General features: G+C 56.6%; 2 protein-coding genes across 9 annotated transcripts; one reads left to right on the top strand and one right to left on the bottom strand.

The window, feature by feature from the left end:
• The first annotated feature begins 13,792 nt into the window (after positions 1-13,792).
• On the top strand, positions 13,793-36,701 carry ADGRD2 (adhesion G protein-coupled receptor D2). Of its 5 annotated transcripts, none has more exons than XR_008290948.1 (26): positions 13,793-13,922; positions 15,246-15,339; positions 15,709-15,772; positions 16,100-16,312; positions 16,624-17,265; positions 17,671-17,769; positions 18,133-18,218; positions 18,479-18,760; positions 19,931-20,042; positions 20,776-20,910; positions 21,429-21,552; positions 22,005-22,110; positions 24,817-24,872; positions 25,527-25,653; positions 26,914-27,017; positions 27,277-27,379; positions 27,642-27,795; positions 28,330-28,463; positions 28,550-28,665; positions 29,527-29,647; positions 33,659-33,700; positions 33,819-33,872; positions 33,957-34,071; positions 34,644-34,702; positions 34,998-36,171; positions 36,587-36,701. XR_008290948.1 is itself a non-coding variant. In XM_027035088.2 (26 exons), the coding sequence occupies exons 2-26, from the start codon at positions 15,304-15,306 to the stop codon at positions 36,592-36,594; spliced, it is 3,123 nt and encodes a 1,040-aa protein (XP_026890889.2). In that variant the 5' UTR covers positions 13,793-13,922; positions 15,246-15,303; the 3' UTR covers positions 36,595-36,701. The 5 variants fall into 5 exon arrangements, 2 of the variants coding, with proteins under 2 accessions (XP_026890889.2, XP_026890887.2); XR_008290946.1 differs by having other exon boundaries at positions 33,957-34,227; XM_027035088.2 differs by having other exon boundaries at positions 34,998-35,028.
• A 2,929-nt stretch (positions 36,702-39,630) lies between these two features.
• On the bottom strand, positions 39,631-65,563 carry NR5A1 (nuclear receptor subfamily 5 group A member 1). 4 transcript variants are annotated; one of them, XM_027035089.2, is made up of 7 exons: positions 65,255-65,555; positions 61,328-61,444; positions 61,014-61,155; positions 58,343-58,968; positions 51,057-51,176; positions 48,954-49,101; positions 39,631-41,364 (listed from the first exon to the last, which is right to left on the bottom strand). In XM_027035089.2, exons 2-7 carry the CDS (start codon positions 61,427-61,429, stop codon positions 41,117-41,119), a joined length of 1,386 nt encoding a protein of 461 aa, XP_026890890.1. In that variant the 5' UTR covers positions 61,430-61,444; positions 65,255-65,555; the 3' UTR covers positions 39,631-41,116. The 4 variants fall into 4 exon arrangements, with proteins under 4 accessions (XP_026890890.1, XP_053060608.1, XP_053060609.1 ...); XM_053204633.1 differs by lacking the exon at positions 65,255-65,555 and adding an exon at positions 63,018-63,123; XM_053204634.1 differs by lacking the exon at positions 61,014-61,155 and having other exon boundaries at positions 65,255-65,563.
• Between the last annotated feature and the right edge of the window lie 3,127 nt (positions 65,564-68,690).

Below are 68,690 nucleotides of genomic sequence, written 5' to 3'. Positions count from 1 at the left end.
GATTCACATGTAAAGCAGTGGCGCCTGAAAAAAAGAAGATTCTCCTCTGTAGTGTGGGTGGGCCTCATCCAATCAGTTGAAGGCCTTAATAGAACTAAAGACTGACCGCCTCAGAGCAAGAAGGAATTCTGCCAGCCAACTACATTTGAATTTGAACTACGACTCTTTCCTGGGTCTCCAGCCCACCAGCCTGCCCTGCAGATTTTGGATTGACCAAGCCTCAATAATCCTCTACAAGCCCATTCCTTAAAGTAAATCTGTCCTTCTGTCTCTGTCTCCCTCTCCATATTTTATATGTTTTATATATATATTTTTTCCTATATATTTACATATATATTTTTATATACATATGTCACGATTCTCCAGGACAAAGCCCAGCCTCTGAATGACAGCCAGCAAGGAAGAAGGACCTCAGTCCCACAACCATAGGAACAGAATCTGGCTGACACCCTGAATGGGCTTGCAAGTGATTTACCCACAGAACCTCCAGAAACACACGCAGCCCAGCCAATACCTTGATTTTGGCCTTGTGAGACCCAGAGCAGAGGAGCCATTTGAGCCGACCTAGACATCTGACCCACCAAACTGTGAGGTCATCGATCTGTGTTATATGGAGCAGCTAAATTTGTGTAATTCACTATGGCAGTAATTAGAAAACAAATATACCACCCATGGAGCACAGAGCAGGATCAGCCCTTCCCAACAGCACAGAGGCTTACCTTTAAGGGGGGCTCCCCCCGAATCAGGTGCTGTTCCCAGAAGGAGCAGGAAAGGGTCCTGGACAGGGTCCGCCACAGTGTCCAAGCTCAGAATGGACTCCCCGATGCCTGGCACCCTGGCACCGGCGTCAGGCTCTGACAATGTCCCTACAACAAGGTGGCAGTGGCTTTCTCTGCCCCCGGGAACTTCTCCAGCCCCACCCCTCCCTTCTCTCCGTTTTTCTGGCTTCTTCAGTTTTCACCCCACACTACGCAGGCGTCCAGAAAACTCACCCGAGCCTGGCCAGCTCCCTGGGTCAGACATGTAATCCCTCGTGATGCAGGATCGCTGGAGTTGGACAGGAGGAAGTAACAGGAGAAACGGCAGGTGCTCCAGGTCACGGGATGCCCGGGCAGGGCTCCCTGTGCTGTGTGCTTGGTAGGCACTGCCACCATTAGTCGTTGTCACAGCTCCGCCTCGTGGGCAATAGGATCCCCGTTTCGCAGAACAAAAAAAAATCACGGCTCACGAAAGGTAAATCCTTGCCCGCTCTTCCAGTTACAAGTGACAGAGACTCAGTACAACCTCACTTGAGAAAAAGGAGCATGTGTTGGAGCAGGAGACCAGGAAGACCGAGGAGGGGGCTGCCTTCAGGGACTCAGTGAGTCCCTCAGCCTCGCGTGCTCTCTCTCGCTCTCTCTCTGTCTCTCTACCCTTCTCTCCCTTCACCCTCCCTCCCTCTCTGTGTGGTTGTTCCTTTCTGTCTCCCATCTCATGAGCGCCCTCCTCTTGGCTTGCTTTATGCCCTCCCCCTGCATACGGATATGACAAGAAATGTAGCCCCTGGCAGAGATGAAAGCCTGGTTTTATTTGGACAGTAAAATGTCCAGGTGATAAATAACATTTCTCCCTTATGACCAGCGATATGTAAATAAAGGTATTCTATGGTATTTATGGGAAGGTTGCCTAAGGGAAGACAAGCTGACTCCGCTGGAGGGAGCACCTCTTTTGCCCTTCTCCACTTTCTCCTTCTTGTTGCCTAAAACATGGGTGTAATGGCTGGAGCTCTGGCAACCATTTGGGGCCATGACATGAGGCTGGATGTCCATGCCAGTAATATGAGCCCTGGACTGGACACCACAAGGCTTCTTTTACATGACAAACAAACAAACCCTTGCATGTTTAAACTACTTTTATTTGCAATTTTTGTTAGAGGCAGCCAAACTTAACCCCGTGATACCTGGCCACAAGCAGTTCTGATTTCACATTGTTCCTACTCAGAAACTCCGAGTCAGGGCCCCTGCTCTCTTCACTCCACAGCTCCACACACGACCAGAGAAATGGACAAACCGTGGCCCAAGCCTACAGTTGGTGTGTTTTGTGTTCCTCGTTTGTTTGCTTTTGAGGACAGGCAGCCAGAGCGGGGTCACATGAGTGGTGGGGGAGGGGGATTTCCCCGAAGAAGGGGGTGTGCTGGCACCCGGGAAGCGATGGGTGCCTACTACAGCTAGCACGTGGGGACTCCCAGTTGGCCTGACCCCCAGGCTGGGCACTCTCCACCCTACTCTGTGGCGGTCTTCACGGGATAGCTTCCCTATCCAACCTTTCAGGTGTGGACACCATTGAAGGAACCCACTGGGGTCAGCCTGACCTCTTGCAAGGAGGTCCATCTGGAGGCCACAGTGTGTGGAGGCAAGAGGACAAAGGTGTGGAGGACTCCAAGGTCAACCCCAGGGATCATGTCTCAAGCTGGTCCCGCCCACTACTCACGGGAGGTGAGTGTGGGTGTTGGAGTCAGACAGAGCTGAGGTCAAAGCCCACCTCAGCCACTGCAGCTGTGTGGCCTTGGGTGACTTGCTTTACCTCTCTGAGCCACCACACCAGTTCCCTCTTTTCTATCTCCCGGTCTGTCATCGCTCCCTCCCTGCCAGTCCCACACACACCTAGGATCCCACCTTCTGCCTCTCACCCCATCTACCTACCCTCCGAAAGGCCTGCCTCAGCAGCACCACCCTCCCCATCCCCTTATCTCCCACCCCACACCCCCCAAGACTGAGCCTGGGTTGTGCTAACACTCTCTCCCGGATGCCAGGCCATTCCGATGCGGCCTGAGAAACAATTCAACTTCCAGAAATTCCAAATTACCAGACCTGCAGAACGGACGACGTCTGTCCAGCCCCGAGTCCTGTCCCTGCGCGACTGACCCCTCCCCCCAGGCTCAGCAGTGGGGGTCACAGATCAACAAGCCCCGGATTCCTACCCCAGAGCAGGGAGGCGGCAGAAGGTAAGTTCTTCATCCCATTGGAGCCCAGGACACTGCGTTTTCCTAACCTAACCATGCATGCAGACTAAATGCCCCCCTGGGGAGGCAGGGCAAGCAAGACTAAGCCAGGCAAAAAAGTAAACCTTAATTTTAAAATTACTTTCAGGAGCACCTGGATGGCTCAGTTAGTTAAGCGTCCGACTTGGGCTCAGGTCGTAATTTCATGGTCCGTGAGTTCAAGCCCCACATTGGGCTCTCTGCTGTCAGTGCAAAGCCCACTCTGGATCCTCCCTCCCCCTCTCTCTCTCTCTCTCTCTCTCTCTCTCTCTTTCTCTCTCCCCCCTCCACCCCCACCCCCACTCACGCTCTCCCTCTTTCTCTCAAAAATGAATAAACATTAAAAAAAAATTGGGGGGCACCTGGGTGGCTCAGTTGGTTAAGTGTCCAACTTCGGCTCGGGTCATGATCTCTCGGGTTGTGGGTTCAAGTCCCGTGTCGGGCTCTGTGCTGACAACTCGGAGCCTGTAGACTGCTTCAGATTCTGGGTCTCCGTTGTCTCTCTCTGCCCCTCTCCCACTTGTGCTCTGTCTCTCTCTCTCTCTCCTTCACAAATAAACATTAAAAAAAATTTTTTTTTAATTTGAGGGGCGCCTGGGTGGCTCTGTCAGTTAAGCATCCAACTTCGGCTCAGGTCACGATCTCGCAGTTCTCGGGTTCGAGCCCCGTGTCAGGCTCTGTGCTGACCGCTCAGAGCCTGGAGCCTGCTTCAGATTCTGTGTCTCTCACTCTCTCACTCTCTCTGCATCTCCCCTACTCTCTCTCTCTCTCTCAAAATAAATAAACATAAAAAAATTTTAATTTTAAATTACAGTTCTTTTATTATTATCTCAATTTTTTTATTTTTTATTTAATGTACTGGGTTTTCTGATACATAGTATTTAAACTTTGTTATTTAAATATTTGTTATTTTGTTATTATTTTCATTAGTAAGGTACTGCATGCTCATAAAAACAAGAGAGTAATGAATAAACTAAAATGTGAGTCCCTGGTAATCAGAGCAGAAGTCCGAAATGTTGCTTGTGCCGTCCCTTGATTAAAAATAATACTAATAAAGGAGGAAAACGAGAAACGCAAACACTATCCTTCACTTTGTCATTTGGAGGCGGCTGTGTGGCTGCCCCCACAGATCACCTCTCCTCATGCTGACAACTGTCCCCAGAGACCCCACCTGAGGGCAGGGACTGGCTGGGATCCACATCTGTCCCAAGCAGCTAACAGAGGGCCTGGTGGAGAGGAGAGGCTGCGTATGTTTGCCGGAAATGAGGAGAGGAGAGATGGATAAAAAGGAAAAAAAGGAAGGAGAGGAGACACCCCACTTCCTTGCTAAAACAGAATCCTGGGGGGACCCACAGAGAACAGCTCAATCTGCCTGGAGGGGCGTGGAAGCAGCCAGTGACACCAAGCAAGCAGAGTCTTAAGGAATGACTGGGAACTCTCTAGAACTTGTGGACAGAGAAATAGGAAAGGCAGTTCAGGTGGAAGGCACGGCGGCCGTGCAAAGGCACGGAGGCCTGAGAGAATACGGCACATCTGGGCCTTCCGCTACAGCCCCAGAGAGGGCACCGGAGAAGAGAGAGGACAGGACAGGAGGTTGAGGACATCAGAGACGAACTTCTGAGCTGGGCCGTGTGGTTAACTTACCCCCTTGATTTCAGGGAACACCCATGACACGCACACTGAGCCTCGGCTGGATTAACCACATGGGCAATTGTTGAACCAGGTCAGGAGGAGGGGACCCCAAGTCTACCCACTGGAGGGGCAGAAGCACTGGGCCCCGTTCCCGGCCTAGGCCCCCAAGCGGCTTCTCCTCCCTCCCACTTACTCCAGTCTGGATGTTTTTCTCTGCGCTTGATGAAGTTAAAATAAGCCGTCTCTGGGGTGAATCGCAGGCGTTCAAATTGGATTGGCACGCAGACTTCGAGCAGTTGGTGGCAGGAGCCAGGGGACCCGGAGAGCAGGTTTTCGCTGGAGGGGACATGAGCTTTATTTCCCTCTTGGTTGCTGACAAGGAAGCAGCTGTCCTTCCCTGATTATTTTTACCTCGAGTCACAGCCGTGATGCTCAGCCTCCCCAGTGCCCGCCCGCCTGCCAGGACCAGGTGAAGAGCCCAGCGCCCCGGCCCAGCTCTGCCGTGAGCCTCGAGCTCCACCTACCGCTACCTTCACACAGGACCGAAAGCCAGCCCTCTGTCTCAGGTCCAGACACTCCACTCAAAGGTGGGGTCACTGCCTGGAAGCCAGAGAGCAAGAGCAGCCTTAAAGATTACTTGGGACAAGAAGGAAGGAAGGCAGGAAGGCAGGAAGGCAGGAAGGCAGGAAGGCAGGAAGGCAGGAAGGAAGGAAGGAAGGAAACAAGAGAGGAAGGAAGGAAGGAAGGAAGGAAGGAAGGAAACAAGAGAGGAAGGAAGGAAGGAAGGAAGGAAGGAAGGAAGGAAGGAAGGAAACAAGAGAGGAAGGAAGGAAGGAAGGAAAGAAAGAAGGAAGGAGGGAAGGAAGGAAGGAAGGAAGGAAGGAAGGAAACAAGAGAGGAAGGAAGGAAGGAAGGAAAGAAAGAAGGAAGGAGGGAAGGAAGGAAGGAAGGAAGGAAGGAAGGAAGGAAGGAAACAAGGAGGAGGAAGGAAGGAAGGAAGGAAGGAAGGAGGAAGGAAGGAAGGAAGGAAGGAAGGAAACAAGAGAGGAAGGAAGGAAGGAAGGAAGGAAGGAAGGAGGAAGGAAGGAAGGAAGGAAGGAAGAGGAAGGAAGGAAGGAAGGAAGGAAGGAAGGAAGGAAGGAAGGACAAGGAAGGCAGGAAGGAGGGAAGGAGGAAGGAAGGACGAGGAGGAGGGAGAAAATTCATGACAAATTCCCCTTCCTACCACAATGAGCTCATTTGTTGTTTTTGTATCAGTTCAGACTTTTAGTTTGATAAGACTAAACATGGATATCACTAAGCACTTCTAAATCTGCCTTGTCATTCTAGCCTTGAAAAGCCCAACAGGTGGGTGTCCTTAGCTCCATTTCATTGCTGAGGACATTGAGGCTCAGAGGCAAAGTGGCTTGCCTGAACTCACAGATACAAAAACAGAATGGAAGAAATGGGATCTGAATCCGTTTATCTACCTGCAAATCTCATACACCATCTAGTGTATTTTCACGTCTTTGTCCACATATCAGTTAAGAATGCTCTCAGTTGCAACTAACAACAACGGTGCTTCCTGGGTGACTTCCTGGGTGGCTCAGCTGGTTGGGCATCCAACTTCAACTCGGGTTATGATCTCGCAGTTCATGGGTTCGAGCCCCGTGTCGGGCTCTGTGCTGACAGCTTGGAGCCTGGAGCCTGCTTTGAATTCTGTGTCTCCCTCTCTCTCTGCACTTCTCCTGCTCATGCTCTGTCTCTTTCTCTCTCTCTCTCTCTCTCTCTCAAAAATAAATAAACATTAAAATTAAAAAAATAAAATAAAGAAATGGTGGCCTATTTTCCTTGTATAGCAAAAGACTGACAGTAGGTGGTTTCTAGGTTGGGAGGCAGCACAATGATGCCATCGACCCAGGATTTTTAAATCTTGCTGTTCCTACCATCCTTGATAGGTTGCTTTTCAACCGCTTGGGGCCTCATCGTCACAAAATGGCTGCTGCAGCTCCAGGCACCTCACCTGCATTCCAGACAGAAGAGAATAGGAGGAGAGGATGGTGAAAACAGTGATAATCCCTTTTATGAAAAAAGCAAAAAGATTTTTCTGAATTCCTCCAGGAGACTTTGGTTTATATCTTAATGGGAACATGACTATCTGTAGCTGCAAGGGAGGCGGAGAAAGAACATGTTGAAAACAAAGGAGGACACAAATGCTACATTGGTCTCCAATAATATCTATGAGTTTACTTAGAGTTGTACTTGGTTACAATTATACAACACATAATTTTTGCTTCCTACTTTTTCCTTTCCTTTTTTTAAAAATTGAGGTAAAATTGACATACATTATATTAGTCTCAGCGGTACAACACAGTGGTTTAAAATATTTGTCTATATTGCAGAATGATCACCACAATAAATCTAGTTAACATTTATTACTGTACATACAGATTTTTTTTTCTTATAAGGACTTCTAAGATCTATCCTCTTAGCAACTTTCAAATATGCACTACAATATTATTAGAGTCACCGTACTGTACATTACCTCCCCATGAACTATTTATTTTTGAACTGGAAGTTTGTACCTTTTGACTCCCTTCACCCATTTTGCCCACCCCCACCCACCAGCTCTGGCAACCACCAATCCGTTGTCTCTGTCTGTGAGCTCAGTGGTTTGGCTTAGTTTGGTTTTTAGGTTCCACACATAAGGGAAATTATATAGTATTTGTCTTTCTCTATCTGACTTATTTCATTTAGCATGATGTTCTCAAGTTCCCAAATGGCAAGACTTCATTCTTTTTTATGGCTGAATCATATTTCATATATATACATACACCACATCTTCATTATCCACTCATCCAACCCTTAGGTTATTTCCATGATTTGTAATATTGCAAATAACACTGCAATGAACACGGGGATGCAGGTACCTTTTGAAGTTCGTGTTTTCATTTTCTTCAGTGAAATACCCAGAACTCAAACGCTGGATCATATGGTAGTTCTATTTTTGATGTTTGGGGGGAACTCCCATACTGTTTTCCCCAGTGGCTGCACCAGTTTACATTCCCACCAACAGTGCACAAGGGTCCCCTTTTCTCCATACCCTCGCCAGCCCTTCTTATTTCTGGTCTTTTTGGTAATAGCCATTTTGACAGGTGCGAGGCGATATCTCATTGTGGTTTTGATTTGCGTTTCCCTGATGATGCGTGAATTTGAGCATCTGTCTTTTCATGTGTCTGTTGCACCCGTTGGTATGCCTTTGGAAAGACGTCTATTCAGATCTTCGGCCTATTTTTTAATTGGGTTGCTTTTTGCTTGTTTGTTTTGCAACGGAGTTGTAAGAGTTCTTGATGTATTTTGGATTAACTATCAGACATACAGTTTGCAAATATTTTCTGCCATTCAGCAGATTGCCTTTTCGTGTTGTTGATGTCTTCCCTCGCTGGGTAGACACTTTTCAGTTTGATATGGTTCCACTTGTTCGTTTTTGCCTTTGTTGCTTTTGGTTTTGGTGTAAAATCCAAAAAATCGTCATGAAGACCGATGTCAAGCAGCTTACTGCCTATGTTTTCTTCCGTGAGTTTTATGGTTTCAGGCCTTATGCTCAAGTCTTTAATTCATTTTGAGTTAATTTTTGTATATGGTATAAGATAGTGGTCCACTTTCATTCTTTGGCATGTGGTTTTCCAGTTTTCCCAGCACCACTTACTGAAGAGACTCTCCTTTCCCTTTTGAATGTTCTTGGCTCCTTTATCATAAGTTAACTCCTACTTTCCCCCCTTTAATTTATGTCACTTATAATTTCCTTATCTGTACACTGTCTTTTTAATTCTCCTTTTTAATGGTTTGACAATAAGTATTTCTTCAAGTGGATAAGCCATAATGTATTTGTTGGACACGAGCTGCCGACATTTCCAATATTGTACGTACTACTATGATGAACATATTCATGCATGAAGCATTTTTATTTAGTTGGATGTCTCTCCCAAACATAAATTGAATTGCTTGGGTCAAAGATTTTAACACAGAGTTTCACCATTTTTATTTTTTTAGCTTTGCTGTTTGTTTGTTCAGAGAGAGTGCACAAGCAGGGGAGGGGGCAGAGGCAGAGAGAGAGAATTATTTTTTAAAAGTTTATTTACTTTTGACAGAGAGGGAGAGAGAGAGCGTGAGCTAGGGTGGGGCAGAGAGAGAGGAAAACACAGAATCCAAAGCAGGCTCCAGGCTCTGAGCTGTCAACACAGAGCCCGACACAGGGCTCGAACTCACTAACCGCGAGATTGTGACCTGGGCCGAAGTCGGACGCTTAACCGACTAACCCATCCAGGCGCCCCGAGAGAGAGAGAATCTTAAGCAGGCTCCACACTCTGTGCAGAGCTCAACGTGGGGATTGATCCCACGACACTGGGGTCATGACAGGAGCCAAAATCAAGAGTCGGACGTTCAACCGACTGAGCCACCCAGGTGCCCCCAATTTTACCATTTTAAAACGATATCTTAAAGTTGCTTTTGTTTTCACTCCTTTGTTTAAAACTGAGGAGGAAAATTTTTCCCCATGTATTTTTCACTTTCTTTTTTCCTCTTTGGTAAAGTATTTGTTCATTTCTTTAGCCAGTCATCTTGGAGAGTAAGAGATTCATTTTTATAGAAATGGCCACACCGTAGATGCTCGTTTCAACTCTGCTCATATTACGACTCAACTTTCCAATTTACCCTACAAATTGCTGGCAAGAAGCCAGACTGGGGCACAGGATCCAAGTCACTGGGGAAGGGAACGGGGCCAAGAAGTCCATGCAGCTACTAGGAGCCACGTCTTCTGACTCCTGGTCTCCCACTTTTTCTTGCACATTATATTTTTTAAAATAATATTTTATCGCGATATAATTCACATGCCGCACAATTCGCTCACTTAAAGTACACAATTTAATTGTTTTTAGAACATTGACACAATTGTGCCACCGTCACCAGAGTCAATTTTAGAATCCTTCATCACCCCCAAAAGAAACTCTGCACCTGCTGGAGCACTGTCATTTCAGACAGAGGTAAAAATATTTTTGCACTTGGAGAAAACAGGTGGGTGGGGTGGGGTGGGCTGTGTGAGGAAACGGGAGGGCTAGGCTGTGCCATGGATTTGCTACGTGACCACAGCTCACTTTCTGTCTCTGGTTCTTGGTTTCCCCTAATACGTACAGGTATTTATGGAGCACCTGCTGCATACCAGTCTCCAGACCAAGTATGTCACAGATATGCATGCGCATTCTCTCTAAGCTGGGGCAAGAAGCCCAACTTTACAAGAGAGGGAAACCAAGAGCAAGTCCAGAGACATGGTCACTTGGGTCCCTGTGCTTGTCAGTGCCAGAGGGGGGCCTGGAACGGAGGTTGGGGCAAGGAGGACTCTTGACTCCCGGCTCGAGGCCACTTCATCAGCTGCTTCTGGCTTATGGAGCTACCCCAGTGACAGGTGGGGACAAGTGGGGACAGGTGGGGACAGGATTAGGAAGAGCTTATCTTTTCACGCTGGCTGAGAAGGGCCGGAAACAGCTTGGCCAAGAAATAGCTGTTTCACCCTCTAGCGGCCATAATGAGTGGTGTGGGTGTCTGGCATGGGGGTCCGCTAAAGCAGTATTCTCTTCCCACTGCCCCCCACACCAACCCAAGCACACACCCACCAATCTTAGAGTCACAAGGCATCCGTCTGGGTGTGTCTAGATCTGTTAGATCATTCCTTCAGTCCTTCAACAAACACAAAGCACTCACTCTGGCAGGCTCTGGCCCAGGTGCTGGGGGGCGGGGGAGGGGGAGGTGGTGAGGAGGAGCAGACAGGCAGTCAGTTCCCCGGCATTTATGGGGACCTGGGGGTTTCTGAAACAGTTTAACGTTGGGGGCAGGGAAAGCATCCTAGAAAGTCTGAGACCTGAGGATGAGTAGAAATGAGCTACAAAAGGCCTTGGAGGAGGGGCCCTCCTGCCCATTCCTGGGCAAAGGGAATAGGATGTGTGAAGGTCTGGCGGTGTGAACAGAAAGATGCTCACTCTGGCTACAGGCTGGATGAATGTACAGGCTGGAGTGTAACAGGGCAGCGGCCCAGTGAGGGAGGACGGAGGGCAGAGGTGGACAGTGTTAGCCACATGCGGTGGTTGGACTTTCTCCTGGAGCATCAGGGACCCACAGAAAGGTTTTGAGCAGGGGAGGGACAGGAGCAGATGGACACTTTGCAGAGCTCACTCTGACTGCTGAGTGGAGAAGAGGCTGGAGTGGGCAAGAGGGGAGGCAAGGCTGGTCCTGGGCACATCCGGTTTCTCAGGACCCAGGCTAGCAGGGGGATAGGGGCAGGGGAAGGGACTCACTTTTATCTACAGAGCAGGAGCCAGTCGCCACTGGAGAAAAGTGACAATTGGGCAGGTTGTGGGGCTCCCCCAGTTCTGATACTCACACTTCTCTTCTCATAGCCACCCTTTATGTCCCTGAGAAGAAGGGGTGATTCTCTACATTCTGTGTGAGAAAATACAGGGTACAGAGACTTGCCCAGGTCACAGAAAAGCTGGTTGATGGCTAAGCTCCAATTCTGTTGGGTTTGTGGCAACCCCGAAGTGAAAATGTCCCGGTTGCTGGCTCCTCCCTGCAAAATTCCTAGGCTTGGACTATGGACAGTTTGGCTGAGGGGCCAAAGCAGGGCCAGGCCCCAGGATGAGCACCTCTGGCAGCTCCCACTGCCCCTCACCCCATCTACACAGACAATGAGCCCAGGGACCCCAGTGGCTATCACTCACTCACAGCCTCCAGGCCCTGTCTACGGAGACAAGAGGCCTGTCAGAGCCACCCGCCAGTAAAGGCGATGAATGGCCCTAGGCTGCCAGTCGGACAATACCCAGGCTCTGGGGAGGAGAGATTAGGTTAGAATGTGGCCCAAACTGGTCTCAACAGCTCAGGCTCCATGAAGGCCCACTCTCGCCCCCTAGTACTTGGCCATCTCCAGGAGTGACTCCTAGGAAATGTGACCCCACTGAAGGGAGGGAGTTGGCTCAGAGTCCCTGGGCAGGGGCGTTACCAATGCTGGGAAGGTGGTAACTTAGGCAATGGGGAGAGATTTGGGATGTGACAGGAAGGTTAGGAGACACAGGAGGCATGCAAAGGAGGCTGGGAGAATTGGGTCGATACAAAGCGCATTGCACCCACCGAGAGAATGAGGGTGGACTTAAGAGGCAGACCTTGGGTTCACCTCTTCCTTGCTATGTGAAGCCCAGTGTTCTCTCTGGGCTCAGTTTGCACATACGCGAAATGGGGCCCCAAGAGTCTTTGCCTTGAATGACAGAGGGCAAATGTGGGAGGGCCCACCATCTCCGCTTCCCCTGGGTGTGTGTGGGGGGGGGGGGGGTGGTGAGTGGGCCACAAAGACACAAGAGAGTCAAGTTCTGCAGACAGTCTGCAGGCCCAGGAACCTGGGAAGTGCTCAGAACTCTGCCCCAATGGGGACCTCTTATCTTCCAACTTTTATTTTGAAAATTCTCAAGCCTAGGGAAAGCTGGAGGAAGAGCACACTGGACACCAATATATCACCATTTTGATTCCCTTCCCTATTCTTTTAAAAAGAAACCATTGGGGTGCCTGGCTGGCTCAGTCAGTAGAGCATGCAACGCTTGATCTCAGGGCTGTAAGTTCAAGCCCCACATTGGGTGTAGAGATTACTTAAGAAAATAAAAGTAAAAAAAAAAAAAAAAAAAAAAAGAAAAACAAATAAAAAGAAATCATCATAAGATGGTAAATTTTTTAATATGTATTTTACCACAATAAAAACAATTAGAAAAATATAAACCATCATGTTGCTAGCAAGCTATTTTTTTAAGTTTATTTATTTATTTATATAAATATATATATATATATATATATATTTATATTTAATATAAAATCACAAACCCTGAGATCATGACCTGAGCCAAAATCAAGAGTCCCATGCTTGGGGCGCCTGGGTGGCTCAGTCAGTTGAGTCCGATTTCGGCTCAGGTCATGATCTCACGGTTCGTGAGTTCAAGCCCCGCATTGGGCTCTGCGCTGACAGCTAAGAGCCTGGAGCCTGCTTCAGATTCTGTGTCTCCCTCTTTCTGCCTCTCCCCTGCTCGTGCTGTGTCTCTCTGTCTCTCTCAAAAATAAACATTTTTTTTAAAGTTTAAAAAAAAGAGCCCGATGCTCAACCAACTGAGCCACCCAGGGACCCCAGCCAGCAGGCTACTTTAACAACTGTAATGTAAGTTTTGACAAGGATATTAAACGGACTGTATGCCTCGCACCAGGTAGAAGCCACAGGCTTTGTCAGTCACTTAAATCACACAGCAGCCCCATGACTTGTGTACTATTATCCACGTGTTACATATGGGGAAACTGAGGCTCAGAGAAATTAGGCAACGTGCTTCAGGTCAGTCGAGGTGATCTTGCATCTGTCTGATCTCCCTCCCAAGCAGGAATCCCTGCTAACTGAGGCAGGAGAGTGCCACGGGTCCCAGATGCACATCATTCCTACTGGGAGCTCCACCTCTGTGTCCCTCCTCCGTCCCCTTAGCTTCTCTCCCTGCTCCTGGCCCCACCACTTGTCCCAGGCTCTGCCCTCAGAGGCCAAAACTTTTCAATTCCCCCCACCTCACACACACACACACACACACACACACACACACACACACACAGGGCCTCTCCTGTCTCCTCGCCCTTACGTTTTGAATGGCCTGGATGAAGACGGAAAGACCCAGGTTCAAGGCTGGGCTCTGCGACTCATTAGCTGTCTAACCTGGGGGAGAGCCCTCAGTCCTCATGGTGGCCCCTCCTCACGGTGGGTTGAAGGTAAAGGAAATGAGGCCTGCAGGGGGCCAGCGCAGGCTACTGAACGCTCCCTCCTTTCCCACGGTCCAGCCTGAGATGGGATTGGTTCAAAGGATCCGCAAATTTACTTGGGATCCAAGCCTCCCAAGGTGGCCCCTTCTACTCAAGGGGGGAGAGGCACGGCGGGTCCAGTCCAGAAACTGGGGAACTCCCCGCAGTCCGCCCCACGTGCCCTCCCACTGCTCGCGCGGCTGGGGCGCCTGCCCTGCCCTCCGCGCGCCCAGAAGGCGGGCGTCCCTGACCGCGGGGCTGGGGTCGAGGGGCGGGGTCTGCTAGTACCGCCCCCGCCCCGCCTCGGCCCCGCCCCGCACCCGAGGTTTCCACCATACGGCAGAGAGCTAGCAGATTTCCGCTGCTGGATTTCCGTCCCACAAAGAGTTCGCAGCGAGTGAGCCGACCGTAGGCGCCGGGCCAGACGAAGCAGGTGAGGACCCGGGCTTTGAAGAGGAGAGGGATCAGCGCGGGTGAAGGGGAGGCCCTGGTCCTGGCCCATCAGCCCAAGAGGGATTCCCCACTGGCCCCTTGCGGAGGAGGGACACGCAGTGGCGGCCAGACCTCGCATCTCCCTTTTGGGTGCCAACGAGTATTTGGTGAGCAAGGAAGGGGGGGCCAGGAGTATGTGGGGGCAAATACAGGCAGAGTGAACAGGGGAGTGAGACAATCAGCATTTATTGAGCCCACACTGTGTGCCCAGCACAGACTAGGCACCAAGCCTCAGTCTTGGACCAGACTCATACCATTTCCCACCCATTATAAAGTGGGGGTTGGGGGGGTGGAGGAGGGCGGACATAGGTGCTGTTTAAAAAGGGGAAAAGCGACAATCAATTGGTGCTTTTCAGAGTCCAAAGTGTGAACCCCCATGTTTTCCCATGCTGGGATGTGTTTGATTTTCATATTTAGGCACTTTATCTGGAAAGGGGGAAAGGGTATGAATTATCACTGGTGACGGCTTCAGACTTCCAGATGGCATGAGGCCAGCTGGCAGGACACAGTGGAGCATTATTTCATCTCCAGTGTTTTCTGAGACCCATTTGTGCTTGGCCACTGCTGGAGCAGAGACCCAGGAGGCCTGAAGCCCCCCCGACTTTTAAGAGTAGTGCCCAAACCACCCACAATTAGGCTATCCTCAGCTCACTACAGCGCCTGGCCAGGGTGCTGAGCAGATGAAGGGATCACAAGCTGATCTTGTAGGAGGTGCCACTGAGGGAGCAAGGCCAGTCCGGGCAAGAGCTACAGGATGGTCAAAGCTCTGGAGAAGAGCTGCTGCCTGGAGAAATGGGGGAATGGCAGCAGCCTGGGGGGTAGGGGGAAAGGTGGTTGCAGGGGCGGATAGTGAGACTGGTGAGGCCAGAAAGCTTGGCAGAGGCCTCATGAAGCAGAACCTTGAATGCCAAGCTATGAGCCCAAAAGAACACAAGGAGACCTACAAGGGTCCTACACTCTGTTCCCACAATTCTCTGGCCTTCCCTCCCCCTGACCCCCTGCCGTTCCCAGCTCACCAGGGCTACAGTGTCCTAGAAGGGGCTCCTGGAGAGGCTACAGCTCACCAGGGCTACAGGTCCTAGAAGGGGCTCCTGGAGACCATCCTTTTGTACAAGTAAATGTCACATAGATGTGCCCAGCCCATCCTGGGCTCCCAGCCCAGTGAGGTCTGGGAGCCAAACATGGGGAATATGACCCCGTAGGGGACAGAGCGGGTAGTAAGGCAGGATGCTGAGCTACTTTCCTTTGTGTTTTTCCTTTTCAGTCCACATTGGCCACACCTGTGACCCTGCTGTCCCTCACTGGCCCCTGCTGGATCCAGAATGGCTTCCTGGTGCTACTGCCTCCTCTACTTCCTGGTACCTAAATCTGGTGGGGGGATGTGGGGGAGGAAGCCAAGGGAGACTCAAAGCTGCTGGGTTCCAAGTGGCCACCTCTGAGGCCACTGCAAAGGTCACACAGGATAAGCCCCTGGCATAACAACAGACTAAAAGCATCCACTGGTGCTACACCTTTTGCATTCACTCATCAGCTTGTTTATTCCTCACGTGGGAGAAACAGGTTCAAGGCAGTGAAGCGCCTGCCCAAGATCACACTCTGGGTGGGACTTGAACCCAGGTCCGACTGCAGAGCTTGCAGCTTCCGGTGCACCCTGCCAGAGCACCCATTAACTGCACACACTGGGGTGGGGACCCAACCCAGCCCCAACCTGCCTTCTTCTCTCTCAGATAAGGAGTCTCTCTGGGACACCCTCCAACTCCCCAGGTGAAGCAAGGAGCTCTTGGCTCCCAGGTTGGTATGAGGGCCCCAGAGAGGCTCCCCTTTCCCCAGCTCCGCCAGCCTGTGGTCCACCTGGTGCACTGACCTCTAAGGCAGAGGAAGGGAGGAGATGCCATTTAGTTCAGCCCCACCATCCCCGGCCATGGGGTGAAGGTTTCACTTGTGTCTATTTTATTCTTGCTAGTATACAGATGACAAAACAAAAGGACTAGACCCACCAGGTCATAGAGCATTCGGACCCAAATGACTCCTAGCTCAGTATCCACCACGCCCAGCCCACCCCAAGGGTCACAGGCCCACACACTGCTCTCCCACACTGTGTCTCCTCTGACCCTGCAGCTCCAGTGGACCCCGGTGAGGTGGTGGAGACCCCAGACGGGGTGTGCAAGTTCCCAGGGCAGCAGCTGAGCTGGTGGCAGGCTCAAGAGTCATGTGAGCAGCGTTTTGGCCACCTGGCACTGGCGCCCCCAGCTGAAGTCCTTGCTCCACGGCTGCCCAACCCCATCTGGGCGGGCCAAAGGGAGGCCCCTCTGCGGAGACCCCCCCAGAGGCGTGAGTGTGGGCCCAGGGCCTGGGAAGTGGGGAGGAGGAGGTGGCGGGGGGAGGCTCCAGAGACCAGAGCTCACAGTGACAGTCCTACCGAATGGAGCCCAGAAGTCCCCGTCGCACCTTCAGGTTCCCTTGTCCAGAACTGAAATGCAGGGTTGACCGCCTGGGTATGGGCACTGGAGCCCCCATTTCTTCCTTCCCGAGTTTGGGAGACACCCGAAAGCCCAGGAGGGGCCCCGGAGCTCCGCCAGTGGGTGGTCACAGGCAGTGCGCAGATTGAGGACACTGAGGTCCCAGCCCGCGTGTCCCCACAGGCGCGCTCCCCACGGCCGCGCTGGTGTTCGGCGAGCGGACCGCGGACAGGGCGGCGCGGCTGCGGACGCCCCTGCCCGCGCTGGGGGCGCTGACCGCGTGCGCGCACGTGCAGTGGGACGCCGCCTCGCAGGACGCCGCCGCGCTCTTCTCCCTCGCCGCGCCCTCCCTCGCCAACGCGCTGCAGCTGCGCGCCTTCGCCGAGCCGGGCGGCGCCGTGCACGCGGCGCTGGTGGTGCGCGGCCACCACGCGCCCTTCCGCGCCGCCTTCCGCGCCGACGGCCGCTGGCACCACGTGTGCACCACGTGGGAGCAGCGCGGCGGGCGCTGGGCGCTGTTTGCCGACGGGCAGCGGCGCGCCGGGGCGCGGGGACTGGGCGCGGGCCACCCGGTGCCAGCGGGCGGCATCCTCGTGCTGGGCCAGGATCAGGACTCTCTGGGCGGTGGCTTCTCGGCGCGTGATGCCTTCAGCGGCAACCTCACCGACTTCCACCTGTGGGCTCGGGCCCTGAGCCCCGCGCAGCTGCTTCGGGCACGGGCCTGCGCGCCGCCACCCGGCGGCCTGCTCTTCCGCTGGGACCTGGGCGCCCTGGACGTCACGCCCTCGCTGTTGCCGCCCCTGCGGGTGCGCCTGCTCTGTCCAGGTATGGCCCGCCCCGCCCTCTGGCTCGTAGGCCCCGTCCCGCCTTTCGGCTCAACGCCCCGCCCCCTGGCGTCTGCGCGCTTCCTTGTGAGCTCAAGATCCAGCCCACCACTTGTGAACCTGGCCACGCCCAGCTCTGGTCACGCTCCCCCAAGCCGCCCAGACGTCGTCGGGCAAAAAGCCCAGTCCCAGTAGCCTGAGTAGGCTCGACCCTTGGCCGCCTTGCCCAGCCTTGTGTTGGCTGCAGCGTCCTTCACCCGGGTTACCACGTCGCCCCCTAACTCCGGGGCTACGCGTCCTGGCCCCCTAAGGTGTGCAGGTGCCTTCAAGGCCCGAACAGGTGACTGACTCCAGGGACTGCTGGAGAACCAGGATAAAGCGCTGACGCTTCTCCCATCCCTGCCAGTGCCCTCAGAAGAGTGCCCTACTTGGAACCCAGGATCCGGCACCGAGGGCTCTTTGCTCTGCCTTCAACCACATTTCTTCCTTTGCTGTTACCGGACAGGTGCGCCCTGGCAGTCCCCAGGGCTCTGCTGAAGGGGAAACTGGGCATGGACCAGTGTAGGCTGAGAGGGAGTGAGCACTTGGCACAAACTGGGAATTTAGAATCTTCTCAAAGTCTCAGGGTCTCCACGGAGTTCAAACCACAGGACAGCGGGGCCAGACAGACCTGGGGACGAACCCCAGCTGTGTGTCCTTGAGCAAATGATTTTGCCATTGTATGCCTCAGTTTCCCCATCTAGAACACTGTGTAAGGCTCCGGACGCACAGCTATCGACATGCTCTTCCTCCCTCGGCAGCAAATGGTGGGTGGCGCACCTCTGGGCGGTGTTGCTCAGGACCCAGCCTGGCATCCCCTCCTTTGCAGACACTTATCAGCGGCTGCAGGATGCCCAGTCGTGGCCTGGCCAGGATGTTATCAGCCGAGTCAATGCCTTGGCCAAGACCGTAGTGGTGAGCCCCCTTCCTGGGGGCTGAAGAGTCTGGGGACACTATGGGTCACCTCCCTGCCGCCCAGTTTCCTCACCTATAAAGGGGACACCCACCAAATGTGTCTTCAGGGATTAAGGTTATTCGTATTCCCTATTTTGGAGCTCTGGAGAGCTGGGTTAGACACGTGCCCGCTAAGAAGACCCTAGTGGGGCCCAAGTGTGATCCCTGGGAGATCTCTTCCTAACAGCCAGGCCGGCAGTAAGTGGTTCCTCTGCCCACAGCTGCTTCCTGACCCCCTCTCTGAAGCCCCTGGACACCTGTCACTGGCTGAGGCCTCCAGCTTCCTGGGTATCCTGGAGAGGGTCCTGGCAAAGGAGTCCGCTCCACTGGGGCCGGCTGCACTGCTGGCTGTCGTGCACTTCCTAAAGAGAGTGACAGCCCTCGGGGCTGGGGAGCCAGAGCCCTTAACAGGGCCCTGGGAGCAGCTAGGCCAGGGCATCGTGTCTGTGGCCAGCTTGGTCCTGGAGGAGCAGCTGGCTGGCGCGTGGCTCTCAATCAACGAGGTGAGGCTGGCACGGCTGGGTGGGGCAGGGGGGCTTGCCGTCCTTGCCACCAGCTTGTTGTGTAGCCGTGGGTGAGTCAGCACCCATCGCTGGGTCTGTCTCTGCGTTCGAGAGAAGCTCCTCTTTTACCTGTGATGTAACTTGAACTTCCACATACAACTGTTCTTGAATAATAGCTTCTGTGGTTGAAAATAAGAGCCAGGAATCCATAAGGATCCCCCCCATATCCAAGATTCTGCTGACCACCTTCAGAGGCAGGTCCTCTATGCTGAGTATTCAGCCATCTTGTCTTCCAAAACAGCCCAGATGCTCAGGAGAGCATAGAGAGATGCTATCCAGATGGCATGGGTGCTAGAAACGTCGTCTTGGCAGAAGTGGCTGTAGGCTTGGGAGTGATTGGCCTAGAGAAAGGAGAGAACAAGGGATCATAGACATCACCTGAAAGCCTTTGGGGCAGAAGGAGCAGAGATGGTGCCTCTGTGGCCTTGGAGGACAGAACGGGGACCTAGGCTTGGGGACGGGGTGGAGATGACACAGCATGGGAGGCTGGCTCCACAGAATGGTTCCCCTGTTTGGGCAGCGAGCGCCCAACCTGGGAAGGGTATAAACCCATTTTTGGCTGAGGGACTGAGGCACTGTGGTAGGCTAGGAAAAGCTGGACTCTGAACCCTGGTGTTCCTCCCTGGAGAACAGAGGTGATCATACCTGCCCTGCCTAGAGTAGCTGTTCCATTACTGCAAGCCCTCCCCCCCCGCCCCCACCTGGCCTCACCCCCCCCCCCCCCCCGCCCACGGCTTCCCTTTTGGAACCGAAAGGTTGAGTCCCTTCTATAGGTCTAGCACAGAGTAAGATCAAAGGAGGGGGAGGCACAGCCCCGCCTGCAGAGTGTGCCCAGCTAGCAAACAACCGGCCAGCAGGCACGGAGGACTACCAGGCCTTCGCCTGGGCTGGAGGATGACGTGGCTTGGAGGCGTCAGAGGAGGCCAATCGGGCAGGGCCTCAAACACCAGTCTGAGGACCCAGGACTTGATCCTGGAGGCCCTACGGGGCCACCGAGGGTCTGGAGCAGGCAGGCCACTTCACAGATCTCTGAGAATGTGTTAACTACACCGGTCGCGGCTGGCAGCCGCAGGTGCAAAGCAGGAGGGGCTGAGATGTGGCTCCTCCCAGGTGGTTGGCGGACCCATGGCCCTGGTGGCAAGTCTACAGCGCTTGGCGCCCCTGCTGAGCACCACGCTGACCCCTGGGCGGCCCCAAATGCACATCCAGCGTCGCTGTGTCGGTGAGCCTGCTGTGCACCTGTCCCATAAATCTGGGCCCTGGGGGGGCCCGGGCTCAGACATTTCTTCTCAGCTTTGGTCACTGGGAGCTGTCAGCACCACCGCAGACACTCCATTCTGTCCCCTGCCTTTGTCTGTACTGTGCCCTCCATCCGCAATGCCCTTTCTTCCTCGACCTCTTAGCAAACTCCCGTATAGCCTTCAGGACCTTGTTTGGGCATCAGCTCCTCTAGGATGCCTTGCCTGGTTTTAGCTCTCTCCTGACAGTTCCTCCTCTTGCTGTTACCCCTATGTCTTGGAAATATCTCCTGTTGCATTTTGTGGTAATTACTTCGTTTTTGCCAAAGCTCCCTGAAAGCCAGGGGTATTTCTGAGTCATTTCTGGATCTCAGGCCAGACCCAAGTACACACTCAGTGAGTGTTTGTAGATTGACTGGGGGAGATCACTTATGGGGAACTTTGGCAAAACTTGTGTCCTCCAGGCGCCCAGTGGTTTCTGACGGCTCACTGATAGTCAGGTCCTGCCCCCCCCCCCCAGGGACCTGCTTCTAGTGATCCCCTCCCCTAGACCTGAAGAAGTCAGATCTCCCTTGGGCAAGTCGCTGAACCTCTCTGAGCTGGAATAGTGGCCCAGGCCTGTGGTGGGGAGAGGGAAGGCAGCCCCTGCTGGCTAGGCCAGCTCTGCAGAAAGACCTCCCTTGGAAGGTCCAGCCGCCCAACCCCATTTGATCCCAGGCCTGGAGGTGCGGAGTCTACGCTTGACGGAGGCTGGCACGGAGGGCTATGTGTTCACGGTGCCCGGTGGGCATCCGGAGGGGCCCGGCCACATCCGCATCCCCGCAGGTGAAGTGGAGCGCCTCCTCGGGAAAGGTGGGTGAGGGTGAGGGGGTGGTGGGGCCCTGCTGGGGTCTGGGTTAGCGCCAGTTAGCCTTGGGTTAACTCTGCTGTTTTGAATAAGTCACCTTACTGTTCACAGCCTGTTTCCTTATCTGGAAGACTGTCATGCTAGTACTTGCCTTTTAAGCTGCTGTGGGGTTAAAAGTGCTTATCACATAGTAGGTGTTCACTTGGTCTCCTCCGCTGAACCCCACACATTTCCTCTTAGAAGTGGGTGGTGGAGGGAGCCGCCACCCTTGCTATCACCTGGGGCTGGGGAATCAGGACATGAGGCAAAGGGCTTTAGAGCTGCCAGGTTAAGTGCATGCCCTGTTGCTGGTTGGAATTCTCGTTTCTCCACTTATTAACTGGGTGATCTTTGGGAAGTCAATTAATCTCTCTGAGCCTCAGTTTCTCTGATCGTAAGGTGGGCAGAGCATCTCCCTCGGGGCCAACCCGTGGTGCTTGCTCAGCCACAGGGTGGGGTCTTAGGCCTCCTCCCACTCAGCCAGGCCTCTCTGGAGTCACCGTGATCCACAGCTGGTTCAGCTCGAGTGTCTTCCAGCAAACCCTAGGGGAGCCTGGCCTGGAGCCCCAGGCCCCTGACAGCTCAGAAGAGGCAAGCAAATTGCAGAGGTTAGTGGACCCTACCCAGTAGGCTGCTGAGGGTCTGGATCCCCTCCCCAGGGAAGGCCAGGCCTCCATCCCATCCCAGAGCCATCATTCTGGTAGGTAATTCTGCCCTTAGCAACCAGAGCCAAACCCTCCCCATCCCCGAGACACGCACATCTCTGGGCCTTCCAAAGATATGCTGCTGGAACCTGGCTCAACTACTGTCTAGGGTCCTGGAGTCAGTGCTGAGACTCAGAGAGAAGACAGGGCTTACTGAATTTACCACCAAGTCCCCAAGGCAAGACTGGAACCCAGATGCCCAAATTTCAAGCACAGGATATTTCCTCGTGTTTCTTTGGACACAGAGGGTGTCATCTCCCACACAGGGGCCTGGATGAGATGACCTCAGCCATCCCTGACCTCTGCCGCACAGCGAACTGATATGGTGCCCTTAAAAGCTCCCCTTCTCCCCACAGGTTTCTAAGCACCCAGGTGGGGTCAGCCATCATCTCCTCTGAGGTATGGGATGAAACCGGGGAGGTCAGCACGGCCGTGACCTTTCACTTGCAACACCAGACCCAGGTACTGGGGGTGCTTCTGGGAACCACCACCACCGGTACACTTATCCTGATTTGGTCTTCCCATACCCCAATATTTGTTCATTTAAACCAAAGTCTAAAAATGTTCAAGAAAAATAACTCACAAGCCATCCCATTGTCCTCAAGGACCCTGCAATGTGCTCATAAGAGTGGAAATAGCCTAAATGTCCACCAAGAGGGGATGGCTCAAAAAGCCATGTGGGGCTACACAGTGGAACAGTCAGCAGAAGTCATATAAGGAATGAGGTATTTTTCCATAAACTGACATGGAAAGATGGCCAAGAAATGTTTAATTTCATTACATGAAATACACAAATTCCTTCCTGCTTTTGAAACAGTAGTTTCAGAGAAAGCCAAAGTCTGCTTTGCCCACAACCACTAATCCTGGACACACACACACACACACTCACACACATACACACACACACACACACACACACACCACACCACATCTTATCAGTCTTTTGTATGTCATCCCAAGACTTTAAAAACCGATTTGATTGAAGTAAATAAATCTACAGACACTAAAACATCCACTTTAACTAGACAACCTGATGGGTTTTGAGCAGTATACACACTTAGGTACCACTGCCCCAGTCAAGGTAAAGAACATTCCCACGTTCCCAAAGGGCTTGTTTGGGCCCCTCCCCAGGCAGCCATCTCCCCAAATCAGTGATCTACTTCTTGTGACTATAGATTATGTCTCTCTTCTCCAAAGTTTCGCATGAATGGAATCATATAGTGCATGCTGTGCTCAGGGTTCATTTGTCAGCTGGTGTTTTTGAGAATCATCTATATTATTGCCTGTTTCAATAATTTGCTCCTCTGTACTGCTGAGTAAGATTCCACTACATGGATGTACCATAATTTGTTTTTCCTAATGCCTGCAATTTTTCTTAAATTTTTCCTAAAACCATAATTTTTTTTTTTTTTTTTGCTTTTGCTTTTGCAAAATCAAAGTCCTTCCTCTTTCAGCCGAGCCATGTAAACATTTATGTCCCTTTTTTTCCCTGCTGGTGTTTTTGGCACTGTCTTGGTCACAGACATCCTTTCTCATTGCTGTTTAGTCCTAACATGTATAAGCCTTGACTGAGGTCAAGTCCAGCTCCACCGCCTTCCCCAGGGATGGTCCAAAATGAACATGCCCATCTCCTGGTCATGAGTCCTGAGTATCTGCAGCGTTTTTTTTTTTTTTTTTTTTTTCTATTACACGTAACCCTGCCTAACCCTGTGAAAATCCTCACTCATAATACATTAAAAAATTTTTTTTTAAGTTTATTGATTTATTTTGAGAGAGACAGAGACAGCATGAGTGGGGGGGGTGGGGGAGAGATACCAAGCAGACTCTGTGCTGTCAGCACAGAGCCTGATGTGAGACTCGGGTTCATGAACTGTGAGATCATGACCTGAGCTGAAACCAAGAGTCAGATGCTTAACAGACTGAGCCACCCGGGCACTCCAACTCATAATACGTTTTGATTCTGGTGACTGTTTCCTGGGGATATGTGGCCAGGTATAGGGCTCCTGGACACAAATACATAATTTTTTGGCTTTTGATTGTACAGTCAACACTGCTTTTTCCGTTTATACCACTTGAAAATGCTACCGGCAGTGTAATGATTATCCGTTTCAAAAGCAAACAGCAGGTTTTCTTTGTGTTCCCAGCACCCAACATAGTATCTGAGACCCTGGGGAAAATATTATGGACGAATGAATACATGGGGTGATAATTCAGTCAACCCAAGAAATACTACATTCCCTGGAGGCATCGTCATGGACTATTGGAAAGAGCATAACCAAGTCAGGACCCAGCCTCAGCTCTGTGCTGTGTGATCTTGAGCAGATTAATTTCCCTCTCTGAAGCTGTTTCCTTGTTTGAAATTACATGAATTTATACCTGTCTCCTAGGTTACTAGGATGATCGCCCACAATAAAAAACATGAAGAATGTGACACACAGTGTCATAGTCTAGTAAGGTGACATTGCTGTTACTCTTTCCAGTCGGGACAAATAGCCCAAGTCCTAAGCTCGGGCTGCTTTCCCTGTCTGGACTGGGCTGTTACCACCGGTTGCCTGATGTCTCCTCACTGCTTAATGACATAAAATTTACACTGTTGTCATTGTTTAATTACCAAATAACTGGCATGTTCATCATAACACATTCAAACTGAGACCTAGCCATTGTTAAATTAGCTGTGCATTTAATCCAGGCCTTGTGTGTGTGTTTTCACAATTATATAGACCGGATATATGTATTTTTATGCAAATGAGCTCATACTATGTATAACGGGGTGCAGCTTTTGTCTTTATTGAACAACGTATAACAGAGCTCTTTCCTTGCCAGTAGACTGAGACCTGCTTGTTCCTCTTGCTGGGTGCAGAGCATCCCAAGAGGGAAGAGTCACCGCAGTTTAACTGCTCCCCAAAAGATGGACATTTAGCTTGCTCCCAGTATTTCAATATTATGCATGAAATATTTCAATATTAGCATGAAAGCCTACTCACCCCTCCTCCCCTCTGCTTCCCTGCTGGCATTTTCTCCCACCTCTTCACCCATGACCCGCGTTGGGCAAACCCCTGGACCCTCAAACTCAAAGAGGCCTCAACGTTCCCCTGCATCCTCTTGGACTCTCTCCCCCTTCCATACGCGCACACACACACCTGCTCTACCCCTGTTTCCTGCCCTTAGGCTTTCCCGCAGAAACTGGTGGAACCTGTCTGTGCCTTCTGGAACTTCAGCATCAGGTGAGTTGCCATTTTCAAGTTCTTTAAATAAGACAATTGGGTTGTTTTTTTTTTTTTTTAAGACATCCATTCTTCTTGAAGATGAGGTGTGTTTTTGGTCTCCATTTGCCACCTTTCTTATGGGGGTGGCCTCAACCTCTTACCTAGCAGCTCCAGGACAAACTGGAGCAGGAGAATCTGTGACCCAGGAGGTAATGAGCACCCCATCATAGGAGATATGCAGGCTCACTCTGTGGGATGCCTGGGAAGAGATTCATCCATCAAATAAGCATTAGACTTGACATCTATCCAAAGCCATGGCCCTTGGGCATTTGAAGGAGCAGAGGAGGGTTCAGAGATTAGCCCCAGCTCCCTGCCCTGTATCTTTAGCCGAACATCAATCACTGTTGCTTAGTAAGTTATGCAGTTAATCAGTGGTAATCGCCGGTATTAGCCCCATCCCCCTACTGTCCCTGAGAGTGTTAAGTACACTTTACAGATGGGAAACTGAGGCCCAGGGAAGAGCAGAGGCGTGCCCAAGGTCACAAAGCTGGTTAGAGGCAGAGCATTGATGGGCCCCACGCTTTGGAGAGAGGCTTTCCCCTGCTTGCCACCTACCCCCAGCCCCATGTCCACCCCATTTCAGGAGCCCTTCTCTTCCCTCCCCTCCCCCAGCCCAGACACAGGGGGCTCCTGGGCCACTACCGGCTGCTCTGTGGCCACCCTGTACCGGGACTCTACCGCGTGCTTCTGCAACCACAGCACCAACTTTGCTGTCCTGTTGCAGGTGTATGATGTCCAGGTGAGTAGCAGGAGGAGGAGGGGGGGGCGGGTAGGGCTGGGCGGGTGGAGTGGGCGAAGGTGATGTCAGAACCAAGTCTTAAAGGATGACCAAGAACTGAACAGAAAGGCATTCCAAGCAGAGGGCCAGTCTGAGCAAAGGCAAGGAGGCTAGACTGACAGGCAGGCTGGACACATTCTAGAACTTTGACTGTCTGGAGCTTCCAGTGCTAGGTCCTGGAGTAGAAGAAGGCGGAGGAGCAAGGTGGCGTGGGTCAGGTGGCACAGAGCCTAGAGGAGACCCGATGGGCAGAGCACGGACGTGGACATGTTAAGCAGGTGTTGGATGGCCCTGAGGGAGCCCCACTGGTGCCAGGAATGGGCTGGCAGAGCAAAGAGCAAAGAGGGGTCTGTGGGCCAGTCGCCTAGGCAGAGGGCAGGGGCCCTGCACTGGGGAACAGTGGGCAGACTGGGGGAGGAAGGGGTGGCCCAGCACAAAGATCTGGGCAGCTGGGGGACAAGGGAGTCATCTTGGAGAGGGCACAGGCGGGTAGCAGGTTTAGACAGGCCTCAGGGTGGAGGGCCGTGGGGCCGGTGGGTGTCGGGGCCGAAGAGGTCTCAGCTGGAGGTGAAGAGCCTGTAGGTAAAGCCACGGCTGAGCCGAACTCAACTCGGACCTCAGATGTGAAAGGAGACTGACCCAGGGGAGGCCCCTGGGAGGGCCCAGCGTTTACAAATTCCCAAATCCCCGGAGGAGAGCGGGGGAGGTGCATTAGTAGAGCCGCCAAGGGACTCTGAGGTTGAGTGAGGCAGGGCCAGAGCCTCAGGAATGCGGGGGTCACTTGGTGTGTTGGGGAACACGCCACAGAAGCGTGCTCGCCGACACATTTGCCCTGTGGAAACAGAGCGTGGCCGTTTTTGCCTGTCAGCTCCAGGCCCCTTCCTCAGCGGGGGGCGGTCACACGCAGTCTGCTCCCAGTGGGTGTGTCTGTCGCTTCCGAGCCAGCTCTTAGTGGCTGCAGCGAAAGCCAGCCGAAAGCCGGACCCATCAGGGCCAGTTTAGGGAGGGCCAGCAGGAGAGGCCATGCAAACGCTCTCTTATTAAGTGCCTGCCGTGTGCAGGCCTGGCCTGGCTGGCCGGTGCTGTCCCCCCCCCCCCTGCTTCACTGCAGACAGGGAGCCTTGGGGAGCCTCGCCGGACCAGGGCAGGGCGAGGCCTGGTCTGGGCAGGTCAGGGCCGTGACGGGCTCGCTGTACTTTGGGGTCTCCGGCCCTCCCACAGAGAAGCCCCGAGGAGGAGTCGCTGCTGAGGACGCTGTCGTTTGTGGGCTGCGGAGTGTCCTTCTGCGCCCTGGCCACCGCCTTCTTGCTCTTCCTGGCAGCCGGGTGAGATGAGCTCAGCACAGCCGCCCAGCGCCCCGGGGCCCAGCCCACCCATGGGGGCCTCCGTGGGCCTCCTCCGGGCACGTCTCCCCCTGGCCCCGGAAGAGCCTGCCCCAGGGCCCCCCTTAGGGCTGTGGGCCTCCCGTGGAGCTGCCGTCTCTGCACGTGGTTAGCCCACCCCCAGGGACCCCAGCAGGCAGGGGCTGGTAGGGGCGTGGGGGCTGGTGGTGGTGTCCTTGTTAACCGACCCCTGCCTGTCCAGGGTCCCCAGGTCAGAGCGAGCCACGGTCCACAAGAACCTCACCTTCTCCCTGGCCTCTGCCGAGGGCTTCCTCATGGCCAGCGAGTGGGCAAAGGCCAACAAGGTGGGCACCCGGCAGGCGTGCTTGTGAGTTCAGGGGGGGGCCAATCTTTCCTGGGTCGCCCCCCGCATCGTCACTTGGCTCCATTTTCCTGGGGTGGGTGGGGACACGGCCAGAATGGTGGAGCTAGGCCCAGGGCACTTCCCCGAGACATTCCCCGCCGGTACCTCTTTGGGTTGGCAATGCCAGGCATGGGCATGGGACCCAGGGCAGGGCTGCGGCCACTGCTGGCCTTGGTAGGGATCTGCCACCCTCCCGCCCACAGGTGGCATGTGTGGCCGTCACAGCTGCAATGCATCTCCTCTTTTTGGTCGCATTCTCCTGGATGTTGGTGGAGGGCCTATTGCTATGGAGCAAGGTGGTGGCCGTGCGCATGCGCCCAGGCCCCAGGATGACTCTCTACTACGCCACGGGCTGGGGTGAGGCCCCTCTGCTCCCCACTCCTGCTCTGTTCCCTACTCTGCCTCGCATGGCCTCTGTTGCTGTCCCACCCCACCACACCCCGACACCACCTGATCCCCATCTCTACCTGGCGCCCAGCACCCCCATCCCTGACGCAAGCTCAGTTTCCTCAGCCCAGTCGCCCTCCAGCTTTACCCAGCCCCAGCCCTTCTTAACCCTCTCCACTCCCACCACTTCAACCCCCCACTGCTAGCGCTGTCTCCCCGATTCGTGGCCCGCTGACCCCCGTGCCAGTCACCACCCTCCATCCCCCCTGACTCCCGTGCCTGAGCCCTCAGCTCAGTTTTGCTCTCCCGCTCCCCAGCTACTCAGGGCTCCAAGGCCACCCCAGAAGGATCGGGCCCACCCAGCCCCCTTCCCAGAGCTCCCCGTGCCCGCCAGTGCACCTGCTACCGTGGGACAGCTGTGGGCTGCGGCTCTGGGTTGGAGGCCAGGTCCTGGAGAGGACAGAATGCGTGGCGAGGTCCTGAGGGCATTTATTCTTCCCCTAGGCGTGCCCGTAGCCATCGTGGCCATCACGGTGGCCATGTCCCCCGACGACTATGTGGCCACTGGCCACTGCTGGCTCAATGTGCACACGGACACCATCTGGGCCTTTGTGGGGCCCGTGCTCTTCGTGCTGACTGTGAGCAGGGAGGCCTGGGGGCCTGGAGGGGAGGGTCGTACTGGGAAAGGGGGAAGCCGTTTCACCCACTGACACCGGGTCTCCAGGCCAACACCTGCATCCTGGTCCGTGTAGTGATGGTCACTGTGTCCAGTGCCCGCCGCCGTGCCCGCATGCTGAGCCCCCAGCCCTGCCTGCGGCAGCAAATCACGATCCAGATATGGTGAGGGCCAGAAGTGGGGCAGCCAGATGTGAGGCTCGTCGGGTGTGAGCATGTGTGAGTCCAGGGTGGCGGTACGTGGTCACGTGGCCACATGTGCAAGGCTATGTACAGGCCTGCGTGTGCACATGTGTCCCAGCTTGTGCGTACCTGCACACTCATGCGTGTGGACACGTGTGAGCACGTGCCCATGCATGTCCCCTGGGGGGATGGTAATCAATCCTGAGTGTATGTGAGTGGGAGGGGATATAGACACAAGCCTCTGTCCTGGGGGCTCACCTTGTACCGATGGCACTGATGATCCAGTAGGGACAAGGTAGGGGAGACCCGGGGTTCAGGCAGTCCCCAGAAGTTCAGGTTCAGAGTGAGGATTTAGGTCCCTACCCCCGCCAAGAATACCCCTCACTCTCCAGGGCCACATCCTGCCAGAAGGAGGACACCCCTGACCCTCCTCTTCCCCCCATTCTCTGCCAAAGGCAGTGAGGCCTAAGTCAGCAGGTCCCTGAAAAGCCAGGGAGCCCCAGGGGCCCCTGAGGAGGGAAGACTTCTTTAGACTCCACGCCCCCTGGATCTACTGCCCAGTCCTCAGCCGTCCCTCGGGACAGCTGCCCTGCCCTTCCTCTGAGCCAGGTTTGGGACCGGGACCCCGTCTCCCAAGTGCCGCTACCCTACTTCATACCACTTCTGGGTCTGAGAAGGGGCAGGAGGTCCAGCCGAAGCTTCCAGCTACACCTAAGTCAGGAGCGGCTCCTGATGTGTAGCTCCGGCTCCTCTCCAGGCACCTCCCAGCTGCAGCCCTCCCCAGCACCCTGCAGGGCCCCGGGGCCGCGCTGGCCTCCCTCAGCCCCGACCGCTCTCCTGCAGGGCCACAGTGAAGCCGGTGCTGGTCCTGCTGCCCGTCCTGGGCCTGACCTGGCTGGTCGGCACGCTGGTGCACCTCAGCCCGGCCTGGGCCTACGCCGCCGTGGGCCTCAATTCCTTCCAGGTACCTCCGGGCCCCGGACCATCTGGGACCAGGGCTCTGACACACGGTGGAGCTCAGAGTGACTGGTTTGTCAAGAGTTGGGGGAAGGAGTGTCTTCTCCGTCATGGGAGTCACCACGGCAACCAGGGGCATTGTCAAGAGGCCAGAGGGTGAGGGCAAGAGTGGGAACAAAGCCTCAAATCAAAGAGGCAGCGCCTCTTTGGGAAGGATTTGAGGCCCATTTCACAGCTGAGGAAGCTGAGGTCCAGAGACTCAGGGATGCGGCAGAAGTTCCAGCCCCCTGGCTGGTACTAGAGACTCTTTGGGTCTCAGCAAGAAGCCAAGGAAGGGGTGCAGGACACTGGTGACCTCTCCCCTCGGGGTCATCGGGTGGCCCGCTGTGGGACAGTATCAGCTGCTGCATTGGTGAGGACAACACTTCAGAAAAGGGTTTGGTTAGGAGGACAGTGCCCAGCCCGCCTAGGTGAGGCAGTAACAGTGGGGCTGCAGGAACTCTCCTGGGTGCCTGTCAGGTCCCGTGTCCGGGAGCCACCACGGAGAGGGGTCAGACTGGGTCCCTGTCCTCAGGGGGTTTCCTGTGGGCGACCCAGACATAGACACAGACAGGCACGGCCCAGGGGACCGAGTGCTGGGAGGGAGGTGGGTTCAAGCAGGGCCCTTCCTGCCCCTGCCCCTGCCCTTGCCCTCGGCCTCCCTTGCACCCCCAGCACCCCTCCCTGTTGTCTGCACCTACTCCTCCCAGCTCCTGTCAGGGCTGAGAAGTGGGGTGACCCAGGGAGAGACAAAGCAAGCTCAGGAAATCGGGTACGAATTCTGTAGAGTCATGGGACCTGGAGCTCATCCTGGGGATCCTCTGTCCTCTCCTGGGAGAAGGGGCCCGAGGCTGTCAGCAGCCACTTGGGGTGCCTCAGTGTTGTGGGCCCCGGGCCAGGTTCGTACTTCTATCTCCGAATAAGCCTTACAAATGGGGAAACTGAGACCCCATGAGGTCATATCCAGGGCCCCGCAGGAGGAAGGAGCAGTGCTGGGGCCCAAGTCCAGAGTCTGTGTTCTCAGCCCTCTGCACGTGGGCCTGGTCTGTTCCTGGAAGAGCTGCCCAGATTGGGCAGGGTGTGGGGCTGAGGTCGGGAAGGGCTCTGACCCAGCTTTTCTTCCATCCACGTGGTATTTGCCAAATGCCTACCAGGTGCCAGGCACCGTTCCAGGCACAGGGGACAGGGCAGGAAAGGAAGCAGCAAAATGCCATGCTCCTGTGGAGCTGACCATGGCCAAGGCCAGGGAGTGAAGTGTGGAGGGTGGGAGGGGGCAGGGAGCGAGGAAGGGTGCAGAGGGTGGTGATTACCAGGGTCCCGGTCCACGGTGTCGGCTCCCCCAGGGCCGTGGGGCTCGTCACTCTCGGCCAGGTGTGGGAATGGAGAGAGGAAAGATGGGGCCACTGCTGGGGGAGAATGGAGGCCATGCCAAGAGAGGGGCCCAGAAAGTGAAGAAAAACTGGGGTTCCAGTTATTCCCAAAGAAGCACAGCTCCCAGAGACCTGCGTGGGCCTGAGTGGCCAGGGGACAGGGGCGGTGCTGCACCCCTTCCCTGACACAACAAGCCCCACGCTCCTGGAGCTCCCCCGGTTCGAATTTGGGCCACTGCCCGGTTAGCCCTCCACCCTGCCCCCCAAGTGGCATCCAGGGCAGCAGCGGCCCATCGCTATGGCGACCACTGTAGCTTCGTCCCTGCGTGGCCCTCAGGTGGGCAGAGGCGGAGCCATGTCTCCGTCTCTGAACTTTCTCTGAGGTTCCTTCTCTGTCTCAGGCTGTCTCCATCACAGCCCCCTCCCCCTCTGGGCTGGATCCCACCCGGCCCTCCCTCCGTGGGCCTCTCGCTGTCTCCCTTTTTGTTGACCCCTGACCCTTCTAGCTTTTGTCTCTGAGCATGACCTCTCTTCCCCTTCCAGTCAGCCTCAGACCTTCCTTACCAAGGTCTCCCGGTGAGGGAGGGGACAGGCTGCCTTGCGGGGTCAGATGGCATGAGACCTGGGCCCACCCTGATGTCCTGTGACCATCTGCTGGCAGGTCCCCCGGTCAGGCTCTGGGTCGCTGCCCAGCTTCCCTCCCCAGGCCTGCCTTTCCTCTCCCCTCTCCTCCATCTACCTGCTGTCCCTCCCTGTCTTCCTCTCCCTGCCCACCTCCCGCCGTCTCTCTCTCTGTCTGGGGCATACACCGGGCAGCACCTGCCCTCAGGACCGCCTTCCTTCCCTACTGAGTTGAGCAAGGAGCAGGCCTGGGGTACAGGGACTGAGCTCAGCCGGGCCTCGTTTGCTCTTCAGGGCTGATTTGTTTCTTTGTGGCTCCCGTGTTGGGTTTTGTGGTGGGAGAGCTGGGCCTCACTTTTAACCAGCTCTGGCTCACACTTACCTGGGCTGAGTCTTGTTAGAGGGCCCCGACACATTGAAACGGGCCTCAGTTTCCACATCTCTATAAGGGGGATCATATTCTCCACCTCATGGGGTCATTATGGGGTTCAACTGAGAGGATACTCGCAAAGGGCAAAGTCAAATACCTGGCACACACCGGGAGCACTGTGAACGGGAGCGGATCGGTTTCATTCAGCCAGTCCGCACCTGCTCTGTGTTCTTTACTAAAGAGGATAGTCGTGCACAGAATCAAAGAATCTATCCTTGGAGGTCTCAGCCTGAGGGAGAGACAAACACCAAAACCACACTCCGACAGCCTGGCATGATTGAGGCTGAGAGACCAGAGGAACGTGGGGGCAGTGTGGGGACAGAGGAGCCACTCATGGGGAGGCGGAGAGGGTGCTCCCTGGAGAGAATGATTCTCAGCTAACACCCAGACACGGTGAGGGGAAAGAATGAAGTCAGGGGAGCATGGTGAGATCCAATGGAGACATGAGCGGGGGTCACGTGAGCTGGTGAGAAATGGGACAGGAGGAGACATGGGGGCCAGACCGCACAGGGTCCCCTGAGCCGTTGTAAGGAGCTCACACATGATCACGGGGGCACCAGAGAGCCTGGGAGGACGCTAGGCAGGCGCTGGTGTGGTTGGGCTGGAGTCTGGAAAGATGCCTTTGGGTGTGAGGAGCCGGTAAAAGGAGACAGGACGGGGAAGGCAGTGCAGAAGTTGCAGTGAGAGGACAGGCTGGCTGTGGGGGCCGGTGGGGGCCTGTGGGGGTGGGGGGGAGACGCCAGGGTCTGTCTGAGGCCTCAAGGAGCCCCCTGGACCCCAACCCGTGTGCTCTAGTCTGACCTCAGGACAGGGGCTGTTGCCTATCCAGGTAGAATCAGGAAGGCCCAGGCTCTAAATTCCATTCTGCTTAGCCACACTCCAGGGCCTGGGACTCATTGCTCTGTCTCCTGCCCCAGGCCCCAGGGTCCCTCCCCATCAAATAGGATTCATCCACCCCCATCCCCACCCCCATCATGGAGCTGCTATGAGGGTTGTAACCCCAAGTTACTTTGTGAGTGGCCAAGACCTCTTGGTCTTCCCATGCATGGGGAGTAAGAGCCAGCTATGACTTGGCCACTGTGTGTGGCCTTCACACACAGCGGGAGGCCAGGCCTCTGACACGGAGGAGGTTGGGAGAGACACTCAGCTAGAGGCACGAGTCAGAATGCATTCACAGGTCTGCTGTTCCAGGACTTGATTTAGCCTTGATTATAAGAAGGTGTGCCCCCGCCCACCACCCACTCCTGCAGCCATGAGGATGGGGCAGGTGGCAGGGGACAGAGGCATAGAGGACAAGAGGCTGCCTGATGGCCAGAGGCTGAAGGTATGGGGGTTAGTGGGGCAAGCCCCCTTCTGGTTCTCTCTGCCGTAGAATGTCACAGATGCCCCCTCCCAAGTGCAGGAGGGCACTGTGGGTCAGCAGGGTTTGTGATCATCAGCCTGCATCTCTGAATGTCTCAGGGTATCTCTGGGTGTGTTTCTGTTGCGGCCCCAGGCCAGGTGGGAGGGAGGGGGTCCCAGGCAGTGATACCCACCCTCATCCTGGGTCTGTCCCCAGGGGCCATACATCTTCCTGGTCTACGCTGCCTACAATGGGGAGGTGAGTCAAGGACGCTGGCTGCCAGGGGGTGAGGTGGGTAGGGCTTACTTGCTGTGGACCTGTGGCCAGGGGGTCAGGGGGAGGGTCCCAGGACTGACCCCAAATTCCCATCCCCTAGGTCCGGAATGCCTTGCAGAGGATGACTGAGAAAAAGGCAACAGAGGCATTTATGGTGGGTGCAGGCAGGTGGGGATCCTGGGAGCCAGGAGGTCCCACTCACAGCCAGGATTCCAGTGCTGACACCCCTTTCTTTCAGGTCTGCTCCAGCCCCATAGGCCCAGGGTCCCACCCTAGGTCCCTTGGTCCCTGGGAGGTTTCTCAGAACAACCCTGTAGCCTTGGCTCCAGCCCGAAGACACTTGGCTATTAGAGGTAAGGCCACACCACCCTCCAGTCTGAGTACTACCCAGTGCCTCAGTTTCCCCAGTGTTCAGGTAAAGCTGAGAAGGCAATGGCAGATCCTGTCAACCCATCTGAGAGACAAGGAGACTGAGGCCCAGGGAATTCTGCAAACACGGGGCCTGGAAGGTAGCTTAGAAATGGCTTATTTTTTCCCACACCACCAGGGAACAGGGGCCCCTGCTTCCTAGCCCAGAGGCAGGGTTTGCCCAGGGTCGTCTTCCTTGGGTCTCCACGCAGATGAGGTTTAGGGGTTCCCAAAGTGAGGTGGGTAGATGAGGTTTGGGGCCCTGTGACAGGGCACAGGGGTAAGGCCAGGCCAGGAGTTTCAATACGAGCTTCCTAGCTTACCTGCTGTGTGCACTTGGGCAAGTTACCTTCCCTCCCTGGGCCTTAGTTTCTCCATCATTAATCTGTGGAATAAGTCTGAGTGGAACCTTAGAGTCTTTGATAATGAGGTCCTGTCCAGGGCAGGAGAGCGGAGAAAGAGCTTCCTGCCTCGGCCTCCTAAAAGTTCACCTACTCGAGTGTTTTTCCCCGGCTAGGGACCCACAGCCCCAGAATCTCCACAACCTTCTCCTCCATTGCAGAACCTGAGAGACCGGTGAGGCTGGGACAGGGGTGGCAGGGTTTTGCCAAGGGGCTAGCAAGTATGTCCCACAGGGACTAGGGTAGGGTGGGGGTGGGGGGGCTTCCTCTGGGGATCCAAGGGGCCCCATTCCTCAGCAGGTGCGAGGGCACTGGGAGCCAATGGGAGGTGCTCACTGCACACTGGCAGAACCCGAATGCCAAGGCCATGGGTAGTGGGGGAGTCATCACCAAGGGAGCGAGGACCCCCAGGGCAAGGGGGAGCAGAAGGAGTAGGGGCCCACCCCCCTGACAGCCTCCTCTGTCCTCAGGCTGTGGAGCTGACAGCATTCAAGGCATCAGGTACAGCTCCCATCTCAGGGGGGTCCCCCCTCTCCCCTTGGCACCCAGACACCCCCTCAGCCCCACTGCACCAGGATGGAAGGGATTTGAGAAGCAGCTACACCTGACGCCTCGTGGAAGCCTGAAGTCTTCCATTAGCACACTGTAGGCCTGGCCCGGAGACACGGTGCTCTTTGGGAGAGGTGTACTTAGGGAATGGGTTTGGGACCCTTCCCAGAGCTGGTGCTGCAGGAGGGCCAGTGCGCAAGGAGCCCGCCTTCCTCTGTGCACCCACTCTGTCTGCCTCCCCCACCCCCCTCAGCCTCCTGGCCACATCCCACTCAGAGCCCCTGTCCTGATGCCTTGTGCCCTGAAATGACTTCCAAACCCGGTGAGAGGCAAGCGCTTTCCTTCTGGGTTGTTTCCCCAGCTGGACAGATGAGGGGGGCCTGGGGGCAGCGGGGCAAGGCTGGGCCCATCCCAGGCGCAGCTCAAGGAGAGAGGACTGAGCCTGGGGAGTTCAGCCTGGCCCTAGGCGAGCTGAGGGGCCTGTGGTCACTGTCAGCTTCTCTGAGCCTGAGTTCCCTCAGTCTTAAAACGTAGGTTTAAGACTACATAGGTAGGAGGGGCCGCCAGGCACTGCCCAGCCTCAAACCAACCAAGGGATTCCTTCCGGCATGGGCAAGAGGCATGTTCGTGCAGCCCTAACCAGAGCTGGGTTCTGGGCTTTATAAAGCCCGGCATCTGCTGACTCCTTTAATCCGGGGACACGGGGAAACCATCCTCCCACCGTGCAGATGAGGAAATTGAGCAGTGTCAGAGCTGGGGTCAGGCCCCACCCCGCAGATGGGGAAAGTGAGGCACAGGGGCAGTCACAGAGGTGTCAGCGGAGGCACATTTGAAACCCAAGTCTGTAGGACCCCAGCCTCCCAGCGGGCCTCCACCCTTAGCTGGTGTCCCCGTCCCCTGGAGTCTCAGCTCCCCTTCTGCAAAGTGCGCAGGAGGCGCCCCCTGCAGGCCAGCGCGCGGTAGGCCCTCCGCGGGGCCCGCTGGCGCCCCCATCCCGCCCCTCCCCCCACCCTCGCAGGCGCGGCGCGGGTGGGAACAAGAGCGGCAGCGGCGCCTCTGCGCTCAAGTGACAGCGCCTTTGTCTCTGCTGAATGGGTGCGTTGCTAAGGGCGCTCGTAGCAACGGAGCCGCTTCCACCTCGCCCTGCGGCCGGCCCCGCCCTCCTCCGGACCCCCAACCTGCCCCGCCCTTCGGGCGCCCTCGCCACCCCCCCCCCCCCCCCGCACCCTGCGACCTTCTCAGGTGGCCTGAACACGAGGTGCCGGGGAGTGAAGGCTGCCAGCTCCGCGTCCCTCGCGATACCTGCCGGCCACCGCCCCTCCTGAAACCAGGGAGCCCTCTGGGCATCAGGTGTTCGTTAGAGAAACTGAGGCTCGTAGAGGGCTTGCGGGAGACTGCCCAGGGTCTCCCCAGTCCAGAATCCCCACCAAGGTCTTCCCCCAGCCTCAGTTCCCCTCCAGGAGTCCCCACCGTGATTATCTGCCAGCTCAGCCCAACATTTTCCTCCCAGGTTTCTAGAGAGAGTGCATGCGGACTTGACTCCAAGCCTCTGAGAGGCCCAACTGGGGGCCCCCCCCCCAGGGACAGACAGCAGCCTCCGCCACCACCTACTGCCTCTCCCTCAGCCTCTCCCGACTTGCAGTAGGAGCCCCCCCTCCAACCCCTCCCGGGTGCTGTGCTAACCCTGCCAGGTCCCACAGCTCAGTCCCCCTAACTTTCTGTCCAAGATTGTTACCCGCTCTGACCCTCCCCACCTGCCTTGAAATTCTGACAGCCCTGTGGTATCGCTAGCAATAAAGGGTACTCTTGTGACCTGTTCCTCTCTGGGGTCACCCTGCCAGGCTTCCTGGGAGAAGGGTGGGACCAGGGAAGCTGCCACTTTGTCTTTTGGTCTCAAGACAGCCCCAGCTTCAACAGAGTAGGTGCAGCCAACATCTATTAGCACCTACTGTGTACCTGGCTGGTACTGAACCCTTGACCACCTTAGAGCTGTGAGTCCTCACCTCAGCCCCATGAACACTATCACCCCTATTGTACAGAGGAAGAAACTGAGGCCAGAGACAGTCTCCCGTCTGGGTAACATGGGGGTCAGGGGGTGGGGGCAGTCACTGTGAGTGGGAGTCACCCAGGCAGACTGCTCAGAGAAGGCAGGGGGCAGGTGGGACGAGCTCCAGGTATGATGGGTCATCCTGCAGGAGGACTTGGAGTCTGGCTGTGGGAGCAGGTCCTGCCACCACTGATTCTGTGACCACGGGCCACGGGCCCCTTCTTAGAGCTGGGCTGGGGGCCGAGGTGAGCAGCAGTGATGATGTGTTAGGGCTTTGTGCCAGGGCGGGCCCTGAGCTGGAAGCCAGGTGAAGCAGGGGCCCAGGGGCTGCTAACACTGCCCTCCTGCCCTCAGCCTGGCTCAAATGCTCCTGGGGCCAGAGGATGTGGCACAGCCCAGGAGGGAGGAGTGGGAGAGCAGCCTCCCTGGAGGAGGCAGGAAGCCACTCCAGACACAGGTGAGTGGAGGCAGGGCAGGGCTGCGTGAGAAGCCCTGAGACCCAGGGAGGCACAAGCTGTTCCCTGCTCTCTCCACCTTATGTGCCACTTCCGCTCGGGGCCCCACCTGGGTTGTCTGTCCGGGGGTGGTAGAACCACCATGAAAGGCCAGAGGTCTGGTTATTTCATTCTGGAGACGGGGGCTGTTGAACCTTCCAAAGCCCGTCATCTGCAGAATGGGGGACATCAGGCCCACCCCACAGGTGACAAGAGGGGTAAATGCAGTCCTCTGTGGTAGTCCCTGGGCCCAGCACACGGTAGGCACTCAGGAATGTCAGCTGTCTTCAGAGATGTTCAGGGAACCGTGGGACCGCAGAACCTGCTGCATGGAGATGATGTTTAAGCCCTTGAAGACCCCCCCCCTCCCCACCCCAGGCAAAGAAAGAGATGAAAGACAGTGGGCTCAGAGGGAGGGGGAGACAGAGGCCATCCTGCCTGCTCCAGGAAGACACAGCGGTGCTGCAGGGGGGAGGGGCGGGGCGGGGCAGGCTGGGTACCACCACTGAAGGTCCACAGAACAGGGTGCTCAGCCCGGCCACCTGCTGCCCCATTGCAGAAGCAGGGTTGCCAGGGAAGCAAGAAGGTGGCTCTGAGTTGGGCAGGCACTTGGTCTCTACGGCCTGCTTTTGCAGAGACCTCTGCCGCCTTCCAGGAGGTTCCTGCCTCCCCACCAACTAATCATATGCACTGGCAGGAGGAGAGGTCCAGGGGTGGGCACCCAGGAGTCCTTTCGGGTCTTCCCTCCTCCTGCTCCATACCCTCCCTCCCCACCACCCACTCTCTTTACTCTCCAGCCAGAGTAACTTTGCTTAGGTCCCCAGACACCCGTGGCTGACACCCCTCCATCCCTTTGCTCCAACTCTTGCCTCTGCCCACACTGCCCCCAACTGTTGTCTAGCCGGTGGACCTTCAAAACCTTCAAAACCCAGTATGGATGACCCCGCTGCTGTGAACACTTCCTGTCCCCCCCAGGGGCAGAATCATTCACTTCCTTATCTTACCCGGCCGGGACACGATGGATCACACAGGAACGTGAGATGACTAAGAGAGCCTTCCCAAAAGACCTGATGCTCCCCAGAGGCAGGAAAAAGAGCACCTACTTCCCTTCTGAAGGTGCCGGGAGGGAAAAGGATGCTTTCGTTGCATAAAAGCCACTGCCAAGCTGTGTGCCCCGGCATCTTTTTCTAACGTGCACAGAGGCCTGAAGTGGACCAGGGGTGGCCGTAGGAGTAGTCAGGTTGGTCAGGACGATGGAGGTTTGAATGATGGCTCTACTCCCTCTTGGTGTGTGACCTCGGACAGGTCACCTTGCCCCCTCTGTATCTTGGTTTCTTCGGCTGTAATCTGGAGCTGCCACTTGCCGAAGAGGCTTTGAGAAGCAGATGGGAAGACAAAATGGACAGAGAAAGCCGGCGAAGCCCTGGGACAAGGTCTAGAGCAGAGGAGGCATTCCTCAGGTCTCAGCTGTGCTCAGCGGGGGTGGGAGAGCAAGAGAATCAGTGAGAGGGACTGGCCCTAGGGCCACCAGATGGACAGAGAGGAAGGGGCCAGTGCTCCAAAGTCAAGAGGACCCAGGTTTGAATCTGCCCCTGCAGGTCACTGACCAAGTCCCTCTCCTGGATTCTAACCCCTACCTCACAGGGCTGTGGTAGGGGCAGGGATACGAGGGGTGGCACACAGTAGGTGCTCATTAAATGACTGCCCCCATCTGCCCAAGGTGGTTGAGGTGCCCCCATCTGCACGGCTGTAGTGGAACTGAGGCTGAAGCCCAGGAAGACCTAAGCATCTCCCAAGCCTCCTGGGTACCACAAGGTCCCAGGTATGAGGTGGGGCCAAAAGGCTCCCCAACAGTGGCCGGTGTGCCCCAACTTTGGCCCCAGATTTTGAACCAAAGGTTATCTGACTGTCACCTCCATCCCAATCAGAGCATTGCACCACCCTCGACCACCCACACCCACCTGGGAGGTTCCGCTTTGGCCCCGGAACATAAATAGACAAAGGGAGCTGGAAACTAATTGCAAAATTTATTCCAGGGCTGCAGGGGCTGGGGAGATTCTTAAGGGCACTTCTTGTTTTGGGGCTGTGGGTCTCTGGCCTTGGCAGGGGCACACATCACAGTGGGCAGGGGCAGGGACCAAGACAGGGCAGTGGAAGGCAGGGGAGCACGGATGCCCAGTCACCTCCCACTGGGCAGGCTCAGCACAAGCTGCAGTGGCAATGTGAAAGCAGGAAAAACAGTGGACGCCCAGCCCCGGACAGAGGACAGCTAAGGCCACTCCCTAGTGCCTGGCCCTGGACCGTGTCTTTCAGGACATAGGGCAGGAGGCCAGGGAGCCGAAGCCCAGCTTCAAGGGTTTGCAGCAAGGGACCCAAGGGGATGGGGCCAACAAGGGAGGGGCTTATCAGCAATGTCCCCAAGCTGGAGACCCATACGCCCTCCTCAAGTTCACCCATATTCCCATACACAGACACTCTGGAGCCCATCACCCCCGACAGGGCACTCTGCTGTTCATCTGAGGAGGGGCAAGCAACAGCTCTTCTCCGGATTGAAGTGGGGGCTCAGAAACAGTGGTCTGGCACCGCCCATGGGGTACTTGGCATGCGGGTGTTTGGGGAGAAACCATGGGCTGTACTTGGTGCTAATCCCCAAATCCCAGCCTCAATCCTCAACTCTGTCCCCTGCCCTGGACATACATACCTTTCAAGGAGCATCTGGAAAGAAACAAAACCCCTAAGCCCACAAACCTCTTGACTACAGCCTTGCAGATACATACCAGCCCGGGCTGGCCAACTGTGGGTGGGGGGAGAACGTGGAGTGTGCCAAGCTTCTCCTCTGGTGGGAGAGGGGCAGAAAGACGATTGTAGTGAAACTGTTTTCAGATAGCGTGTCAGAGTTTCCCCTGCAGAAGTCAGATGGGGTAGAAGGGCTAGGGAGGAGGTCTGTGTCCTAACCCGTCCCCCCGGAGCCCTCTAGGCCCCACAGCGCCTGCCCAATTTTGCAAACTCAGTTACCCCTAGTTTACAAAACAGAGGGCTTCCTTCCTGGTCTCTGGAAGGGGGTTCTGGAGACCCTCTCTTCTCCCCCAGTTGATGCCCGCTCAACCTCTCTCTGCTTCTGTTTCCTGGAGAGGGGGAAGGGATGACTTCTGACCCAAGGGACATGGAGGCCCGCCAGGGAATCCCGAACCTCCTCCCTGGACCTGTGCTCCGGATTCCGGACAGACAGCTGGGAGCAAGGGGAGGGGGAGGGGTGGTGAGCAGCTGCCTCCTTGGGACACTCGGAGTGGCAGGCAAGTGCCGGTGGGGCGGCCCTACCTCAGCCAGGCCCTGTCCACCCTCACCCACCTTCCCAAACACAGGGCTTCAGGGAGCCCAGGGGCAGGGGCTTACAGGGTGGGGGCTCCTGGATCGGCATAATAAAATAAACCATCTGGAGGGCCCCGGGGTTGGCTGGACCCCCACCCCGGCCCCAGGCCCAGCCCCACCCAGCCCAGGCTCAAGTTTGCTTGGCTTGCAGCATCTCGATGAGCAGGTTGTTGCGGGGCATCTCATTGCCCAGGTGTTTGTGGTACAGGTATTCCTTGGCCTGCATGCTCAGTGCCCGCACCTCCACCAGGCACAGCAGCAGCTGCTGGAACTTGTCCCCGCAGTGCGGGTAGTGGCACAGGGTGTAATCGAGCAAGGCGGCATTGGCCTTCTCCTGAGCATCCTTCACCAGGCTGTGGTTGTTCAGGAACTTCACATCTGCAAAGGGAGGAGCTCTGTCACGATCACCAGCCCATCGCATCATCAACGGTCACTGGCAACATGAGCGCCAACATCCCCATCAGCACCAAAGACAGGGGCGCTGCCACCGTCAACGACGCAGTCTTCCAATCGCCACGGCTGAGGAACACCGCCACCTTCATCAATCACCGATATTGACGGCCCCGGCTTTCTCCCAAACTCGGCCACTGCCACCATCATCAACCAAACTGCAGCCATTCCGGTCAGTGCCATCATCGGCAGTCACCAACCCTGACCCCCGTCATTATCACAAACACGGCCACTGCCACCATCACCCACCCAACCACCATCACCTGTCACCATCATTACTGCCACTGTCATCATCACATTGGTCATGATGAACGCCCTCATCGTCTCCAAAACCACACCAACATCACCAGCTGTATCCCTGGACGTGTTATTCGACTTCTCAATTTCCTACAGAACGGTGACAACAGCACCTAGTTCACAAGACTGTTGGGAGAATTTGGGGACTCGACAGGTGGAGTAACAAGACCAATTTGTTACCATTGCTATCTCTACTCTCACCCCACCATGATCAACACCGTCCCCATCGCCGGGTCAAAACCTTCCTGTCACCATCATCCCCATCGTGGCCACCATCAGCACCATCACCAGACAGGCAGACACTGTAATTGCAAGGGTCCCATCTCCCAGCCTCCAGGCACATGTACTGGTGGCCCTATTCTAGATAGTGACAGGCACTCCTGTGACCAATCAAGAAGCTCCAGAACCCCAAGGAGATTCTCTCCTGGGGCCCCTGGGGGGACACGGATGTTCACTGCAGCAGCATTTACGGAGGTGGCCTGGATGGCTGTGTGGGGGCCACACCACAGAGAGTCCTGTGCAGTAGAAGTAATGGAGCAGACAGAAAAAATGGAAAGATCTTTAAAAGCATAGGGCTAAGTGGAAAAAAAACAGAGAAGGAAGATCCAGAATGAGATCTACAAGACAGAGCCATCTACATAAATTAAAAGTGCTTGTACAGAGTGTGCACTTTATGTGAGAACGGACAAAACAAGGAATCCAGGTTAAACGTGAAGGCATGGCTGCCTGTGGGAGGGATGGGAGGGCAGTCGGCTCTGCGTGGACCAGGGATCACCTGTGCCAGGGAAAGAGGGGTGTGACCAATGCCTCCTCCGCACCCAGTGGAGGTCCAGTGAAGACACAAAAAATAAAATGTCTCTGGAGTGAGGCCGATGGGGGTTCAAATCCTGGCCCCACCATTTAGGAGCAGTGGCTTTGTGCTCTGTCCCCTCCTGGCCTGCAAGGTCTTCTTTTGCTATGAAAGGGGCGTGCCCACCTTGCAGGGGCCGGAGCTTGGGTCTGGGGGCCTGCACAGGGGCCTAGGCCCCCAGGGGCACCCAGAGAGGGTCCATTTCTTGTCACTAGAGTCCTCATCACTGCTTGGCAGGCCTCTTTCAGCTCCTGGGCAGCACCTCCAGCTGGTGACCTGCCTATTGGGTGAGGTTCAGCAGGAATCCACAGAACTGGTCCCCCATCCCCCAATCCAGCAGGGCCTTGCCTGGGATGTGGTGTCCAGTGGCTCAGAAAATGGTCATCCATCCACTTTCCCTCTGCCCCCATGACTACCAGCCCTACTGCTGCGGGGGAGTCAGGAGCCCAGCATGTGCAGCCCTTGGCCCTTCTAATCCCTCTTAACACCCACTGCGCCAGGAGGGCCTGATGCTCCTGGCAACCCTGATCCCCAGCCGCCCCCAGTGTGCCCGCTGAGGCCTATGTTGTCCAAAGTCGGATTTAGGGAAACCCGAGCTGGGCCCAGGGCGTATGGCAGGATCTGGCCCCAATCCTCCACCCTCAACCCTGGCCCCCTCATCTCTCTTCAGTAAGTGAGCCACACTCATTTTCTTCCTCGCCTGCCCAGGATCGCCATTAGCCCATAAGGTGCCTCTGTGCCAATTAGAAAGTTCCCTTTTGTCCACAGAGACAGTATGGCAAGGGGCACACAAGCTGGATTTCAGCCCCTATTCACCCCCTGCCTAGGTGCCCTTGTGCAGTGAATAGCCTGTTCAACTGTACATTGCAGCCCTGCTCCTTAGCCTGGACTCCTCCAGATACACTCAAAGGTCATGGGAAGCTCCCACCCCCTCCAAAGCTGACCTCCTAGGCATAAGAGGTGACTATTGGCCCCATGTCTACCTCAACCTCTTTTCATCCCATAGGGTCCTGTCTACCTTCACCTCCCACCACTCCTGAGGCTGGGCAATTCTCCTGACATTGTCTTCTGACCTGGGGGTCCAGAGAAAAGTAGGGACCAGCTCAAGGCCACACAGCAGTAAGGGAGCCCAGAGGAAACGTCTGGGGGTGGAGGAGGATGGGCTAGGATGCTGCAGTGGAGTCTGCAGTGGGAGGGGACTGGGAGGACCAGAGCCTTGGCTTTACCAGGATTTACTGTTCTCCACAGCCCCGGACCAGGGACAATGAGGTGGAGTGCAGGGGGTGGGTGCAGAGCAAGGACAGGTCTCAGGGACAGCCCCCATTCCTAGCTCTCTGCAGACTGGAGACCCCCGCTGCCCCCATGTGGTGGGCTACAGGGCTGGGGGAGGGAAGCAGTCACCAGTTGAGCCCCAATGACTACAGTATAAGTGCATCCGGTTTCCCAGGCACCCGCTGGGCACCGTGCACTGGCTCAGTGAATCCCCACAGACACCCAGGCAGGCAGGAAAGGGCATCCCCCAGGCGCAGGGACAGTGGGCTGAGCCTGGGACACCCAGGAGATGCCCGAGTCTGGATTCGAACCCAGGTCTGCTGGCTCCAAAGTCCAGTGGGTAAGCATAGGCAGGGTCAAGCTTGGACATGGGTTCCTGAGAGACTGGATGTGAAAACTTGACATTTCATCCAATCCAGGGGTCCTGTCCAAGGGCCCTCATCTCTGGGATCCTAGATTTCCCCAGAGGGTCGACTCTGGACTCCATACTCACCTTTCTCCTCACCCTGGAGGGGACCATTGCCAAGTCATATGCCGTCTCCCACCTCCCCGCGCCTCCATCTAAAGGGACTGCTGTGAAGACCCTGCGGGATGATGGGTGTGACAGAGCCACCACCCCACCAAACACCATGCCTTTCTCCCACTGGACACGGGAGCGGGGGTCACACAAACCTGGAGACACCCCCTTAACAAGCCAGGGTTCCAATCCCAGCTCCACCACCAGCCCGGCGACCTTGGGCAAGGCCCTTCCCCTGAGCTGAGCTTCCTTGTCATCTGCAAAATGGGGCCAAACCAATCTCTGCCTCACAGGACGCCCCAGGTCCGGACCTCATCTGTATGCCAGCTCTGGGCCCTGGGATGCCGCAGGTTGGAGACGGGTACGTGGGAGAAAAGCCTGGCGTGCTCCCCCCCAACCCCAGCCTGCGGTTCCAGTGATCCCAGAGGCGGAGGCTGGGAGGGGGGAGGCGGGAGGGGGCTGGGAGATGCCCCCCCCCCCCCCCCCCCGCCTCAGAGAGCAGCCTGCTATAGCTCTGCGGAGCTGGGGGCCCCCCGGTTCTCAGAAAAGCCCCCTTTTCACGGTTTAATTGAATATTTGAATAATCCTTTCATTCCTGCGAGGCATAAAGAATGTTGTCCCAATCGCAGTGACTCAGGCAGGCGCCCCCGCGCACAATGGCCCCTCGAGTGGGGCTGCTATTCAGGCCGCCTTTTGTTGGCGCGGAGCAGTGGGGAAATTGCAAACGCTTGAGGGAACGCTGTTGCCGCCGCCTCAATGGAAGTCAGGAAATCGAATGTTAGGTCAATCCATTAAGCTTCGATTAAGTCCTCTGCGGAACAATGCCAGCCGGGCCCATCTTCATAAACACCGTGATCGCCAGGAGAGAGGCACTAATTTTAATTAAACCTCCTTACCTGCCTCCACGCCTGCAGGGAGACAGCTATTTAGACGCCAAATGGCACCCTTGTGCGGAGGCAGGCGGGAAGGAGGCGCTGAGTGGGCTGGAGGCGGGGTGCGGTGGGGGACAGTCGTCACAGGGGCTTGGGCTGCCCAGTCCAGGGAGCCACCGCCCCAAGGGTGACGCCCAGCACACCCGTTGGAGGTCTACGAGCAAGTGGCCATCCTCTCTGGGCTCCAGTTCCCTTGGGGACCTATTCCTGGTGGTCTGGGGCTGGAACAGGGGAGAAATCCCCTCCCACCTTCCCGACTCTGGGCAAATCTTCCCCCTCCTCTTGCCCAAACTTGTCTCCTTCACTCCAGCCCTGGGTCTAGCCTCTTGCAGGGCTCCGGGCTGCCACCTGCCATCCTGCTCCCAGGCTGCAGTTGGAAGGACCTTGCTAAAATGCAAATGTGATCATGTTACTTCAGCTGAAAAGCCTTCCCAAGGTAAGGGTCAAGGTACTTGGCCTGGCATTGGAGGCCTCACACAGCTCTGTCCCTGCCCAACCTCCCAGCCTCCTCTCCACCCCCCTCCCTGCCCCACAGTCACACCAGACTTTCAGGATTCCCCATCCCTTTGCACAAGCTCTGGCTCCCGTCTGGAATGCCCTTGCTGCTGCTTGCTTTGTTTCACCTAGAACACTCCTACTCATACCTCAAGGCCCAGCTCAGAGGTCCCTCTTCCTCCGAAAAGCCTTCCTTGATATCTTAGGTGGGGTTGGTTTCTTTTCTTTGGCCCAAATCTGATCACACTGGACTGCTCAGTCTCCTTCTGGAACCCGGAACCTGTCAGCCAACAGCCTCTGTGGCTTACCTGGCCTCCTCTCCCACTACCTTCCCAGGAGCTCAGGCAGGCCCAGGCACCGGGACCTCCTCCCCACCACCCATCCCAGACTCAGCCTCACTGGAGTTTGTTTCTGACTTGCTGGGCTGGGCATTTCCCCCACCCACCTCAGCCAGACCCTCATGCCTGTGACAAGGCACTGTGCCAGACACAGCACATGATAAAGATGGAGACTGATTCATTCATTCACTTCATTCATTCCTTTGTTCATTTGCTCACTGATGGTAATGACGGTTAGAAGGAAAACAATACCCACACATTCCAAGGGGCCAGGCCACGCTCTGAGTACTTGGGGGGAATCCCCTCATCAAATCCTCATAGCGAATTGCGGATTATTACGACGGCCATCTTACAGATGGGAAAAATAGAGGCTCAGAGAGTGGGGTGACTTGCTCAAGGGCACACAGCCAGAGTCCAGATTTAGAATCCAGGTGGTCCGTCCCTAGTCCCCATCCCTAACTGCTGTTCCACCCTGCCTCGCACATGCGCCCAGGTGCACACATGCGTGCGCATGCTCTCGCTCCTGAGTCCGGCCCCTCCAGCCTATGCCAGCCAAGCACTGCAGACAGTCCCCATCTCCCAGACCTCAGCCACCTCCTCTGGAAAGCAGGATGAAGGCTGGCAAGAAGGAGGGGCCAGCACTCATGCTTCTGAACTCAGCCACTCACCTGGACCCAGGAAAAGAGGGCTGGGCTCAGCCTTGCTGTCCTTACACCCATACCAGGAGGAGTCCTGCATTAATCGCCCGGTAGAGGCCAGAGCCATGCTGGCCTAGCAGTCCCCAGCACCCAGGGCTTTGTTGGGAAGAGGGGCCGAGGCTGCAGGGGTGTGCCTCAGGCCGGAGACATGGTGCCCTCTCTGCAGGAAGGCCTGGCCAAGGAGACTGATGGCTGGCATCCCACCTTCCACCCACCCCTCCTCTGGACCTCCCCAGGGGCCTCTTGACGGTCAGGTCAAGAACTGTCACCTCACAACAGCCCCTACACCGCCGCAGATCTCTAAATCCCTCTTGCCTCCAATCTCCCATCACTCGCCAATTACAGATTCTTTATACAACATGACCCGTAAAACCCCACAAGCCTGTGAAAGTTCTTAGTCTGCACATGTGCGAAAACAAAGATACAGAAGCAAAGGCACCGACACGCACATACCTCCTGGGGTGTCCACACCCCCGACCACACGCAACCATGGCTTTGGCCTGAGCCAGTTCCCAGAGCCTGGCAGCTCACAATGACAAGGCTTAGAAGTGGGTACCACTGTGGGGAGAAAGGAAGGGGCTTCCCCCAGCCTGGCCTGGGCCCCTGAGGACCCTGCAAGGGCTCTAGGCCCCAGCTCCTCACTGGCAGCCCAAGATTCTGTCCCTATCCCACACCTTAGCCGTCCCCTACCAACCTGTGCAGCCTTACAGGTAAGCCCTCCAGCTACCCCCCTGCTGTGCTGGAGTCGGGAGACCAGCCCAGGCACCCACCCACAGGGCCACAGCCTGAGCACTGGGCTTCCCACAATCGCAATCAACGCTTCATTAATCACCACCCCCCCCCCCCAGCTGACTCCTTCCCCTTGGCTTCCCCAACTCCCCCCACCCACTCTTGAGCAGGCCCTCCCTCACTGACTGGGGCCGATGTCATCTGCCACAAAAATGACATCTGAATCCTGCCTCCTCCCCGAATGACAAAGCATTCATGCCCCTCTGTTCTGACCTTCCATCCCATCTATACCTCTGCTGAAAGATCTATCCCTCCGGCAAGCTCCTACTCATCCTCCAAAACCCTGCTCAGATGTCCCTCTTCCAGGAAGCCTTCTAGGCAGAGCCCTTGCTCCCCACATGGGGTTCCCCATCTGTCTGTCCCCATCCTGACAGTGACAGTGCTAGCTGAAGGCCTCTCCTGGACTGGGAGCCACCAAAGAGCAAGGACATGTCTATGTTCACAGCATTGCTGGACACAGGGAAGACACTGGAGATGGCTTGTTAGGTGAAGGAGGATGGCAGGCCAGCCTGAGGAGAGCCCAGAGGAGGGTGGAGGCTGGGCGGGTCCAGAAGGCAGTGAGAGGGAGGCACCTGACTTGGGGAGTAGGTCTGGTGAGCTGGGCTCACCCTCTGCCGCTTCTCTGCTTTATTTCCCTCCTTAGCACTGACCACAGTCTTCCAGGTGATATGTTCTACTAATCATTTCAGTGATTTCTATATCTCACTAATCACATTGTGCTTATTGTCTCTCCCCCAAGAGAAGGTCAGCTCTGTGACAATATGGATTTGGGATCTTTTCTGTTCACTCCATGTCCCCAGTGTCTTGCAGAGTGCGGATGGTCAGCAAGTGTTTGTAGAATGAATAAGTGAGTGAGTGAGTGAGTGAGTGAGTGAGTGAGTAAAGCGTCTGGGCCCCAAGGAACCCAGAGCCAGAATGTGGACCCCCCCTAGAGCAGGGAATCAGGGAAAACAGGGAGCCTGGGATGGCAGCCAGGGAACAGAAGCTCCTGAAATCACACAGGTGTTTTCTGGAGGAGGGATGGGCACCTTTCTAGGGCAGCCAGACAGGACTTTACGAATTCTCAGAAGGAGTCCGTATCCCACACGGGCAAATCTTAGACATTGTCTTGGTCCTCTGTACTTTCACACAAAGAAACTGAGGCCTGGAGAGGAAACACCCCCCATTTTAAGAGCCAGGTGTGGGCCAGGTCCCTTCATACCCTTGTTCATGACCGGAGGGGTCCGTGCCCCGCCAAGGCCGCCGGGGGCGCAGCCTCATGGAGGCCTCTCGACGCCTGGCCGGCCACCCGCCTGGCCCCCCGTGCCGCCCCGCGCCGGGCCTACTCACCGAGGCTGAAGAGGATGAGGAATTTGAGGCAGACGAACTCCTGGCGGTCCAGCTGCAGCGCGTGTAACTGCAGCACCAGCTCCTGCGCCCGCAGCACCAGGCTGTGCAGCAGGGAGCCCGCCTGGGCGGCCACCGCGGTCAGCTCCACCTGGACAGACAGACGTCAGCGTCGGGAGGCGTGGGCCACAGGACGGGCCAGGGGTTCCGCGGGCCGTGGGCGGGAGGCTCGGACGAGGGACGGTGGGGGGAGGGGTGGGGCAGATGGGAGGCCCTGGGTGGGGTGAGCAGGAGTGCCCATCCTTGGCGCTGGGCCCGGGGCGGGGCGGGGGGGGGGGGGCGCAACATCTCCCCGCGCCCCAGGAGCCCTCCAAGCCCCAGTTCTCCCCACGCTGGGCCCAGCTTTCCCAGGTCTCCCCACGCTGCTGGGAGCTGAGGGCCTCGCTGCAGCAGAGCCAACACGGGGCAGGCGGGTGCAGGGGCAGAGCTGGCGGGTCCTTCGCACACAAAGAGCTGCCACCAGGCCCGTGGTACAAGCGGCTTTTGCGTTTTGGGTGATATCTGCAGCAAAGGCCACGCGGCAAGGTGTGGGGCAGGGTCGGGGGCGGTCCACCTGGATGCACATGGGTTCGGCCACTGACTGCTCAGGGCCCCACACACGGCCACACATGGACACCCAGACTGGGGATGTGGTCACACCTCAGCTCACGCTCGCTCACACACGCACACACCCGGACACACTCCCAGGGCGGTCTACCCACTTCATGAAGGGAACACGCACACACACACATGCCCTGGTATGGTCACATCACAAGGTAACACGACAGACACGTGCCCGTGTACGAGTCTCCACTGACATGGTGACAGGCACATCTCAACAACCATACACTTACCTGTGTGGAGATTTTGTACAATAAAATACAGGCGCGCACACACACACGCACACACACACACAGACACATACGCACACGCACACTGGACATCCCCATGGCCTTCAGACGCTTCAGCCCGCACACATGCTGACATGGGCCAGTACAAACACACTCACACCTCAGATTCTCCTCAGTGCATTCACAGGTGACCTTCAAGTCACACCCTTGGGACCAGCACTCCCTGGCCCTGGATGTCCTGAGACTCTCAGGATAAGAACTGAGCACGATGACTGAGGGCCTGGGTTACAGATAGGGGATGGGGAGCAGGGCCTCAGCCTCCCCGCCCCCCCACCCCTAAGGGGCCTGGCGGCCCACTCTTGCTCCTGTGGCCCCCTCAGGACTGATGCTCCCTCCACCAGCCCAGGCCCTGGCATCAGCCTCTCTTCTTTTTCTCCCTCCTTCCCTCCACTTTTCCCACACCTCCTCCCCGCAGTTGGGGGTCTTCCTCCTTGCATTGTCCCCTTCCAGGTCCCCAGCACTACACAGTGGCCTCAATGCCCTCAGCCGCTATCTTGCGCTCTCCCTGGGCTTCCTCAGAAACACCCTGCATGAGCCCTTCTGTGCTTGAAACTCTCCAGTTGGTCCTGTTGAATCTCAGGAGTTCCCAGCTCGTACCCTAGTGCCCCTAATCCCTCGCTCTGGACAGAGGAGCAAATTCCTTTGCCCTTCCTTTGTTTATTCAGGATTTAGGGCCTGCAAGGTCTTGCCCACCCCAGCCCCCAGCAACCCCTCCAGGCTTACCTCTCACCTCACCCCGCCCACCACAGGGCTCCTGCCCCCCACCCCCATATACTGGCAGCCCCTGGTGGCTCAGCAGTTCTAAACGTCCCCCTGTACGCCTTTGCCCATGCTGTCCCCTCTGCTGTGGTGTGGGTGAGGCTGATTCCCCCACAACCTTTTACTACCTGACCAACCCCTATTTGTTCTTCTAGACCCAGTGCCACCATCACCTCCTCCCTGACCTCCCCACATCCCTGAGATGCTTCCCAGGGGCTGCCTCCTGTCAAGGCCAGGGCCAGGGCAGGTCAGAGGGAGATCGGGCATGAACTTGGGGGAAGGGCTGACATTTCGGCAGCCCAGGGCCAGCCCTGGAGAGGCCTACGATCTCTTCCGGGCTCAGAATTCTGGAAGTGCACATGAGGGCCTGGCACAGGGCACAGTAGGGTCTGGTCACCTCCTGCCCGGTGACCAGCAGGATGCTGCCCTCCTTGCCGTGTTGGATCTGGCGGTAGATGTGGTCGAATACCAGCAGCTCGCTCCAGCAGTTCTGTAGCAGGGTCATCTGGTCGGCCACCTGGAGGGAAGAGGCATATGCCGGTGCGGGGTCCAGCCAGGGACCTTCCCCTCACCCCTCCCTCTTCCAACTCATAATTCAGGGGCTCCCTTGGGTATGTGACCTGGGCAAGCTACTTAACCTGTCTGTGCCCTTTTTGCCTAGCTGCCTGCTTCATCAAAGTGTGGCAAGGTTCTAGCAAAACAAACCAAAACCAAGGTTCAATGGGGGTGCTTAGAGCTCACATAGGCCGGGCTTCAGGCCCCAGCTCTGCTTCTACAAGTTGCATGACCTTAAGCAAATTCTATAGCCTTCTGAGCCTCTGTTTTCTCATCTGTAAAGTGGGCACAGTATTAGAAGGTGGTTCGGCACATGTTAGGTACTCAGTAAGTATTGGTGAATGATGTTCATGAAAGTAATTTGTGAAGACGTCCTTCAAATGCGAGGGGAGATGATTAATTTCAACCTTGTGCCCATTTGGCCTGTGGTCGCATCTCTGGCAGCCTCAGTAGCTCAAAAAACAAGCCCTGAAGAGGAAACAGAGGGCTTCCCTGGGCCTTATCCACAACTTTCAGGCTTGTGAGAAGGGAGCGCCCTTCTGGCCCAAGATCTGGCCTGGAATGAGCAGGTGGCTGGCAATGGTCCATCTGAAGCAGGAACAGAAATACAAGGAGGGCAGATTCTGAACACCCAGGCTGTAGTCGGGCACCCAGCGAGAGGGCAGAGACTACCTCTGTGTGGGGTGTCCTTCCACCCTGGAGGGTCACTACCTTCTAGCCTGGCAAGAAAGGACACTCGTGACAATGGCAAATGGGACTCGGAACCATCGGATGCCAGAGCCAGAGGGGCCCTCGGGGATCCCCAGGCCAAAACCCATATTTTTTCAGATGAGAATCTACCACTTGGAGAAGGCGAGGGACTCTCCTGGGAGAGAGATAGAGCCAGGCCAGAGACATAGCTGGCCTTCTCAGTCCACGACCCTCTACGGTGACAAAATACTGAGCTCTCCTGGGTGTCCAGACCTGCACGGGGCACTGCACGCCACCCTCGGAACACACAGTACAGACTCCGGTGCCCCTCAGCATCTGCAGCTCATTAGCCCACCACCAGCTACCTGGCAGGTGCTTCCCGGGTACCCTACCGGGCCCTGCCCTGTGATGAATGCAGACCGTGATAGCTATTAGTCTTTGCACTGCACCTCCACGAAGCTAGGGTGGTATAGCTGTTATCCCCAATCTATGGAGAAAGGACACCCAGAGAGGTCAAGCAACTCACCCAAGGTCACACTGCTCTGTCTGGCTCTAGATCTGTGCCCTAAACCACAAGGTATGGAAGAAGACTCACCCTGGCCACCCACGAGTTCATGGCACTCTTGTTACCTCCCCCGTAAAGCTCTCCCCAATCCTGTCCTCTGGATGTCACAACATTTTTTTTTTTAATTTTTCTTTCAACGTTTTTTATTTATTTTTGGGACAGAGAGAGACAGAGCATGAACGGGGGAGGGGCAGAGAGAGAGGGAGACACAGAATCGGAAACAGGCTCCAGGCTCTGAGCCATCAGCCCAGAGCCTGACGCGGGGCTCGAACTCACGGACTGCGAGATCGTGACCTGGCTGAAGTCGGACGCTTAACCGACTGCGCCACCCAGGCGCCCCGAGGATGCCACAACATTTGATGGCACCAATTCATGCCTCTGTCTTCCCCAATACCTGTGGGGTCTGGGAAGGCATGGCAGGTGTCCAGCTCATCTCTGGGCTCCCGGAGGACGGGTCGGTGAGCAGTTGATGCACAGATATGTGCTCCCAAGACAGGTACAGAGAGCACAGAGAAACAGCCCCCAACTTGGGGGCCAGAGAGACCCAGGCCACCCCTGGCCCGAGGAGAACTGGCAATGCCTAATGAATAACTCTCTCTTCTGAGGGGTAGAAGCCTCCTTCTGCGACCCTCTGTCCCCGCCCCCTCCTGGGGGCAGCCTGGGGCCTGTCCTCAGGCCGAGGGCAAGAACAAGTGCAGGAAGAGTGGGGGAGCAGCTGGACACACAATCAGGCTCCCTTCGGCCTCACCTGCCTGACCCCACGTGCTAAGAACGAGAGGGAGGGCCTATCTCTGTCCTGCCCTGAGTCACCAGCCCCCCACCTTCCCTTGCTCACTTCATCTCTGTGTCAAGAACCCACACACCTGTCCCTTCCTCTCCTGGCAGGAAGTGCTTTCTAGACCCCCAGTACCATCAGAGCGAGGAGCCCAGCAGGGGGCCCCAGATCTCAGCCACCCCTGGCCCTGAACTGGAGGGGCCAGAAGAGATTGAGACTCAGGCAGGGCTGAATCACAGAGACATCTCTCCTATCTCTCCTCAAGAAATGGCCAATCCCTGGAGAACCACTGGCAGGAGTGGTTCCCCACTAGTTTTAAAGGAGGGAGGCAAGCCTCGGTGAGCACCTGTGGCCAGGCCCATTCCCAGCACACCCTGGACTCCTCACCTCTGTCCTATCACCATTCTGTCATGTTATAGATAAGGAGACAGTGGCTTGCCTAAAGGAACCACAGGGATCTGGGCTCTGTTCAGATGCTCCTGACTGGGCTGGTCTTCTGGAGGTCCCCAGGAGGTCCTAAGGCCCAAGCAGAAGGTACCTGCCAGGGGGTCAACTGGCCTACCTTGGACAACCCAGTTGGAAGCAGAGTGGGAGGGAGGGCATGCAGGGCTGGGCTTGGCTCCCCCTCCCCATTGGGGCCCCTTTGCCTGGCTTGAAGGAACAGGGAGGGGGTGGGGAGGTGGAAAAGTGAGAGATAAGGGGGAGAATTAGGAGATAAGCAGGCTGAGCTTCGGGCACAAAGCAAGAGGGTCACAGTGACCCAGCTGGCCAAGCCCTGGGAGCAGACTCTGTACCCAGACCTCAGACCCCGGGAGTGGGGGCAGCCCTGCCTACGGGCTGATGGGTGGGGGGGTGGGGTGGGGGGAGAGGCACAGGGCAGAGAGATGCAATATGGTGGCTAAGCTTTGGTGCCCTGTGCCCTCTGTTTGATTCCCAACTGAGCCACATATCCAACTCTGCCCTGATTTTCTGTTCTGAGAAATTGGAAAAATAAAATCCTCCCTCTTTTGGTTAGAGAAAACATATGAGCACAGGGGCATCAGTGGTGAAGGGCTCTGTGGACCCATGGTTGGCACTCCTGTGGATGCTGCCCCAGCCTGGGTTCCCATCTACCCCCAGCCAAATGGACTTTTCACTTGCTCTTCCTCTAGATGGACAGATGGACACATAAAGACACCAAACTCCAAATCGCTGCCCACACAGATGAATACACACACACACACACACACACACACACACACACACACACACTTCTCTTTATTTAAAAGAAAATCAGAAAGCTGTAGCTGCCAGCCCCTCTCCACAGGACAGCAGGTGGCTAAGAGGCTCACTTAACCAAAGAGGGTGGTTTCACCTTCCTTAGCTTTCTCCCTAAGCAAAGGTTCCTCCTCTGCCCTCAGACCTCCTTGCCACCCTGGGAACAAGGACATTTGCATCCCGGCCCTGGGGTCCCTCACTGGCCTGGTCTGTCTGCTCAGCCTACCAGCCACCCACCCCTCCTGCCGGTCTGCCATAAATCTTCCTGGAGCCTTGACACTTTGCAGCCTGCCCTGGAGAAGGGGTATTTATGGGTGCCGAGCTGACCTCCCTCCCAGCAGGCCCCCCTCTGGAGCCCCCTGGGGTCTGATCAGTCTGGCAGCCGAAGGCCAGTGGGCTCTGTAATTCTCTGGTGGCTGACATGCCACGGGCCAGCCATGGCGTTCTCTCAGCCGAGTGGTCGGCAGGCCATCGTTTGTCAGCCCGGGACTGACAGAGTTACTGCTGTTTAAACGAAACCATACATCAGAGCAGTTAAATCTGTTGCCAATCGGGGGCCTCCGAGCTGGATGTTGAGGGGTGAAGTGATGTCAAGATGGGTCATTAGGCACTCTTGGCCCTCCCCTCCCCCTCCCTGATTCCTATCTTGCAGCCTCCCAGCCTGTCTTTCCCGGGAACTGTCCAGAGAGGCTGAGTGCCCGGACCTACACCCTGCCCTCCACCAGGCAGCGGGTACAGGTGTTTCTGCTACCCTGCATCATACAAAGGTGCTTCATAAGCCCAGGGCAAGGCAGACCCCGTCTGCTCCCAGAGGAACACTAGTGCTCAGAGGAGCTTGGGTGCAGTCTATCCCTTCTCATGCCTCCTGGCCGGGCCTGTGCGCCTCCTGAGAGTATAGATTACACGGGGCAGCAGCCGAGGGGACAGACGGGAGCTCCTCTTCCTGCTAACCCGTGTGCCGTACCCTGTGGGAAATCTTTACCTGTCCTGGGTCACTGAATCCTTACAACCACCACCCCATGCGGAAGATGATATTTCAACTCCCCTTATTTTATAGATAAGGAAACCGAGGCCCAGAGTAGTAGTCACCTGCCCAAAGTCACACCTGTGGTAAGTGGCAGGGCTGACAGAGCTGGAACTTGAACACAGGCTTCTCTGATTCTGGTCTTTGTTACTAACTTCGGTGCCACTGTCAGATCTAACACTCCACAATTGTGTGAGGTGGAAAAATAGAGACCGAGGGACATCTAAGCTGGGAAAGAGGAGGGATGAGGAGAACTCCAAGAGGGCATCAGCGCCCACAGCATCCCTACAGCTCAGCAAAGACCCCAGGCCTTCCCCTGGGCAGCGAGATGATATCAGCACCATAGAGGGGTGAGTGGCCTCTAGGGAGAGCTCCGGCTCTGTGGTAGGAGCCCTCTCTGACCCAGGATGTGGGGCCCCACCAGCTCTGGCAGGCTGTCTGTCACCTACTGCCAGAGGACCCACTTCTGGTCCAAGCTCTGCTTCTGACCCTGCCAACCTCTCCGGACACAGAGGGCCACCTGAAATCCCCTACCACATGACACCTTTTCACATTCCTAGGCCTTACTCTATGCTATTCCCCCTTCCTGGAATGTCCTCCACCTTCTCGAACTGCTTCCTGGAAAGGCAGAGATCAAAGAAACCTCTGATTTCCTTAGACAGAGTCAGTTTTCCCTCCTCCTGGGCCCCACCGTCCCCTCTGCATCGTTCTCAGAGCCCTTGGCAGCCTGTGTGGGCATCAGCTGTGTGTGTGTGTCTGTCTCTTCCAATAGCCTGGAGGCCTCCTGGGTCCAGTTCATTTCAATGTCCCCTGTGCCCAGCCCAAGTGCCCCACTCTCAGAGCTAGAGAGTCTGTTTCCTAAGATGTATGCTGCCTGGAGGTAGGGAGATGGTCACCCAAAAGGGAGTCCAGGGTCATTCAGCACCACTCCCACTTTTCTGCTTCCCCACCTCTGGCTTTGCAAACAGACACCAGCCAGGGCTCACTGGACCAGTAGGAAAGAAGTTCCACATGGCTGATGAGAGGCCCTTTCATGGGCTGGGCTGGTACTTATTTGCAAGGCTCCTTTACAGAGGATGGTGACCATGGTTCATATTCCTGGGCACGATTCAGAGATTCTGGGAAGGGGAAGCAGGAAAGTTTGGACCACAGAGAAGCCAGAAGCAGGAAAAAACACTCAGCAAAGCTGGGACAAAAGCCCTTCCCATCCTGTGTGAAAAACCCCAAGAGACTAGGAAGGCGGCCAGAGGAAGTGCCCTGCCCCTGGATCCAGAGTTCTGGAAAGCCAGGAATGCTCCGCTCCTCCTCCCCTCTGCACAGGGGCCTCATGGGAAGTCTGGAGGAGAAGCTGGCAACCGACCCAAGGGTCCTGGGATCCTCATCCCCAACCAGGGCCTCCAGCCATAAGTGAGAGGCAGATGGGATTGTTCAAGGCCCTGCCTCTTGTCCCATCCATGCGGTTGGCCTAGATAGGGGGTAAGGGTGAGAAGTCCCACCCCGTGGCAGATACATGACACATCCCCAGACCCTCCATAGTGGAAGCAGGAATCATCACCACCAACTCTTGACTCCTGGAGTAACCCAGGCCCCCAGTCCCATGACACCTCAAGGGCTGACAGTGCCCACCTCCTATCTTATCCCGCCCTGTGCCCAGCCCAGGCAGGCAGTGCCCCCGGCCCATCCGGCCACATGCCCCTGGAGGAAGCCCAGGCGTCAGCACTGACAATGCTGCTCAAGGCTGCAGTGGCCCCAGCAGGGAGGGCAACAGGCCCTGCTGTTTACACCCCGCCCCGGAACAGCCAGTGGGGCTGGCCTGGGAAAGGCAAACACCAATAGGCCTGGACTAAAGACTGTCTGTCCCCAGGCCAACGAGGGCTGGGCCTTGGCTGGGCTCGAGGGACCTCTGATATTGGCACCCTGATCGCAGGGAGCCAGGGCACTAGAGGGGTAGCTCCCAGGCCTTGGGCCCATCAGAGCACCAGGCAGGATGACTGGGAAGTTCTCCCCTTGCTGGCCTCAGTCTCTCCTGCTGCTTTCTTGCTTACTTTAGCTGCAGGTACTCCAAACCAGGGGAAGGAAAGCCTTTCAGAAAAGGAAGGTGGTCTCCTCTGGGAAGATTGGTGACAGGCCCTGCAATCCGCACCCCCCAGCTCCCCCTGCACACACAGACACCCACTCGTGGGACCAACCATCATGCACAAGAGATGCAGGGACAGCAAGACCTTTCACCTTAGCTGGGAAGAAGAACATCCACAAGCACCCCAAACTCTGAGATACAAAGACCCCCATCTATGACATTTGAGGCTGATAGGGATTGGTGGCCTCTCCAAATGGGAGGCCAGGATCAGTTGTCTCCTCTTCCAGACACCGGGCTGGGACAGCCACAGACAGCTTCCAAAGGATTCAGCTAGTCTTTTGGGGGAGCTCAGGGTCTCAAAGAAAGAGAGATAAATGCCTACAGAGACCCGACCAGATGAGAAACAGAGACTGAAGGGGCTGGAGAAATAGACATACAGAGAGATAGCACACCAGGGAGTGAAAGACAACAGAAAGAGACAGAGGCAGAGACAAAAGAAGCAGAGTCTTGAGATAGAGACTCAAGAAACAGAGAAGGAGAAGGAAAGAGGGTGGGAGGGATGAAGGAGAGGGGGATAGGGGTAAGAAACACTCCTCAGTGTCCCCAGTGTGGCTTCCCTGTGCCCAGACACTGCCCAAAGCCAGTGGGCAGAACAGCTCCATCCAAGGGGTAACTGAAACTGAGACTAGGGCAGCCAAGAGGACACCCCAGTGGCGAGCCAGGCAGGAGGAGGGACTCACCTCCAGCTCCTTGAAGACCATGCACCTGCGTGCCCAGTCCACGATGGAGATGAAGGTCTGGTCAGCCATCCTGCATAGGAGGCTGAAGGCCGCAGGCTGGTCAGGGCGGCCCTTGGCCGGCTCCTGCAGGCAGCCCACAATGCGTGCCCGAACCTGGTCCTCGTCCGGCTCCAGCTGTAGCAGCTGCAGGATGAGCTCAGGCACACCAGGCCCTCCGGAGAAGGGCTCTGGGTAGCCGTAGGGTGGCCCAGGCTGTGGGGGACTGGCATAGGGTTCTGGGTACTCAGACTTGATAGCACGGCCAGGGAAGGTGGGATAGAGGTAGCCAGCCAGTGGCCCGTGGGCACTGGGCACGGCCATGGGCAGTGCTGGGGCCCCAAAGTCGCCCAGCGGCCCAGCAGGTGGACCAGAGGCCAGGCCCTTGGGCTCAGGTGCATGCAGGCCAGGGGGCAGCATGTAGTCCGGTGGGGGAGGGGGTGGGGGGGGCACCCCCATTGGAGGGCCTGTCTCCAGCTTGAAGCCATTGGCTCGAATCTGTGCCTTCTTCTGCTGCTTCAGGGCTCGGTCCCGTTTGTACATGGGCCCAAACTTGTTCCGGCCACCCCGCATGCGGTCAGCACGCACAGCTGTGGGCAGAAGCAGAGGGTCAGACTCACGCCCTCCAAGCCTCCTGCCATAATGCCACACTCACAGATCTTTCCCAAACAGACCTGTGTCACTTCCCTGCTCAATAGCTTTCCATGGCTCCCACTGCCCACAGGTGAAATCAATCTCCCTTAGCACAGCATTCAAGGCCCTGTTTACCATTCCTGGGTCATCCCTTACAAGACCCCATGTTCTTTCCACTCCTCCTCATGTCTCTGCTCCTCTGCTTGGCACAGCTCCTTCTTCTTCCACCTTGCCTTTGATATTCCTTCTGCCTCAAACCCTTTCCTTCTCTCATGCCTGCCAAACACCCAGCCCCCAGGGCCACAACCTCCAGAAGTGTTCCTAGATTCATCCAGGCAGACTTCACTATCCTTGGCCCAGATGTCCTGCCTCTTGCCCACCCGCATCCTTCTGAGTGGTATCGGACCACGTGACTCAAACGGAGAGTTGCTGGCGACTCAAGGGTGGGTTCAGGGGCCTAGCACAAGGCTGAGCCGAGAGATGGTAGGTAACAGGAAGGAGACCCTAGTCAGCTTTATTCACAGCATCCAGTCCAGTCTCCAGGATCCAGCTGCTCCTGGACTCTGACTGCCTGTCTCTGGCAAACCCCTACTGCAAAATGACTCTGGCTTCCCCCACTGCCTTCAAGTATGAAGCTGAGTTTAGGGCTGGCCAGGGCTCTGTGCTGGGAGAAGGGACCTCCCCGGCTGACCAGATGTCCCTCCGTCTGGCCAAGAATGTGTCACCAGCCAGCCCCAACAGGTGCATCTCTGCAGCTGCAGTGTGGCCCCAGCCCCTGCTCAGACAGGACCCCACCCTGGGCCCTGGGAGAAGGGAGACAGTAGGAGGCAGAGGGCGGTGCTCAGCAAGGGAGGTGTCTTGGGGGTCCGCTCAGCCAATCTTCCTGCCACGGGGGTGCACAGCCCAGCTCTGCTCCCTCAGGCTCCGTCAGGGTGGCTTTGCTACTTGTAGCAATGAGCTCTCCTGACCAGTGAGGACCTGGAGCTGGGGACGTCGGGACATCCCCCTCACATCTAGGAGTCCTTCCTCTAGGTGGCAGGACGTGTGGTCAGCGGCTCTCAGGGCCACTAGGGGCTTCCACGTTGTTTAAAAACTTTAGCCAACAGCTGTCTGCTCGGCGCACAGCCCGGCTGGGGCCAGCAGGGTGGAAGCCTACGAGTGTCCACCCTCAGAAAGTTTGAGTTCTTCCTGCCGAAACGTTTTTCCTCCCCTCTGGACTGAGAGCCGGGAGGAAGGGGTTGGGAAGGGAAGGATGGGCCTGGGTCCTGTGGGACCAATTGTTCCCCTTTCCCTCAACCTCTCAGGGCCCACCCAAGAACATGGTGGAAGGACTCTCATCCACCGAGTGAATGGCCTGAGTGAACCTTTTGGGTGGGCTGGCTGCGTGAAGCCTGATGATGGACAGATAGTAACCTAAGTGATGACGATGATAATAATAATAGTAATAACAATAACAACAACAACAACAACAACAACAATAACAACAATAATAGCATTTACTACGTGCTGGCTTTTCCGTACCATTCCCTCACACTGACTCTAGGAGGAAGATACTACTATCAGCTCTAGTTTTCAGATGGGGTATCTGCAGCTCAGAGAGGTTAAGGAACTTGCCCAGTGTCACTCAGCCTGTGAGTGGAGGCACTGGGACTTGAACTCTGGTAAAGGTGTTGGTCACCTTGGCTCTCGCTGCTGTTGGGGGCTCAGTGGGGGTGTTGTAGGTCTCCTTGCAGAAGAGGAGCTCTGCGGGGCTCTGCCCTGTGCTGCCCCGGCTCTCAGAGGCTGCAGAGAGGGCCTGAGCCTCTCTATATCTCCTCGCCAGACAGAGCCGGCCACTTCTCACCCCTCCCCGGCAGAGATCGGGCTCTAGCGTCACAGTGAGGGGCCACCGGCCGGCTCCGGAAACTTTAAGGCCACTCGTGCCCTCCTCTCACCGCTCCTACCACCCGCACCCACAGACAGCGAGGTCAGCGGTCGGAGGCCCGCAGCGCGGCGCGCGCACCTTCCAGGCGCATCCCCACCGTCAGGCACTTCTGGAAGCGGCAGAAGGGACAGCGCTTGCGCTGCGTCTTGTCGATCTTGCAGCTCTGGCTCTCGGTGCACGTGTAGTGCTTGTTGTTCTGCACCGTGCGCTTGAAGAAGCCCTTGGGGAGAGCGGAGTCAGCGCGGGAGGCGGGCAGGCCGCGCGTCCCCTCCCCGGGGCCCAGTTCCTTCTGTACCGCCCGGCAGGGCCTGCCACCCGCCGCGTCCCACCGGCTCGCCCGCCGTCCGCGCGCCTAGCTAGCCCTGCCGGCCCGCAGCCCGCCGCCTGCTCACCTTGCAGCTCTCGCATGTGAGCAGCCCGTAGTGGTAGCCGGACACCTTGTCCCCACACACGGGGCACAGCTCATCCAGGTCCTCGTCGTAGGAATAGTCCATGCCCGCGGCGTCCGCCTGCGGAGGAAGGAGGGGGTCACCGCGGGCGGGACGCGACCCGCAGCGCGGCAGACCTGGGGGCCGGGGGCCCGGCGCCCCCACGGCGCTGTCCCCCATTAGCGCGCGGGGGTCAAGGCCGCTCGTGGCAGGCCACCCATCGGAGCGCCCTGAGCAGCCCGCAGTGGGATGTGGCCGGGGCGGCCCCTGCTCGGCCTTTACCGACCCTGTCCCAGCGTTCCTGCCCCGCGTCCCTCCTCCCCCCCGCCCCCCGCCCAGACCAGGGGCCCTCCCGGCGTGGTCTGCGTGGCGCCCGATCGGGGACCCTCGGATTCGGTGCGCTTGGATCCGGATTCGTTCGTCTGAGAACAAAACCCCGATTCTGAGAAAACGAGATGGGCTCGGCCGCGAGGGAGACACCAATGAACCCGGCCAGAGTGGGGCCGGAGTGTCCTGGGGAATCGGACAGGGACGAAGGAGGCAGAGACAGAGTCCGAGGGAGACAGAGAGATGGGCAGAGCGAAAGCGAGAGATACCGACCGACGCTGCCTAACGGAGCGAGCACCCTGGGGCGACAGAGACAACGAAAACCCGAGACTGACAGACACACTGATGCCGAGCGGAGAAAACCAGGGGGAGACGAGACAGACAGAGAGATAGGGAGCTAGAGAGAGAACGAAAGAGAGAGAGAGAGAGAGAGAGAGAGAGAGAGAGAGAGAGAGAGAGAGATCAAAGACACCGAGAGACAGAGGCCCAAGAGAAAACCTGGGAAAGGCAGATGCAGAGCCAGAGACACAGCGGTAGACGAGAGACAGCCCGAGACACCGAGAGGCAAGAGAAACAGGGAGAGAAGAAGGCAGAAAGGGGCGACAGAGACACCGAGAGAAAACCTGGAGAGACGGAGGCGCCCAGCAAGGGGGCCGGGGACGGGAAGACGCGCGGAACGCGGCCGGAGCCGGGAGCCCGAGCTCCGAGGCGTGGCCCCGCAGGGTCGGACCCCGCCAGGGGTTCGCGCCGGGAGAGGCGGAGAACGACGGCGCCGGGACTGAGAGCCCCAAAGCGCCGAGCCGCCGGGGGCCCCCGGGCCGGGAGGGAGACAAAGCCCGCGGCAGCGACGGCAACGGGAGGCGCAGTCCGTGCCGCCGAGGCCGAGACGTCGGGCGGAGGGAGGGCGCGGCCGAGACGCCGGGCGTGGAGTCGCAGGCCGGGCGCGAGACCTCGGGCGGAGACCTCCCGGGCTCCGGGGGGACCGAGCCCAAGGCGGGGAGGCGACCTCGGGCGGAGAGTCGAAGTCCCAAGGAGGGAAGTGCGCGGAGCCGGGGCCCAGGAAGCGAGAAGGGGCGCGACGGCGGCCGCGGCCCGCCCGGCGCCCACCTGGCGGCTCCTGCGAGCAGCAGCGCCCCGCGTCCCGCCCGCGCCGAGCCCCGCACCTCCTGGCCGCGCCGCCGCCGGCGATGAGCCGCACCCGGGCGCAGCGCCGCCTGCCCGCGATGACGGCCGATCGGGCCGGGGGCGGGGAGGCGGGGGCGCGGGGCCTCGGCGCCCCCCCCCTACCACCCTGCCTCCCCGCCCCCCGCCGCCTCCCGGGCCGCACCTGGGACCCGGGCCCCTCCGCCGCCAATGCGCGCTGCGCGAACCCGCCTCGCAGGGGCCAGGGGCCGGCTCCTCTATATCAGCGCGTGCGGTATCCGGGGGCGGAGGCCCGGCCCGCGCCCTCCCCCGCCACCTAGCCTGGCTAGCGCCTTTACCCTCACCCTCTCGGCCCCCCATTCCCAGCCCGGGCGCCTCGGAATCCGGGCAGGTGCTGAGCGCCGGGGAGCCTCGAGCCACCCAGGAGGCGAGCCTCTGTTTGCGAATCCAGCTTAGTCGTGACAAGGACCACGCTGGGGGCGCTGGTCGTTTTGCAGCATGGAAGTGGGTAAGGGCGAACGTGGGGTCCGTGGCCAAGGCACGGGTTCAAGGCTAGAAACCCGGTCTCGCCCTGGCCATGCCGTATTTCCTCACTGGAGACTTAGGCAAATCTACACACACACACACACATACACATACACACACACACACACACACACACACACACACACACACACACACACACTGGTCCTCAGTTTCCTTATCTGCGAAGTGGTAATGACGACTGGACTTCCGTAAGAGTGGGCATGCGGATGAACCGAAGTGGTGTTGGCAAAACGCATGCCTTAGCACTGCGGCAGCGTTTAGTAGTATCCAGCTGGGAGACCTGCGGCACGCCCTCTCTCCTCCGTGGGCCTCAGTTTGCTCTGCCAGAAATGGGAATCTTCCGAGGTCTGTCGAGGACCCGAAGCCACCTGGGCGCGGGAGCTAGGAGAATAGAGGAACCCCTCCCCCATCCCATTCTGAGCCTTTTACCTGGGCTGGGGGAGGAGGTAAGGGAGTGCCCAGCATCCCCGGGGACAAAGGGGTCCCTGGGCTGCACCAGGCTGAGCACTTGCTCTGGGTGGGGAAAGTCTACCCCATTACTCATTTACCAGAGAAAGGCACCACCTCACATGTTGCCCCTGCCCCCTTTGCGGAGAAAAGTGTTGATATCAGCAAGGCCAAAATGCCGGGTCTTCAAGGGGGGGGGGGGCGGTGCGGGAAACCACAATTATGTACCCACAGGGATGCAACCGATCTGAAGGCTCTGGCCCTTGGCCTCGACTGACTTTGTCTGGGACCCTGACCTGAGCCGCCCCCACCACCTGGCTTGGGTTGGAGTTGGCACCTTGGTCCCGCCGGCTAGAGGCTCCGCGCAGACCATTCCTCAGTCTTTCACCCCGTGGAATTAAGGACGGAATGGGTAGCCAGCCCACTTGCGGTGCAAACTTGGCCAGGTTCCTTTGCTTCTCTGAGCCTCAGTTTCTCCTCATGTAAAATGGAAACGTTTGGCCCTACAGAAGGGGTTCTGCGGTTTCTGTGAGATGCCATGGATGAATCTTGCTGAGGAAGGAGAGCCGCTGGGGTTTAGCTGCAGAATCCCCACATCTGACCCCTGAGAAACACTAGCAGCTGCCGGAGCTGGAGGCGCTCTGAGCTCCATCAGGGAGGGACCCTCAGAAAGAGGAAAGCAGGAGTGGGCAGTGGAGGGTATGGAGGGGAAAGGCTAGGGTCTCCTGGACATTGTTGAAGAAGACCCAGGCAGTGTAAGCACAAGTCTGGGCTGGGGGACCCGGTGGTCTAGGGAGCTGGGCTCAGAGGTGGTTCTCCTCCTCTCCCTTCACCTCCCCCCCCTCCCCAGAGGTCACACTATCATAGGTTGGGAGCCCTGAGGTTGAATGAGGCAACACTGCACCCACCCCTCACGGCCCCAGGTGCCAGCTCAACATGTGGGGACTCACAGCCCCTCACCCACCTACCCAGGGAAGCACACATTGATCTGGACGGACCACAGAACAGGGACTGACAGACAGAAGTGCGTTGGAGACAGACACGCAAACCCAGAAAGACACACAAATGCACAGGCAGGGAGACGCAGAGACCCAGAGACAGGCCCAGGGAACATGGACACGTTCGCAGACTGCTAGGCTTGGGCCAACACAGCGCTGTGAACGCTCGGCCACCAGTAGACAGCGGGACACCGCAGACGCCCATAGGGCCTGTCCCCACAGGCCTACTAGCTCCTCCCATTAGCTGCCCGGGGAAGAAGAGGGGGTGGCATGATGGGAGGGCAGGTTTGGGGCGATCTCTGGCCCTTTCCCTACCCAGAGCTGCGGGCACCAGTCACTCAGCAGAGCAGGCAGTGGCCGGCCCAGGCCGCAGGGAGGCACTGAGGAGGGAGGCTGGCCATTAGAGGCCTGGGCCCAGGCCCTCACTTACGGAGCGGAAGGCGAGCTCTCAGGCCGGATGAGGGTGGACAGCGGGCACCAGGGGTCCGAGGGAAGACTCCGGCAGCCCAGGTGGGGCAGCGGTGACCGTGGGCACACAGGAACTCCTTCACGCCACGGCGGGCGGCAGGCGGACAGTAGGCTGGCCCTGTCCGTCCGTCCTCCTCCTCCCCGCCCTGGGCGGGGGGGGGGCACCGGAGGCCCAATTGGTCTCTGCCCCCACGTGACTCTGCAGGCCTCTCTCCTTCTTTGTTGGTGTTTCTCTTCATTTAGGTCTATTTTTTTTTCTTCTCCTAAAAGAAAAAAAAAAAAAAATACCCCTATCTATCTGGGGGCCGTGGTGGGGGTGGAGGCCAAGGCACTCTGGAGGCCTTGGCCAGCTGGCTGTTCCAGGCCGCTGTGGGAGCCCAGAGGCAGGGACCCCATGTAGGCGGGTAGGCAGCCCCGCTTGTTAGCGACTGGGTGGGAGTGGGGCCTGATTTATGGGCGGCTCCCCCACCAGGCCTGCAGCCTGGCCTCTCTCCCCTTGAATGGCTACCTCCCTGGGGCCTGGCCCGGCAGGGTCCGGCCTGGCCCAGACATGGGAGTAGAGTCAGGTCATCCTGGAGTGGAGACAGGGGCATAGATGACTTGACCAGGTGGCCCTGCTGCTTTGGCTTGATCTTTTTACTCTTCCGGAAGGTGAAGAGAGGAAGAGGGGAATGGAAGGCAATCAGATGAGCTGACTAAACACCTCCCGGGTGCGTTCCATGTTGGCTTTCCTGAATGTCACCATCTGCTGGGGGCTGCTAGCTGGGGAAGCTGAGGCTGGACTGTATTAGTGTATTCAGGGCCAGGTGGTTAGCTAGGCCAGGGTTGAGCCAAGTGGGTAGCTAGGATAGGGCAGGATAGGGCAGGGCAGAGGGCAGGGGGTTTTGTCTAGCAGGCCGGGCCTCCCCACGCAGCCAGGGATGTCCCTGTCCAACCTCCAGGTCCAGACAGGTCCTGAACTGTCCTGGTCCCATAGGGCCCAAAGTGCTCTGTTCTGCTCCCTTCTGCTGCCTGACACCCTCTTTTGTGCATTCCTTCATTCACCTCACGTTCACTGAGTGCACACTAGATGCCGGGCACTGGATAAAAGGGAAGAAAAGGGAAGAAGTCTCAGTTCTTGGAGGATTTACCTCATAGACATTGGTCCTGGGGGTTGGGGCAGGGCACAGGTGCCCATGGGGCAATCATTGTTGAAAACCCTCACCACACCCCTTCATCTGAGGAAGGAGGCCAATCACACAGCACCTCACTTATCTGGCTTGGGAGGAACAGGGATTTTCTGGATAACTGAGGTCAACTCTATTTAAAACCTAGTGTGTCTTCCTCATTGGGCCACTGAACACACTTTCGCTTTGTGAAAGTACATACAAGACAAAAATCTTCCTGACGGTCATAACTAATTGATTCTACCGATTAAGTATACAGTAGTCCCCACTTATCCGTGGTTTTGCCTTCCACTGTTTCAGCTACCTGTGGTCAACCAGGGTCAGGGAGTAGATGATCCTCTTTGTGACGTGTTGTTAGAAGGTCAACACATAGTGGCCTAACGCCTTGTCACAGTGCCTCCATCATTCCCCTCACTTCTCATCACGCAGGCACTTTATCACCTCACAAGGAGGAGGAGTACGGTACAAGATATTTTGAGAGAGACCACATGCACATAACTTTTATTATTATAGGTAGGATATATAGGATATTATTAAAATTGTTCCATTTTATTATTATTGTTACTGTGCCTAAGTTATAAATTAAACTCTGTCATAGGTATGTATGTATAGGAAAAAGCATAGTGTATTCAGGGTTCAGTACTATCCATGGTTTCAGCCATCCGGAGGGGGTCTTGGAATGTATCCTCTGCAGATACGGGGGACTACTATATTCTTTTTTTTTTTTTTTAATAGCCCTTCATGCCCAGCGCAGAGCCCAATGCAGGGCTTGAACTCACGACCCTGAGATCAAGACCTGAGCTGAGATTAAGTCAGACGCTTAACCAGCTAAGCAACCCAGGCACCCTGGGACTACTATAGTCTAATTCTACTATATTTAAATTCTAATTTCTACCTATGACATAACATATCACTTACTTCTCAACATGCATGACCTCATAATTATGCCTTCTTCATCCACCGAAAAAATTCATCTTATAAGATATACTTCTCTTGCATATGACCGAACCTAACTAGTCTCCCCATTTTTTTTAAGTTTATTTATTTATTTTGAGGGAGAGAGTGAGCAGGGGTGGGGAAGAGAGAGAGAGGGAGAGAGAATCCCAAGCAGGTTCTGCGCTGTCAGCACAGAGCGTGACATGGGACTCGAACTCACGAACCATGAGATCATGACCTGAGCAGAAATCAAGGGCGCCCCATTGTCTCCTTATTTCGATGTAATGATTTTGTTTCTGGATTGATACCATTCAATCCTCTGAATTTAAGAAAGAAATATCCCAGCAACCACCTTATTATCACCAACATGTCACATACATGTAACAACAAACAACCATGGTCCTTTGCACGTCGTTTGATGGGAGACCATGAAATGAGGTCCACTTTCACTGCCTTCTTATAACAGGACAAAACAGGGTCTTTCAACACTGTGGTGTCATGGAAAGAACTAGCCTGGCTTTGTCAGTCTCCTGATGAGCCTCTGGGCCCTGAGTAGAACTGCTGAGGGATTCGTGGTGGAGACTCTGGCTTAAATCTGGGTTCTGCCATTTCCCAGCTGTGTGACCTGGGACCAATCACTTCTCTGTCTGAGCCTCACATTCTCTCCATAAAATGGGGACAAAATGAGACAATACATGTAACATGCTCAGTGGCTGCCTGGCATGTCATGTGTGCTCAGTAAATGTTAACAAAACACAAACAAGCAGCAAGCCGAAGGCCTGGCCGGTCAGTCCTCAGGGGCCCTTTCTGTGTTGAGTCTGAGATTGCACCATCATCCTGAACACTGTTTGCCCTTCTGTGATAGGGTGACTCACCCCGGCCTGGGGAACCCTCAAGGAAAGGCTCAGGGCTGATTTATCTCTGGGGCCACAGGAGCCAGCACAGAGCAAGCAAGCATCTGTGAGCATTTGTTGAATGACTACTTACAGGGCACCAAAGGCCCCACAGGCCCCACATGCTGCCGGTGGGGGGTGGGAGGGAGAGTTCTGCTGTCTCCCCCTCCTGTCCCTAGGCAGTCAGCAGAAGCTTTCTGCCACTCAGGCTGGGAGCTCCTCTCCTCTGATTGCCCTGGATATGTTTATGGGCATCCCCTTCCTCTGCACAGCCCCTCCTCTGCCCTCACCCTTACTGGGTGAGGCTGGCAGGGAACGGCAAGGCCCTGACACGGAAGTGCCTATGTGCTGGGTCCCCTCTATTCCACACCTGTGGTCAGCCTCCACCATCCTGGGAGCTAAG

This window comes from Acinonyx jubatus, chromosome D4 (genome assembly GCF_027475565.1).
Source record: "Acinonyx jubatus isolate Ajub_Pintada_27869175 chromosome D4, VMU_Ajub_asm_v1.0, whole genome shotgun sequence".
Lineage (NCBI taxonomy): Eukaryota > Metazoa > Chordata > Mammalia > Carnivora > Felidae > Acinonyx > Acinonyx jubatus.
The sequence above is the reverse complement of the archived record's forward strand: the minus strand, read 5'-3'. Positions and strand labels throughout refer to the sequence as shown.

Bases quoted from the DNA above. Each gene is read 5' to 3' on its own strand.
- ADGRD2 (XM_027035086.2), top strand. From the start codon at position 15,304: ATGGCTTCCTGGTGCTACTGCCTCCTCTACTTCCTG. The intron at 27,018-27,276 runs GTGAGATGAGCT...CTGCCTGTCCAG, and splicing joins TTGCTCTTCCTGGCAGCCGG to GGTCCCCAGGTCAGAGCGAG. The intron at 29,648-33,658 runs GTACCTCCGGGC...GTCTGTCCCCAG, and splicing joins TGGGCCTCAATTCCTTCCAG to GGGCCATACATCTTCCTGGT.
- NR5A1 (XM_027035089.2), bottom strand. From the start codon at position 61,429: ATGGACTATTCCTACGACGAGGACCTGGATGAGCTGTGCCCCGTGTGT. The intron at 58,969-61,013 runs GTGCGCGCGCCG...TTCTGCCCACAG, and splicing joins GGTGGGGATGCGCCTGGAAG to CTGTGCGTGCTGACCGCATG. The intron at 41,365-48,953 runs GTGAGTAGGCCC...CTCCCTTTGCAG, and splicing joins CCTCATCCTCTTCAGCCTCG to ATGTGAAGTTCCTGAACAAC.